The sequence below is a fragment of the Adiantum capillus-veneris genome, chromosome 22, assembly GCF_014529385.1.
Source record: "Adiantum capillus-veneris isolate H3 chromosome 22, ASM1452938v2, whole genome shotgun sequence".
Taxonomy (NCBI): Eukaryota; Viridiplantae; Streptophyta; class Polypodiopsida; order Polypodiales; family Pteridaceae; genus Adiantum; species Adiantum capillus-veneris.
Genome location: NC_140952.1, coordinates 62,421,731 through 62,493,819, shown reverse-complemented (window position 1 = coordinate 62,493,819; position 72,089 = coordinate 62,421,731). Strand labels below are relative to the sequence as shown.

Sequence of the window (72,089 nt, the reverse complement as noted above, 5' to 3'; positions counted from 1 at the left end):
AAATGCTAAAATATTTATGTAAAATAATTCATCTTACAAGCTACATTGTCTAGTGTGCTCTCACCTAGATCAGTCTCAGGTGTGTATCAGACCCCAAAAGCCACTTTCCTTATCGCAAGCTTGATCTGACATCTTTTGCTGATTCGGATGATAGAAGGGTGCCAAAATTCGCCCAAAAAGCTGTGTATTGTGGGACTACAAAGGTGCTTATGTGGGACCCTTTTTGGTTGAATTTTCCTTATACATCCAAAGGTGAGCCCCCCATGAGCCATGCCATGACCTAAGTAATCCATGTGGCCCTTGCCACATGCATGGATGATGAATTTTGAAGAATAAAAAACAATTGTACATGATAGACCTAGTGCTTGGATTTTTCCTAGCCCTTGTCTTTATGAGCACATGGTGAATGCAAAAAATGTGCATGACCCATGAAGGAATATCATGATAGGAGTATTTTATTTTGTTTTTGGGTGAAAGAGGAAAATATGCAAGCGAGAAAATATCTAGTGAAAGTGAGTGACAGTGTAGAAACAAATTTCGACTTCCACGAGGGTACGGGATGAAATGCATGGCTTTATTTTGTAAAAATAAATATTATGGGGTGTGTACACACTAACATAAAAATATTTCATGCCATAAAAGGATGTAAAGAGATTTGCAAAAAATGCACACTTAGGTCTACATATTTACACAATTACCGAATAAATTGAGAAAATAATGTTATGCTTAGGTCCTTTTTTAAAAATATACTATACACGAATAGGACCATAATATATATTTATTTTTTTATTTTATTTTTTTAACCTAACCTGATGAGTAGCTCCATGAAGATTTTTGGAAAAGAATCCTAACACACATACACCTATGTACAATGCAAGAGCAAGCTTAGCCATCATGCTAAGGTGTTTTTATTGTGTGAAGTGGCTCATTAAACAAAATTTTTGAGAGCCAAAAAATGGCTATCAGTATATGGAAACTGGTGTTGGATACCCTAAAAGTTTGAAATTAGGAATTTGGGTCCTATTACTGACAATAATGTATCTTGGCTTTATCTGACTCAATTTGGAGTTGTGTATAAAAAATTAGAGCAATTTTGGTGATTTCCACTTGAAACAATACTCAAGACATTCTTAAGATCAGGACACAAGAACTTTTTCTTGTATTTTGGACTTTCAAAGGTATTTTTAGCTCAAACTTGAGATTTGAGATGTACTCAAGTAAATCCACAAGCTCATCATATCAAATATTCTCCCACTATGAAGAGGTATATGCATCATGATCCATGTTCCTTTGTCAAATTTTGACTCCAAAGTAGCTAGACAAAGTCATGCACAGGCTCTGTACCAATTTTCACAAAAAAATTCTCCAAAACTTTGCTCTAATATTTCTCCAAGCATCAAGTGCAGTAATGCAAGAATCCAAGAGATACATGTAATTATCATCCAAGGATGTGAGGAGAATGCCAAGCGCATGTTCATTCCTAGTTCGATAGAGTGCTTATGAAGCATGTGTTTTCATTCTCTCCCCTTGCTCAACGTGTAGATTACAAATCTATGAGGAATTCCAAACACCGAGTGAGTTTTTCCAGCGAACCAAAAAATCGAGCAAGACATGCCAATGGAGGGCTCCTTATTCTACTTAAAAATAGTCTACAACCTACAAGTATCTTCATTTGTTCATGGTTGTGTTTCATATCCACCCTAGCATTGTATAGCCATAATATTGTTCAAAATTATCCAAATGAAGAAAATAATCTCTATTTAAATATTTAAAGTAAGCTTGCTCTTGAATAACATGTGTATTGTTCTAGATGCATCACTTAGATCTTTAAGGTCTCTTTGGATTGTTTCTTAGATGATCCCTCTCTCTGGAAAAAAATAATTTCAACAAAGTACCCTACAACAATCCATGTCATTTTGGACTAGAGTAGACACTTTTTGGCATTGTCACATGCATGCAATTGCAGTAGTACAAAATTTTCACATAAAGTTATGGCCCCAAATTTTGCTAAAAATACTAGAAAACTTTGTGCCTCGACACGAAAACGTATTTTCATACATTTATCCAATAACAATTAACTCGATTCATGAGGACCTCTCGAGTTGAACGGATTGATTGAGCCTTCAAGGCTCAAGAAAAAAACATTTACATAACCAAAGAGCAAAAGGGCACACCCACAACACTTCTACTTTTCACTCATATTTCATGCTAAAACATGTAGAATTTTTCCAATTCCTTTTGGGCAGGCTAGTTGGGATTTTAGAATATTAGCTGATTTAAAGTGCGCTTTTTCTAAACATTCATGGACAGTAGCTGTAAAAACACTTTAAGTGAAATCGACTGCTGGAGTCTTACAACACTTTTGACATTTTGCCAGCAACCAAAAAACAGTCCAAAACAGTCCGCGGCGCCGCGGACTGTTTTGGGAAGTTATTTGATTGAGATTGGAAGAGAGAGAGGAACCTACTTTTGTTCAAGTGTGCTATTGAGGAGGAGGCTGTGATGACGAAGAGAGCTGCAAGAGTGTGAAGATTTAGCATGCAAAACCTAGATTTTTGGTTTGCAAGCCTGGGGTGAGAGATCGTGTAGGCACGTGCCAAGCCATGAGCATGAGTCTCTGTGTGTGGAAACGTGGAGGAGAGATGGTTCGCCTGCAGCTCTTGTAGCATTTTATCTCCAAAACACCAAGCTCTTGCTTTCGTTTCATGAGGCCTCTCTCTCTCTCTCTCTCTCTCTCTCTCTCTCTCTCACGCGCGCGCGCGCGCGTGCGGGCATGCACAGGCTCAAAGGGAGTCTCATGTTGGAGAGATTCGCTAATCCTCGTGGGCAACTGTTGTCAGCAAATAAGTAGGTATGTGCCAAAATAGCAACTCGCAAGCTCAATGTTATATTGAGATGGTGGGTTTCAACTTTCCCTAGATGTTCTACAAGCGTTTTCTGCGCTTGATTTAATGTTATAAAGATCTCATAATTTTTCCAAGAAAGAAAACTATGTGAAATTGAAGAAGTGCCATACTTGGGCAATTGAAAGGTTTTTTTTATTATTATTATTTGCAATACTCACAATCGTGAGTGATTGTATTAAAGGTTATTTTACTTTCATGTTCTAATTTGTGGGCAGTGCGTGTGCACATAAACACACACACACACACACTCTCGAGTGAAGAATTTTTAATATTGTGGGAACATTTTGAGAGAGAGAGAGAGAGAGAGAGAGAGAGAGAGAGAGAGTACCAACCACATAATCCAGAAGACAATGCCATCAAGTGGCATAAACTATGTCTATAAATTAGTGCACACAAGTCTTGTTTGCCAAGTGTTTGCACTATGGATGAAGGATCTATGTTTTTTTTTCTTTTGTAAAACTCACAATGGTGAGTAGATTATATTGACAAAACCAAAAAATTACAATTTCTTGCCATGCTCAAACCAAGCCATGACATCTTCAAAGGGTCATAGATACATCGGTTAAAAGGGGAGCCACCCTACGACTATGTATGAGCCCACACTTTTGCCTATGCACGTCCGTCATTGCAGCATCCATGGTCCTGTACCACTCCTCAAAGTTCCTCTGTTTCCCAATGGTGATGATCATCTCCCTACTTCTATGGATTATCTCTATGAACCTAGCTATTTCCATACAGTTCTTGAAGATCCGATTGTCTCTTGCCATCCAAATTGTTTGAAGTAACAAAATCTCACGATTTGTGTTACAATGAGCAGAGCTTGGCTCTTGAACTCCGTCCCTCACAAGAAGAGATTGTTCTTGAAGAATCCTATTTTCTAGGTCTTTTGTACCCATTTGCAAATCTTCCTGCAAGGCCACAGATTGTCGGGCACTCCTTGAACAGGTGAGGGAGGTCTTCACTAGCCGTTCGGCATTGTGAGCATCTATTTGTACCAATTCTCTAGCCAAAACCTTCACCCCAGTCGGCATGGCTCCCCACAATACCTTCCATAAAAAGACCTTCATCCTATACAGCCATGAGGGGTGCCAAACGTTCTTAATGCCCATCTCCCATCTTGACCCTATCCAATTTTTGCCCAATTGCTTATTGCTTATTGCTTATAGAACGGGGAGAACTACTCCTTAGAAACCATAAGGGTGAGGTAACACTTCCTTACTTTGAGGTTTTATGAAATGTCTACTCTTAGGCCACTGCCATGCTTTCCACTCACACTTGGATTCACATTTCGGCAGATACCACCTGTTAAGCTCTTCAAGGGCTCTATGTTCTACTTCATTACATGTGTTTGTGCATGAAGGTTTTTTGGGAATTGAAAAGTGGCAAGTACGCCAAGAATTAAGATTTATATAGATGATGGGAATCTAGGTCATTAGCCGTTCTGCATTGTGAGCATCTATTTGTACCAATTCTCTAGCCAAAACCTTCACCCCAGTCGGCATGGCTCCCCACAATACCTTCCATAAAAAGACCTTCATCCTATGCAGCCATGGGGAGTGCCAAATGTTCTTAATGCCCATCTCCCATCTTGACCCTAGCCAGTTTTTGCCCAATTGCTTATTGCTTATTGAACGGGGAGAACTAATCCTTAGAAACCATAAGGGTGAGGTAACACTTCCTTAGTTTGAGGTTTCATGAAATGTCTACTCTTAGGCCACTGCCATGCTTTCCACTCACACTTGGATTCACATTTCGGCAGATACCACCTGTTAAGCTCTTCAAGGGCTCTATGTTCTACTTCATTACATGTGTTTGTGCATGAAGGTTTTTTGGGAATTGAAAAGTGGCAAGTACGCCAAGAATTAAGATTTATATAGATGATGGGAATCTAGGTGACTTTTGCAATGTACTAATCGATTGTCTGATGCATATTGTGAAGGAAAAGCAAAGATCTTAGAGGTTGAAAATAGGTGGCACATATGGATTCTTAGTCACCTTTAGTGGTTATACTAAAAGGTTTTGCTCGGTTTTAGCTTTACTAAAAAATATTCGCTCAGAGAATTGTACAACTCCAAATCTATAATCTTCGTCAAATTGGAGATTGTATGTAGAAGTTACAGAAGGCCAAAAATCATAAAGTTATCCACCTCCTTTTTGGGCAAAAAAGTGCATCCTTTGACCACTCTTACACCTCTCTTACACACCCACCATTTTTGCACACATGGCACATAAGACCATATTAGGTAAAGTGGGAAAATCCCAATTCCCAGGTTGGACAACTTTCAATATATCATGTATAAAATATAGAGATTTTGTCAAAAATTTGAGTTTTCTTAAGGTCTCATTCCACTTTATGCACATACAATACACAATGAAAACAACTAAAATATCATGGTTTCAATCAATTGGATTATTAGGAGAGGAGTATATTGCATCCATTATCGTTGTCTATGTTCTACTGTCCTACCTACAACTTATCTCAACATGGAGAGCTTGGTTTCTAGGTCCACCACTTGTCCAAGTTAATGTAAAAGTGACTCAAGGTTCACAACTTGTGAAAGCAAGGATCCATTGAGGAATACAATCCACTTGGCTATTTTTCCTTAATTTATTGCATGTGATATTTAAGCAAGGTCCACTTCTAATCTATAACTTCTTAATTTGAGGCATGGGGCATACATAAAATATGTAGCATATGCTCTATTGCCTCATAGGAAGGTTGGTTTCAAGGTGCACTTATCCATGCTAGCCTATCTTGGAGAAATGATGGAGCTTGCTTCTCTCCTTGTTTCAATGGAGACTATCTTGGACAAGTGGTGGACCTTTGCTTCTCTCTATGTTTCAATAGAGTTAGCTTGGACAAGTGGTGATCTTGGAACAAAACCCCCATGTAAAACATATCATGGGTATTCCAAGTGATTAGAAAGATTACCATTTAAGATATAACCTTATAGGTTGGACAACTAGATCTTGGCTTGGAGAAATGGTGGACCTTTGATTCTCTCCATGTTTCAATGGAGTTTATCTTGGAGAAATGGTGGAGCTTGCTTCTGTCCATGTTTCAATGGAGCCTAGCTTGAATAGTTGGTGGACCTTTGCTTCTCTCTATGTTTCAATAGAGTTAGCTTAGACACGTGGTGGATCTTCAAAATAAACCAACTACTATCAATGTTGCCTAGCTTGGACAAGTGGTGGAGTGTTTCTCTACTCCATGTTTCAATGGATCTTAGCTTGGACAAGTGTTGGACCTTAAAACAAAAACCCCATGTACAACATAGAATGGATTTTCTAGATTTCAATGGAGTCTAGATTTAACAAATGGTGGAGCTTGTCTTCATCCATGTTTCAATGAAACTAGCTTGGACAAGTGGTGGACCTTGTAACAAACCCTCCCATGTACAACATATCATTGGTTTTCTAAGTGATGGGAAGGAATACCATTCAAGATATAAACTTATAACTTGGATAAGTAGTTGACTTTAAAACCAAATTCATCATAATACAATGAAATACAGGTCAGCCAATTCCTAAATCTTGAGACCAAACCTCCCATGCTATTAGAGATAATATATTGGATAAGTGGTGGACCTTCTATTATTTTCCCATGCCTAGTTTAGACAACCGGTACACTTCGCAGCTATAAAGGTTGGACGAGTTGTGGAGCCTTGTTTCTATCCATGTTTTAATGGATCCTAGCTTGGACAAGTGGTGGACCTTGGAAAAAAGCTTCCATGTACAACATATATGAGGTTTTCCATGTTTTAATGGAACCTATCTTGGACAAATGGTGAAGCTTTCTTCTCTCCATGTTGATTTTGGAACTACCTTAGACAAGTGGTGGAGCTTTTCTTTTCTACTCTTCATAATACAATGAAGTATATGTTGGTTACATGGTGAATCTTAAGGCCAAACCTCCCATTTTACTAGAGATGATAGGTTGGACAAGTGGATCAACCTTCTATCATTTCTCCATGACTATATTGGACAATTAGTAGACATAACATCTCTCTATGTTGTCTAGAGATGAGCTTGGACAAGTGATGGACCCTACTTCTCTCTTCCCTTGGTTTACTAGTTTGAAGACTCAGTATATATACTTTCTTAGATCTAGCTTGAACAAGTGGTGGACCTTGCATCCACAATCTTAATTCAGTACAAAAAAGTATATGAAAAAATAACATAGGAATCTTGGTTTGAAGGTCAAGCAATTAGGTTCCAAATGCACATAATAATATATTTTCCACCCATATTAAAAGAAAGTTAAATATGTTATTACCAAATTGATAAAGGCAACGTCCAAGAATTATATCTTTCCATCTTGTCAGATCTAAATCTTCATCAAGGCGACATGCATGTATACATCAACTTTCAAGCCATTCAAGAATACATGCACTTAGATTCCATATTTTTGTTTTCAAAGTCTTTTAGGTTCTAAAACTCTTTCACATAAAGTATGTAATGACAAAATTCTTGAAGCAAACATTTGTGCTCAAGAAAAATATCCCTCTCACATATTTAAAGTCCATGAATTCTCTGATCCACACTTACAAGTTTTATTTTGACATCAAACATCAATTCTTTCATAGTTCCAAATAAATGCAACCTCGATATGAATTGACAAAAAATGAATTTCTTTTACTATATGACCCAACATAGGCCCCAATCAAATAAAAAATGAGTCCCCAAAAATTTGGGTGCACTCTAGCAATACATCAGAGTCCCCTTACAATAGGATGCACTCCAATAGTACATTGAAGTCCCCTTAGAGTAGGGTGCACTCCATTCAAGTGTTCATAAAATTGACACACCTTTAAAAAAAAAAAAAAGACTATATCAAATTATACAAATGTTGAAAGATACACACTAGAATAAAAAAAGCATCTTATAGCCATATTTATTCAATGCTTTCGTGTTGACAAGTACACAGCAAGGACATAATTTGTCTCAGAATCACTATACTGATTTACAATTGTGTTGTATGTATAGACTCTCTTATCTCTTGCATACAACCATCCTACCAACCATGGAATTATGGTTCTCTGCAAGAAGTTTTGAAGTTGCTCGGAAGTTTGCCTCCACATCTTTGGAAATATAAGATATGTCCCTGGCATGTTCCACATCACCCTATATGGAGTGTCATCAAAAATTAAGGTATTGTTTGCATCCAAATCCTCAAATATCTTCCAAATATCACTCAGATTTTTGTGATAAACCCTTGTAAATCCTAACATGATATTTGGATTTTGGCAATTTTTGTTACTCATAAACACCTTGAACTTGGTATACTGCTCAGGAAAACACTTTTGTGTGATGCGTTGCACCCTTGTTAAGTTATAGCAACTCCATATCCATAGCTCAAAGTATTCAGCACAAAAATCCAAAAAACTTTGTGCGTCTGGTCGCACCACATGATAAACTTCATCTTTGTCCTCCACAAGTCGCATGTGTTGAGCCCAAGATGGCATAGAATCTCCATGTTTCATTTCAACTGTCTTGAGAAGTAACCCCTCTAGATCCAAGATAAGTACTCTTTTGATGTCCTTGAAAGCAAGTGGTAGGTGATAAGGAGGTGATTCATTCCTTGGACAAGGTCTTGGAGGAGGTTGGATGGGTAATTCAATAGTTTTCTTCAATTTATGCCAACATATAGCCAATCCATTTTTCTGTAATGGTTCTGAAATTAAAGAACAAGAACACTTAATGCAAACACAACAATAGACATGAGTTTTACATTGTCTACCCTAAGGTTTTATTAGATACCAAAATCCATCTATGATCTACTCATTAATAGAAAGAAAGTCAAATTAAAATCCTGACTCTTTTTTATGCTACACTCTCTCTTAGTCTCAATACCATGGAGTTCAACTAGACTTAAGTCAACTAATAACTACTACTTGTTGTTAAAGGTATTCTTGAAGTGTATAAGGCTTAACCAATGCTCTAGTGTAGAATGGGTATTTAGGTCTCAAGGTCTACCACTTATCCAAGCAAAGATCCATTTAGATATGGAAACCCAATTTTTCTTAATATAATGATATAGAGTGGACAAGTGGTGAATCCTGAGACCAAGCCACTCATGCTACTAGGGATAATAGGTTGGACAAGTGGTGGACCTTGAATGTAAACCCCCCATGTACAAAGTATCAGGGGTTTTGGGTATTTCAATGGACTCTAGCATCTTGGAAACATGGTGGAGCTTACTTCTCTCCATGTTTCAATGGAGTCTATCTTGGATAAATGGTGGAGCATCATTCTCTCCATGTTTCAATGGAGCCTACCTTGGACAAGTGGTGCACGTTTGTTTCTCTCTATGTTTGAACAGATTTAGCTTGGACAAGTGGTGGACCTTGGAACAAAATCCCCATGTAAAACATATCATGGACATTACAAAGTGGTGAGAAAAATTACCATTCAATATATAACCTTATTAGGTTGGAAAAAGTGGTGGACCTTAACACCCAATTATTATTAATTTAAGGACATTGAGTGGACAAGTGGTGGAATCTTGCGACCAAACCTACTAGGAAAAGTACGTTGGACAAGTGGTGGACCTTGAATGCAAAAACCCCCATGTACAAAAATATTACTCATGCTACTAGGAATAATTTGGTATTAAGGTCCATGTTTCAATGGAGCCTAGCTTGGAAAAGTGGTGGACCTTTGTTTCTCTCTATGTTTCAATAGAATTTGCTTGGACAAGTGGTGAACCTTGGAACAAAACCCCCATGTAAAGCATGTCATGGGCATTACAAGTGGTGAGAAAAAATACCATTCAAGGTATAACCTTATAGGCTGGACAAGTGGTGGACCTTAGCACCCAATTCCTCTTATTATAATGACATATAGTGGAAAAGTGGTGAATTGTGAGACCAAACCTACTAGGGATAATAGGTTGGAGAAATGGTTGACCTTGAATGTAAATCACCCATGTACAAAATATCATGGGTTTTGCGTATTTCAATGGAGCCTAGCATCTTGGAGACATGGTGGAACTTACTTCTCTCCATGTTTTAATGGAGCCTATCTAGGAGAAATGGTGGAGGTTCCTTCTCTCCATGTTTCAATGGAGCCTAGCTTGGACAAGTCGTGGACCTTTGTTTCTCTCTATGTTTGAATATGGTTAGCTTGGACAAGTGGTGGATCTTGGAATGAAACTCCCATGTAAAACATATCATGGGCATTTCAAGTGGCGAGAAAGGATACCATTTAAGATATAACCTTATAGGTTGGACAAGTGGTGGACCTTAACACAATATAATGACATAGAGTGTACAAGTGGTGAATCTTGAAACCAAACCACTCATGCTACTAGGGATAATAGGTTAAACAAGTGGTGGGCCTTGAAATAAAACCCCCTAGAGTGTTTCAATGGAGCCTAGCTTGGAAACATGGTAAAGCTTGCTTCTCTCCATGTTTCAATGCAGCCTATCTTGGATAAATGGTGCAGCATCATTCTCTCCATGTTTCAATGGAGCCTAGCTTGGACAAGTGGTGGACCTTTGTTTCTCTCTATGTTTGAATAGAGTTATCTTGGAAAAGTGGTGGACCTTGGAACAAAAACCCCATGTAAAACATATCATGGGCATTACAAGTGGTGAGAAAAAATACCATTCAATATATAACCTTATAGGTTGGACAAGTGGTGGACCTTAACACCCAATTATTCTTAATATAATGACATAGAGTGGATAAGTGGTGAAATTGGGACCAAACCTACTAGGGAAATAGGTTGGACAAGTGGTGGACCTTGAATGTAAACGCCCCATGTACAAAATATCACTCATGCTACTAGAAATAATTTGGTATTAAGGTCCATGTTTCAATGCAGCCTAGCTTGGAAAAGTGGTGGACCTTTGTTTCTCTCTATGTTTCAATAGATTTATCTTGGACAAGTGGTGTACCTTGGAACAAAACCCCCATGTAAATCATGTCATGGGCATTACAAGTGGTGAGAAAAAATACCATTCAAGCTATAACATTATAGGTTGGACAAGTGGTGGACCTTAACACCTAATTCCTCTTAATATAATGACATAGAGTGGACAAGTGGTGAATCATGAGACCAAACCTACTAGGGATAATAGGTTGGACAAGTGGTGAACCTTGAATGTAAACCCCCCATGTACAAAAAATTATGGGTATTGGGTATTTCAATGGAGCCTAGCAACTTGGAGACATGGTGGAGCTTATTTCTCTCCATGTTTCAATGGAGCCTATCTAGGAGAAACAGTGGAGGTTCCTTCTCTCCATGTTTCAATGAGCCTAGCTTGGACAAGTGGTGGACCTTTCTTTCTCTATATGTTTTAATAGAGTTAGCTTGGACAAGTGGTGGACCTTGGAATGAAACCCCCATGTAAAACATATCATGGGCATTTCAAGTGGTGAGAAAGGATACTATTTAAAATATAACCTTATAGGCTGGACAAGTGGTGGACTTTAACACATATTTCTTCTTAATATAATGACATAGAGTGTACAAGTGGTGAATCTTGAGACCAAACCACTCTTGCTACTAGGGATAATAGGTTGGACAAGTGGTGGACCTTGAATGTAAACCCCTCATGTACAAAATTATGGGTTTAGGGTATTTCAATGGAGCCTAGCTTGGAGACATGGTGGAGATTGCTTCTCTCAATGTTTCAATGGAACCTATCTTGGAGAAATGGTGGATCATCCTTCTCTCCATGTTTCAATGGAGCCTATCTTGGACAAGTGGTGGACCTTTGCTTCTCTCTATGTTTTAATGGAGTTAGCTTGGACAAGTGGTGGGTCTTGGAACAAAACCCCTTTGTAAAACATAGCATGGACATTACAAGTGATGAGGAAAAATATCATTCAAGATATAACCTTATAGGTTGGAAAAGTGGTGATGGACCTTGACAAGTGGTGAAGGATACCATTTAAGATATACCCTTATAGGTTGGACAAGTGGTGGACCTTAACACCCAGTTATTCTTAATATAATGACATAGAGTGGATAAGTGGTGAATCTTAAGACCAAATCACTCATGCTACTAGGTATAATACGTTAGAGAAGTGGTAGACCTTGAATGTAAACACCCCATGTACAAAATATCATGGTTTTAGGGTGTTTCAATGGAGCCTAGAATCTCGGAGACATGGTAGATCTTGATTCTTTCCATGTTTGAATGGCACCTATCTTGGAAAAATGATGGAGGTTACTTCTCTCCATACTTCAACGGAGCCTAGCTTTGACAAGTGGTGAACCTTTGCTTCTCTCTATGTTTGAATAGAGTTAGCTTGGACAAGTGGTGGACCTTTGCTTCTCTCTATGTTTGAATAGAGTTAGCTTGGACAAGTGGTGGACCTTGGAATGAAACCCCCGTGTAAAACATATCATGGGCATTTCAAGTGGTGAGAAAGGATACCATTTAAGATATAACCTTATAGGTTGGACAAGTGGTGGACCTTAATACATAGTTCTTCTTAATATAATGACATAGAGTGTACAAGTGGTGTATCTTGAGACCAAACCACTCGTGCTACTAGGGATCCTAGCTTGGACAAGTGGTGGACCTTGGAAAAAAGTCCCCCTGTACAACATAGATGAGTTTTTTCATGTTTTAATGGAAGAGAGATTCGACAAATGGTGGAGCTTGCTTATCTCCATGTGGATTTTAGAACTAGCTTGGACAAGTGGTGGAGCTTTGCTTTTTTACTCTTCATAATACAATGATGTATAGGTTGGTTACATGGTGAATCTTAAGGCCAAACCTCCCATCTTACTAGAGATGATAGGTTGGACAAGTGGTCAACCTTCTATCATTTCTCCATGCCTATAATTAGACAATTAGTAGAACTAGCATCTTTCTATGTTGTCTAGAGCTGAGCTTGGACAAGTAGTGGACCTTGCTACTCTCTTCCCTTGGATTATTAGTTTGAAGACTCATTATATATACTTGCTTAGATCTATATAATTACTCATTAGTTAGGTTACAAGTGGGTATGTAATTTGTTAGCCTCAAGGGACTTTGAATATTGAATAGTAAGAAAGTCAAGTGCTGGTTTGAAGATCTTTTGCTTATCTAAACTAGACTCTAACTCAATAATAAGTTTCATAAGTTCCACGAATTGTCCTATCTAGGCTCCAAAAGAGTCTTAATTGGTTTGTGCTAGATTCTAACTTCCTTGATGGGGTAGAATCCTAGAAAAATGAGGCACTATAAGTTTTACCTTAGCTCAAATGGATTTTTCACTTAAACTCGACTGCAATTTGGCTATCTAGTCTTTGTCTCGATGGAGTTTAACACTAGATACATAGTAGTGATATTTAAGCTTCATGTCTCTTCACTTGATCGAGATATGAGACCATACTTTCAAGGTCACCACTTGTCTTACCTAAAGACCAATGTGAGACATGGGAGCAAGAAAGCCATCCGATATTGTTTTAAGGACTATTACATAGGCAATCAATAACTTAAGTAAAGCAAAAAGACTTGGATCTTTCACAATTAATAACTTAAGTAAAGCCAAAAAGACTTGGATCTTTGACAGTTTTTTTCAAACTAAAAAAGCACAATCTCATGCTAACAAAACTATAAATCACAATTGAAAGGTTTGAACAAGAAAAAGATCAACAATCTTAATAAGAAGGATACTTTTCATTTCATTTGATGATTACAAACTAAAATAAAGTCTCTCAAGAAATTGATAAACAAAAAATGTAGGTGACTGCTTCATTATTTTGAGCAAAAATATCAAAATCTCTATTGATTGAGCTCCATCTAGTAGTATCCTTTGTAAGATCCTGCAAGAAGGAATAAAAAGAAAGATTTGTTAGATACCATGCACATGAGTGTTCAAGCATGTGTATCAAGAATATATGACATGTCACTAGTACCTTAGGGTTGCTTTCTATCCAGCCTTAGAAGATTGTTCTCAGCTTTCACCTTATTTATATAAGCCTTTGCTGTGGTTGCCTTCAAAACTCCTTTTGTGTTACAACCCAATTGCCTAGCTAAAGTGGTCAATTGTGACGCCTTCATGCTTTCAATGGGTGTACGCTCCTTTGCCAAGATCTCTTGTATTTGGGCTCTTCTCATTTCATTGCGGTGGCTTGTGTCACTTGCATCTTCAATGATAGTTTCATCTCTGTCACCTTTTGCAGGTGGTATTCTTCTTGTAAAGAACACCTTAGCTGACCAAACATCATTTTTCTGCTTCCAATACTCCATGATTTGTTTGTATTCACTATCATTTGTCACTATAGGTTGTCCATAACGATTAGAAGCAATTAAATCACGCACATCCCTTCTCTCATCAAGCTGAATCAAGTATGGCAGTAGCTCCTCCAAGAGCATATTGTCAACCATCTTCTCAGCATCAAATTGTGGTGGAAAAATGCAATTGTTTGCTGGTGAAATACATCCCTTGTAAGGAGAGTCATCAATAAGCACTGTTCTTTGTGGATCACATTCAAACCCCATGGCAATTTTGGCTAGAGGCTTGAACATTGCCTCAACGTTTGGATTGTCGGGTCTAAACAATTTTTGAGTTTGAGCGGTGTAGCAAACATCTTGCGACCAAATTGCAAAGAAAGGCAATGTATCCTCAGCTAAGTTGTTTAGTGCTGCAAGGATTTGATACACATTATTCCTAGTAGCTGTCGACCAAATTGCAACATTAAACCTTTGTAAAATAGTCTTCAAGAATTGGATGCAACCTGGCCTGAGTATAATATATCTTTTTGAATCCATTTGCACTGAGTTGTGGTGTGAGGATGGTTGAGGGGAACGTTTCAACAATAGACCATTTAAATCCAATATAATTGTAAGCATGGATTTCTCAACATCTACGCTACATGACGTAGTACCAATTGGCAATAGCTCGTGAGTGGACTTTTCAGTCTCTTTTGATGTATGTTGCATTTTTGAAGCATCGATTTCTTGGTTCTCATTATTGGAAGCTTGCTCAAGTTGCACAACACTAGACTCTAGTATAGAAATATCATCCATCTTGGGCACTTTAGAAACCATAGAATCTATGGATTCTATAGTTGTTGACTGAACCATAGGAGCATTATCCATCCCAGTTTGTGAATCTAAGAAAACACACACACAAATGGTATCTCAAAACCACTAGAATTTTATTCACCATATTTATATGTAGAACTCCTAGTAAGAAATTTATTTAAGGTAAAGTCGTTGTTAGAATCCTTGCAACCATTTTCAGCATTCGTACACCAAACACCACTTGTCTAAAATACAATCTACTAACTCAACATTTTCCATCCTACACTTTATTAAAGATGAGTACTTAAAGTGAAAACTAAAAGCCACCCTTGTTGAGGAAACATGGATACAAGGTCCACCAAATGTCCAACCTAGACTACAAGAAAATAATTAGAGATTTGGCTTAGATTTGGATTCAAAGGCCACCACTTATTCAAGTAAGATAACTCCACTTGTTTAAGACAGTAATGTTTGAAGCCCCACCACTTGTCCAACCTAGACATTGATTAAATTTTGGTAAGATTTATCACAAATCTAGAGTAGAATCAAGATTCTATGGCCAAGGTAGTCAAATATGTTAGACAACACACAAAGCATAAGAGCACTCTAGATTCTCGTTGAGCATAAACTAAACAATAATCAAATGTTATATTCACTTGAGATTTCATCCATGAAAAATGAAAATGATGCATGTACTTGAGATTTCCATCCATGTACAATACTTTACAATGTCAAGTAAAGTTATAGTCAGCAAACAACTCTTCTCCTGCTTCAACTTGACAAATAGTCTCAATGCATACATGGCCATATTCTTCTGACTTGATGTGTGAAGAGGTGCATTTATGCCAAGGTGGCAAATTTGGATCAAATGTATAGCGTACGTTGGGACAGACATTTGTACTGTGAGAACTATTTATATAGCCCGACACGTTTCCTTCTTCTACACAACCAATAATGTATGATTGATCTTCCTCTTCTTCTATGTTTGGATCCTCTAGAAGAGAATATTTATAAGCTCTTGGAAATATTTTGCATATCTTTTTCCAGTCTTGAAATCTATACTTATGCCCTCCATAGTTTAGAATAGTCAAACCACTTTCCAGGGTAGTATGCACAAATAGCCCATAACCAGCTCCTTCAATACATGAAAGTCGCACTTCAAAATCCACACCGTTAATATGGAAAATTACATCTTTGGGAATAGGAAAAGTTGGTGTCCCAAAAGGATCTTCATGCCAATCATAGTGTGAAATACATCTAGTTTTTATATCACTTAACTCCTTTGTGTCTGCAAAAAGAAGAAAATATTATGCATAAAATAATGACAATATCAAAGAAAGATATCATTATTTTATAGTCCAATAGGTCCATTGTATGGAAGACTTAGAGTGCCTCTTACATGGTGCCTCCAAGGTTTCCAAAAAATAAAATCATTGGAAAAAAAAGGCCACTGTGTCTCCAATCTATTGCCCATTTGAAGCATAGAGAGAACCAAGGTCCACCACTTGTCCAAGCTAGACATGGAGCATTGACACAAGATCCAACACTTATCCAAGAACCCTATAGTATATGTGGTAACATGGGATGCATTGATGCAACAAAAGTAGTCTAGCCTCCTCATCCATCTCTTTTTTCTTGTAGCCTAGAGGGATTAGTTTCAAGGTCTATCACTAGTCAAAAACTACACATAGAACATTGATACAAGGTTCCACCACATGTGAAACCTATCATCTCTAGTAGCATGGATGGTTTGATATCAAGGTTCATCGCGTGTCCTACCTATACTCTATTGTAGCATATAGATTCTGGTTTGGTGGTACTACACTTGTCCAAACTTGGCTTGTTGTTGATATCTGGAGGTAATCAAGGGTCCTCCACTTGTCCAAGTTAGGCATATAAAACAATTGCAAGGTCCACCATGTGTACAACATATGATTGATTATAGCATGCATGGTCTTATTTCATGGGCAACCATCTTCTCTCCAACATGTGTCCAACCTCGGCTCCATTGAAGCATGGAGAGAAGCAAGGTCCACCACTTATCAAAGCTATTATTTTCTCCCAGTGCTTTCAAAACCCATAATACGTTGTACATGGGGGGGGGGGATTCTTGTTTCAAGGTCCACCACTTGGCTAAGATTGGATCCATTGAAACATAAAGAGAAGCAAGCTCTACCATTTGTCCAAGCTAGGAGCCATTGAAACATGAAAACCCCATAATATGTTGTATACGGGGGGTGTTTTTCAAGGTCTACCACTTGTCTAAGCTATGGTCCATTGGAACATGGAGAGAAGCAAAGCTCCACCACTTTTCTAAGCTAGGATCCATTGAAACATGGAGAGAAGCAAGCTCCATTGTTTGTCTAAGCTAGGCTCCATTGGAACATGGAGAAAACAAGCTCCACCACTTGCCTATTATTGCATAGAGATTCTGGTTTGAAGGTCCACCACTTGTCCAACCTTGCCTTCATGTATGGAGATAATCAAGAGTGCAATGCTTCTCTAAGCTAGGGACATAAAAGAGTTTCAAGGTCCACTACATATACGATCTATGATGGGTTGTAGCATGGGAGGTTTCATTTTAAGGTTGACCACTTCTCCAGCTCCGCTTGTCCAACCTCAGATCCATTGAAGAATGGAGAATAAAGGTGTACCAACTCTCCAAAATAGGCAAGACAATCTCTATAAAACCCATGAATTGTTAATATATGCTATGCTGTGGAGTTTTGTTTGAAGTTCCACTCCTTATCCAAGCTACAATCCATTGAAGCATGGAACTAAGTAAGATATATCTCTAGTCCAAGATAGGATCCATTGAAACATAGAGAGAATCAAGGTCCACCACTTGTCCAAGCTATGCATGGGTAATTGATATAAGGACCACTACGTTTTCACCTATACTATGCTCTATCATGGATGGTTTCATATCCCACCAATTTTCCAACCTATTTAGTAGGTTGTATTATGGGGGTTTGGTTTCAAGGTACTTCACTTGTCTAAGGTGGGTTCCATTGAACCATGGAGAGAAACTATGTCTACCACTTGTCCGAAATATGCTCCTTTAAAACATAAAAACAAGGTCCACCACTTGTCCAAGCTAAAGTTTCTCTCCATTGAAGCATGGAGAGAAACAAGGTCTACCACCTGTCCAAAATATGCTCCATTGAAACATAAAAGCAAGGTCCACCACTTGTCCAAGCTAATATAACAAATGGGTGTTGGTTACAAGGTGTACCACACTTGTCTAAACTAGTCTTCATGCAAGGTCTACCACATGTCCAAGCTATATGAGCTTGTTTTGAAGGTCTACCACACCTCTTGAAATTAGGATCCATGTAAGGTCCACCTTTTGTCAAGCTATGCATTTAATGAGTACTAAAACTAAGTAAATTGCAGTACTTAAATACCTTTCCAAGCTCATTAAGATTTTGGTCTCTAAGGCCGGCCACCACCACATGTCTAATCTATGCTCTAATTGATTACTTATGCTAGTTCTCAAAGTCCAAACATAAGCTCCCTTCTAGCAAGGTTAGTTTAAATTTAGGCTCCAGCACCTGTCTAAGCTAGGTTCAATTTATGAAGCATCACCATTTAACCATGCTACGATCTAATGTATCATATCAAGGGGGTATTGATAAAAGGTCCAAAACTTATTGAGTTCAAGCTCTTAAGTAATTAAGTCTTTGTGAGTATTAAATGTTATAGTTTTAGTCTACAGATCCACCATTCAAAAACTCAAGTAATTTACTATTTACATTCAAACCTTGAATGCTTGAGATAAAAAATACAAACTCAATCAATACTATATAAAGCAAAATCTAACATTAAGAGTATCAAATCAGTAACAAGAAACACTAACATGCACAAGAAACTCAAAACATACGTGTCTCCATTTCCAAAAAGTCCTCCATTGACAGAGGATGGTGTTGTTGTTGTTCTTCTTCTCTTTGTGGAGAGCACTCCTCTGTAACAGGCACAATGTCGCCTGATTGCGAAGTGGATTGTTGAAGTCCAGCCCATTTTTCTATATCTTCATGAGACTTAACAAAGTCTAGCAGCATGGTCTCCACGCTTTTTGCCTCCTCCACACTATCAATTAAGCAGATAACTTCTTTTTTCTGTTGTATTCCTTCTTGTGCAACCAAGGAGCCATCACCAAAAACATCAACAAGCTTGCGGTCTTCAAAACAATATGTACGAATGTAGTGCTTGACCAAAGCTCTTTTTTTGGCCTCCAAATATTGCAAATCTGACATATCGTTATCTGCTACTTGAAGAAGAGAACAATCAATTGGCATGGGATGTTCCTCTGATCTTCTTCTCAGGTCTTCAAATGCATTGCCTTGTCCCAAGAAGGCAATAACTGTTAGGAATTGAATTGCTCCTTTGCAAGGAGCTGATGGAAAGTGATGCAATGCACCACAACAATGGTAGCTCAGATTATCTCCCATGGCGTGAAAGGCACATTGCAATTTTGTGAAGTTAGTGAAATCCACAAATGCAAGAAAGACAAATCCAGGATCTGTTGACCCTCCAGCAATAGCCAAGATCCCATCCAAAGCATTGTTAAATGTCTCCTCACTCCACTTCAAATTGCCTCCAACGTTTTTTGTCATATCTAAAACACATAAGCCAATAGGCACTTTATTATTGAAGTGGCGCATCAAGTAGAGATTGCCTTCCATTTGTAGGCTCACCACATAGATTGACCATGGCAAATCTCTAGGCTCAGTTTTCTCCTTTTGAAGGTGAATTGCCCATTGCATGTATTTTATTGCTCCATCTGGAAAAGCCATTTTCTTTGTTCCACGCGTCAAACTAGATCTGATCCATTCCTCGCATAGCATTAAAATTGTTTTATAAACAACATCATTGATGTTATACATTTTGACCACCTCCTCCCAGTCTTTACATGGTGAAGACTCATTCAAATTGTTGAAGCCTTCAAGAAGTGCATCTTGAATCAATTTGTCTTGCTTCAACTGCTTGATTCGATCATACATGTCAGTTGCATCACCATCCTTTGCACTCTTTGACAGTAAAATCTTCTCATCTCTAATCTCTTCTTGAATAGTCTTTACCTCTGATTCCTCAAGGCCACAAAGGTATCTAAATACAGTTGTTGGGGGTTTCTTATTCTCCTCTTCTAGATTTTCAATGATTTCTATCCAGCAATCATAAACTAAATCAGAGTACGTGACCATGTGTGCCTGTTTAGCAATCCAACTTGCTGCTGCACTCATTCTTGCCAATCGAAGAAAAGCCTAAAAAGAAATAGAGAAATAATTAAACTATTGAGCAAGATTTGTTAATTAAACACTATCAAAAAGACAAAGAAAATAACTTACATCCCATCCGGCACGAGATGCATGTCCCTCTGCAATTCCACTTGCTGCCTTTGGTGGTCGTCCTGAGAAGATCCATTGACTCCGTAAATGTCTCAATATTTGGCTGTAAGGTTGCTTGACATACAATGCCTGAGCCTCCTCATTTGCAATGGCAGATATAGCAGTTGCAACAAATGGAGGAGCATTCACAACAATGCGAGCCTTTCTAAATTTATACACGCTAATCAGTCTTTCAAAGATCTCTTTGTTGTTTTGTTCATTGTGAAGCAAAACTTTTGCAGCATAGATTGAATGCTGCCCATCAAGAATCCAATAATGATAATCTTTAATTTTTTGCTCCTCTACCTCTTCTACTGCCAAAGGAGTCCCCTTCTTTGATTTTGCATTTCGAACAGGCATCAAATATGCACATGCTGCAGGCTTGGTCGTACTCCGTGAAAATCCAAATAACACACTTTCAGCGTGTTTTTTATCCATAATACGTGCATTATAGTGATCAGGAGCAAGCCAACAATTTTGAATAGGGATATCAAATTCCCTATATTGGAAAGGAAAATAATTTATGTACTTATTCATTCCACCTGTATCTTTTTCTTGTCCTTTCATGGCCTCAGCTTCTAAAACATCTGGATCCACAATTCTCATCTTTGACATTGAACCCTCTGTTGATGAGGATGCCAAAGATGCCTTGTCTACATCCAAAATGGAACTAGTTCGCTTAGCTTCTACTTTCTGCACTTTTGCTTGCTTCTTTGTGGATGGTGGTCGTGAAGCTTTCACCTTTTTTCGTTGTAGTGTGGCAATGATGGAGCTTTGAAGTTGATCTGCTGTGATATTTGGATTTGATTCTGCAAACTTCCATCCTCGAGAAAACATTGTCTCTTCTTTGTTTCTAGACATGCGCTCCAATGCATATGCTCCTGGAGATAGTTGAAATTCTAGATTCATTGGAACTAGAATGTCAATGCATTCCACCTCTGGATGACTATCAACTACAGAGACAGATGCTTCCACAACTTGTCCAACATCTTCAAACAAGCTGTCATTCTCCTTTTTGGCAATAAATAGATGCACCTTATGAAATTGTGCACCCTCTATACCATGTATGTCCAAATACCATTTCCTAAGATCATTGCAAGTATAGTCAACTGAGACAGCAACCCTTGCAACCTGTTTTTTTGGAGCCATCTTTCCTGAAACAAAAAAAACCAAATGTTATTTTAACATATACTTTTTTGTAATGGATTAAGTTTGTGTGAATACAAGTTCCACCACTTGTTCAAGCTAGATCTAAGCAAGTATACATAGTGATCATTTAAGCTAGTAAACTAAGGGAAGGGAGAAGTAAGGTCCACCACTTGTCCAAGCTCAGCTCTAGACAACATGGAGAGATTCGAGGTCTACTAATTGTCTAATATAGGCTAACTATATTGAAACATAGAGAGAAGCAAAGGTCCACCACTTGTCCAATCTAGGGTCCATTGAAACATGGAGAGAAGGATGCTCCACCATTTGTCCAAAATAGGCTCCATTGAAACATGAAGAGAAGCAAGATGCACCATGTCTTTGAGATGCTAGGCTCCATTGAAATACCTTAAACCCATGATATTTTGTATATGTGGGGTTTAAATTCAAGGTCCACCACTTGTCCAACCTATTATCCCTAGTAGCATGAGTGGTTTGGTCTCAAGATTCACCACTTTTCCACTCTATGTCATTATATTAAGAAGATCTGGGTGTTAAGGTCCACCACTTGTCCAACCTATAAGGCTATATCTTAAATGGTATTATTTACCACCACTTGGAATGCACATGATGGGTTTTACATAGGGGTATGGTTTCAAGGTCCACCACTTGTCCAAGCTAACTCTATTGAAACATAGAGAGAATCAAAGGTCCACCACTTGTCCAAGCTAGGCTCCATTGAAACATGGAGAGAAGGATGCTCCACCATTTGTCCAAGCCAGGTTTGATTGAAACATGAAGAGAAGCAAGCTGCACCATGTCTCCAAAATGCTAGGCTCCATTGAAATATCTTAAACCCATGATATTTTTACATGGGGGGTTTACATTCAAGGTCCACCACTTGTCCAACCTATTATCACTAGTAGCATGAGTGGTTTGGTCTCAAGATTCACCACTTTTCCACTCTATGTCATTATATTAAGAAGATCTGGGTGTTAAGGTCCACCACTTGTCCAACCTATAAGGCTATATCTTAAAGGGTATTCTTTCTCACCACTTGGAATGACCATGATAGGTTTTACATGGGGTTTGGTTCCAAGGTCCACCACTTGTCCAAGCTAACTTTATTGAAACATAGAGAGAAGCAAAAGTCCACCACTTGTCCAAGCTAGGCTCCATTGAAACATGGAGAGAAGGATGCTCCACCATTTCTCGAAGCTAACTCTATTGAAACATGGAAGGTTTACATTCAAGGTCCACCACTTGTCCAACCTATTAACGCTAGTAGCATGAGTGGTTTGGTCTCAAGATTCACCACTTTTTCACTCTATGTCATTATATTAAGAAGATTTGGGTGTTAAGGTCCACCACTTGTCCAACCTATAAGGCTATATCTTAAAGGTTATTCTTTCTCACCACTTGGAATGACCATGATAGGTTTTACATGGGGGTTTGGTTCCAAGGTCCACCACTTGTCCAAGCTAACTCTATTGAAACATAGAGAGAAGCAAAGGTCCACCACTTGTCCAAGCTAGGGTCCATTGAAACATGGAGAGAAGGATGCTCCACCATTTGTCCAAGATAACTCCATTGAAACATGGGAAGCAAGCTGCACCATATCTCCAAGATGCTAGCCTCCATCGAAATACCTTAAACCCACGTTATTTTGTACATGGGGAGTTTACATTCAAGATCAACAATTTGTCCAACCTATTATCGCTAGTAGCATGAGTGGTTTGCTCTCAAGATTCACCACTTTTCCACTCTCTGTCATTATATTAAGAATATTTGGGTGTTAAGGTCCACCACATGTCCAACCTATAAGACTATATGTTAATGGTTATTCTTTCTCACCCCTTGAAATACTATATCTTAATGGTTATCCCTAGCTATTATTGCTAGTAGCATGAGTGGTTTGGTCTCAAGATTCACCACTTTTATTAAGAATATGTGGGTGTTAAGGTCCACCACTTGTCCAACCTATAAGGCTATATCTTAAAGGTTATTCTTTCTCACCACTTGGAGTGACCATGATAGGTTTTACATGGGGGTTTGGTTCCAAGGTCCACCACTTGTCCAAGCTAACTCTATTGAAACATAGAGAGAAGCAAAGGTCCACCACTTGTCCAAGCTAGGGTCCATTGAAACATGGAGAGAAGGATGCTCCACCATTTGTCCAAGATAGGCTCCATTGAAACATGAGGAGAAGCAAGCTGCACCATGTCTCCAAGATGCTAGGCTCCATTGAAATACATTAAACCCACGATATGTCGTAGATGGGGGTTTACATTCAAGGTCCACACTTGTCCAAGCTATTATTGGTAGTAGCCTGAGTGGTTTGGTCTCAAGATTCACCACTTTTCCACTCTATGTCATTATATTAAGAATATGCGGTGTTAAGGTCCACCACTTGTCCAACCTATAAGGCTACATCTTAAAGGTTATTCTTTCTCACCACTTGGAGTGACCATGATAGGTTTTACATGGGGGTTTGGTTCCAAGGTCCACCACTTGTCCAAGCTAACTCTATTGAAACATAGAGAGAAGCAAAGGTCCACCACTTGTCCAAGCTAGGCTCCATTGAAACATGGAGAGAAGGATGCTCCACCATTTGTCCAAGATAGGCTCCATTGAAACATGAAGAGAAGCAAGCTGCACCATGTCTCCAAGATGCTAGGCTCCATTGAAATACATTAAACCCACGATATTTCGTAGATGAGGGGTTTACATTCAAGGTCCACCACTTGTCCAAGCTATTATTGCTAGTAGCATGAGTGGTTTGGTCTCAAGATTCACCACTTTTATTAAGAATATGTGGGTGTTAAGGTCCACCACTTGTCCAACCTATAAGGCTACATCTTAAAGGTTATTCTTTCTCACCACTTGGAGTGACCATGATAGGTTTTACATGGGGGTTTGGTTCCAAGGTCCACCACTTGTCCAAGCTAACTCTATTGAAACATAGAGAGAAGCAAAGGTCCACCCCTTGTCTAAGCTAGGGTCCATTGAAACATGGAGAGAAGGATGCTCCACCATTTGTCCAAGGTAGGCTCCATTGAAACATGAGGAGAAGCAAGGTGCACCATGTCTCCAAGATACTAGGCTCCATCCAAAAACATTAAACCCACGATATGTCATAGATGAGGGGTTTACATTCAAGGTCCACACTTGTCCAAGCTATTATTGGTAGTAGCCTGAGTGGTTTGGTCTCAAGATTCACCACTTTTCCACTCTATGTCATTATATTAAGAATATGCGCGTGTTAAGGTCCACCACTTTTCCAACCTATAAGGTTACATCTTAAAGGTTATTCTTTATTACCACTTGGAGTGACCATGATAGGATTTACATGGGGGTTTGGTTCCAAGGTCCACCACTTGTCCAAGCTAACTCTATTGAAACATAGAGAGAAACAAAGGTCCACCACTTGTCCAAGCTAGGATCCATTGAAACATGGAGAGTAGGATGCTCCACCATTTGTCCAAGATAGGCTCCATTGAAACATGACGAGAAGCAAGCTGCACCATGTCTCCAAGATGCTAGGCTCCATCGAAATACATTAAACCCACAATATTTCGTAGATGAGGGGTTTACATTCAAGGTCCAACACTTGTCCAAGCTATTATTGGTAGTAGCCTGAGTGGTTTGGTCTCAAGATTCACCACTTTTATTAAGAATATGTGGGTGTTAAGGTCCACCACTTGTCCAACCTATAAGGCTACATCTTAAAGGTTATTATTTCTTACTACTTGGAGTGACCATGATAGGTTTTACATGGGGGTTTGGTTCCAAGGTCCACCACTTGTCCAAGCTACCTCTATTGAAACATAGAGAGAAGCAAAGGTCCACCCCTTGTCTAAGCTAGGGTCCATTGAAACATGGAGAGAAGGATGCTCCACCATTTGTCCAAGGTAGGCTCCATTGAAACATGAGGAGAAGCAAGGTGCACCATGTCTCCAAGATGCTAGGCTCCATCGAAAAACATTAAACCCACGATATGTCGTAGATGAGGGGTTTACATTCAAGGTCCACCACTTGTCCAAGCTATTATTGCTAGTAGCCTGAGTGGTTTGGTCTCAAGATTCACCACTTTTCCACTCTATGTCATTATATTAAGAATATGCGCGTGTTAAGGTCCACCACTTGTCCAACCTATAAGGCTACATCTTAAAGGTTATTCTTTATTACCACTTGGAGTGACCATGATAGGTTTTACATGGGGGTTTGGTTCCAAGGTCCACCACTTGTCCAAGCTAACTCTATTGAAACATAGAGAGAAACAAAGGTCCACCACTTGTCCAAGCTAGGGTCCATTGAAACATGGAGAGAAGGATGCTCCACCATTTGTCCAAGATAGGCTCCATTGAAACATGACGAGAAGCAAGCTGCACCATGTCTCCAAGATGCTAGGCTCCATCGAAATACATTAAACCCACGATATTTCGTAGATGAGGGGTTTACATTCAAGGTCCACCACTTGTCCAAGCTATTATTGCTAGTAGCCTGAGTGGTTTGGTCTCAAGATTCACCACTTTTATTAAGAATATGTGGGTGTTAAGGTCCACCACTTGTCCAACCTATAAGGCTACATCTTAAAGGTTATTCTTTCTTACTACTTGGAGTGACCATGATAGGTTTTACATGGGGGTTTGGTTCCAAGGTCCACCACTTGTCCAAGCTAACTCTATTGAAACATAGAGAGAAGCAAAGGTCCACCCCTTGTCTAAGCTAGGGTCCATTGAAACATGGAGAGAAGGATGCTCCACCATTTGTCCAAGGTAGGCTCCATTGAAACATGAGGAGAAGCAAGGTGCACCATGTCTCCAAGATGCTAGGCTCCATCGAAAAACATTAAACCCACGATATGTCGTAGATGAGGGGTTTACATTCAAGGTCCACCACTTGTCCAAGCTATTATTGCTAGTAGCCTGAGTGGTTTGGTCTCAAGATTCACCACTTTTCCACTCTATGTCATTATATTAAGAATATGCGCGTGTTAAGGTCCACCACTTGTCCAACCTATAAGGCTACATCTTAAAGGTTATTCTTTATTACCACTTGGAGTGACCATGATAGGTTTTACATGGGGGTTTGGTTCCAAGGTCCACCACTTGTCCAAGCTAACTCTATTGAAACATAGAGAGAAACAAAGGTCCACCACTTGTCCAAGCTAGGGTCCATTGAAACATGGAGAGAAGGATGCTCCACCATTTGTCCAAGATAGGCTCCATTGAAACATGACGAGAAGCAAGCTGCACCATGTCTCCAAGATGCTAGGCTCCATCGAAATACATTAAACCCACGATATTTCGTAGATGAGGGGTTTACATTCAAGGTCCACCACTTGTCCAAGCTATTATTGCTAGTAGCCTGAGTGGTTTGGTCTCAAGATTCACCACTTTTATTAAGAATATGTGGGTGTTAAGGTCCACCACTTGTCCAACCTATAAGGCTACATCTTAAAGGTTATTCTTTCTTACTACTTGGAGTGACCATGATAGGTTTTACATGGGGGTTTGGTTCCAAGGTCCACCACTTGTCCAAGCTAACTCTATTGAAACATAGAGAGAAGCAAAGGTCCACCCCTTGTCTAAGCTAGGGTCCATTGAAACATGGAGAGAAGGATGCTCCACCATTTGTCCAAGGTAGGCTCCATTGAAACATGAGGAGAAGCAAGGTGCACCATGTCTCCAAGATGCTAGGCTCCATCGAAAAACATTAAACCCACGATATGTCGTAGATGAGGGGTTTACATTCAAGGTCCACCACTTGTCCAAGCTATTATTGCTAGTAGCCTGAGTGGTTTGGTCTCAAGATTCACCACTTTTCCACTCTATGTCATTATATTAAGAATATGCGCGTGTTAAGGTCCACCACTTGTCCAACCTATAAGGCTACATCTTAAAGGTTATTCTTTATTACCACTTGGAGTGACCATGATAGGTTTTACATGGGGGTTTGGTTCCAAGGTCCACCACTTGTCCAAGCTAACTCTATTGAAACATAGAGAGAAACAAAGGTCCACCACTTGTCCAAGCTAGGGTCCATTGAAACATGGAGAGAAGGATGCTCCACCATTTGTCCAAGATAGGCTCCATTGAAACATGACGAGAAGCAAGCTGCACCATGTCTCCAAGATGCTAGGCTCCATCGAAATACATTAAACCCACGATATTTCGTAGATGAGGGGTTTACATTCAAGGTCCACCACTTGTCCAAGCTATTATTGCTAGTAGCCTGAGTGGTTTGGTCTCAAGATTCACCACTTTTATTAAGAATATGTGGGTGTTAAGGTCCACCACTTGTCCAACCTATAAGGCTACATCTTAAAGGTTATTCTTTCTTACTACTTGGAGTGACCATGATAGGTTTTACATGGGGCTTTGGTTCCAAGGTCCACCACTTGTCCAAGCTAACTCTATTGAAACATAGAGAGAAGCAAAGGTCCACCCCTTGTCTAAGCTAGGGTCCATTGAAACATGGAGAGAAGGATGCTCCACCATTTGTCCAAGGTAGGCTCCATTGAAACATGAGGAGAAGCAAGCTGCACCATGTCTCCAAGATGCTAGGCTCCATTGAAAAACATTAAACCCACGATATGTCGTAGATGAGGGGTTTACATTCAAGGTCCACCACTTGTCCAAGCTATTATTGCTAGTAGCCTGAGTGGTTTGGTCTCAAGATTCACCATTTTTCCACTCTATGTCATTATATTAAGAATATGCGCGTGTTAAGGTCCACCACTTGTCCAACCTATAAGGCTACATCTTAAAGGTTATTCTTTATTACCACTTGGAGTGACCATGATAGGTTTTACATGGGGCTTTGGTTCCAAGGTCCACCACTTGTCCAAGCTAACTCTATTGAATCATAGAGAGAAGCAAAGGTCCACCACTTGTCTAAGCTAGGCTCCATTGAAACATGGAGAGAAGGATGCTCCACCATTTGTCGAAGCTAACTCTATTGAAACATGGGGGGTTTACGTTCAAGGTCCACCACTTGTCCAAGCTATTAGTGCTAGTAGCATGAGTGGTTTTGTCTCAAGATTCACCACTTTTTCACTCTATGTCATTATATTAAGAATATTAGGGTGTTAAGGTCCACCACTTGTCCAACCTATAAGGCTATATCTTAAAGGTTATTCTTTCTCACCACTTGGAGTGACCATGATAGGTTTTAAATGGGGGTTTGGTTCCAAGGTCCACCACTTGTCCAAGCTAACTCTATTGAATAATAGAGAGAAGCAAAGGTCCACCACTTGTCCAAGCTAGGGTCCATTGAAACATGGAGAGAAGGATGCTCCACCATTTGTCCAAGATAGGCTCCATTGAAACATGAAGAGAAGCAAGATGCACGATGTCTCCAAGATGCTAGGCTCCATCGAAATACCTTAAACCCACGATATTTCGTAGATGGGGGGTTTACTTTCAAGGTCCACCACTTGTCCAAGCTATTATCGCTAGTAGCATGGTTTGGTCTCAAGATTCACCAGTTTTCCACTCTATGTCATTATATGAAGAATATCTAGGTGTTAAGGTCCACCACTTGTCCAACCTATAAGGCTATATTCTAAATGATATTTTTTTGACCACTTGGAATGTGCATGATATGTTTTACATGGGGTTTTGTTCCAAGGTCCACCACTTGTCCAAGCTAGATCTATTACATATATATTATACATACAATATTCAACTAGATTCCCTACCTATCATGTCCAGTAGCATGGATGCTCTAGCTTGAAGGTCCACCACTTGTCCAACCTATACTCTCTTATGTAAGGGAGATCTCGCTATAAATTCAAAACCTTCCCGCCTAAATTTAAAATATCCCTCCCAAATCTTAAATATCCCGCCTAAATTTTAAACTATCCCGCCCAAATTTTAAAATTCAAACTTTTTTATAAAAATTTAAATTTTACTACTTAAATTTAAAATATTCCACGCGAAATTGATTTTAAATTCAAGTTTACCACAAAAAGATATCATTATACCACCTAAATTCAAATATGCAAACCTCAAATCATTATATTGTACATAAATTCAAACAAATTCAAATTAACAAGCCTAAACTGATATTAGTTTGCATAGATATGAATTTATCACACCTAAATTATGTCACCATGTTAGAGAGAGTGGTTAGAGAATTTGAACAAGGTCCACCACTTGTCCAACCTAGATACCAAGAAGGATTGAGTGTACAAGGTATTGTTTGGAGGTCCTTATAGTCCATTGGTCTCAAGGTCCACCACTTGTGGTAAGGGTCACCAAAAAGTGTATATATTCATCCAAAGAAATACACGTATTTTTGGTCTACATGTCCTAGTTTAAACCATTTATGTCCATTAGGTGTATCACTAAACAACACTACTATTTTTGAGAAACAGAAGTTACAATCATATCTACAAATGGATTAGAGGAAAATCAGCTCAGCATACATCCAGAACTCGCTACAAGAATCGACTTTAACAGATCACGCAAGTAAGTCTTCCATTCAATTTTACTAGTATTACAATGTGTTAGTTATTTGTGATATTTATGTATGTATATATACTATGTGTGCATATCGTAATTAAGTGTAATTGTGTATCTGCATTATGTATGAGTATTACAATGAAATAACACAAATATACATACATACACATAGATAACACAGACGCACACATACATGAGCATGTATTTTCAAGAGAGAGATAGCAAGATACAGAGATAGATAGAGAGAGAGAGAGAGAGAGATAAATACCTGTTTTTTAGAGAGAGGAGAGAGAAAGATAACAGATTTCACTGTGTTTATGTATGTGGAAGAGAGGAAGACGATGTATGGGAATATGTGCACGTATTTTCAAGAGAGAGACAACAAGATAACAGATTTCATTGTGGTTATGTATGTGGAAGTGAGGAAGACGATGTGTGGGAATATGTGCATGTATTTTCAAGAGAGAGACAGCAAGATAACAGATTTCACTGTGGTTATGTATGTGGAAGAGAGGAAGACGATGTGTGGGAATATGTGTATGTGTGCGGGGATACTTTTAAACTATGTATCTCTGTCTTTTGACGAGAGAGTGTGTGTGCAAGAAGAGTTACAGAGAACCATCTTCTCTATATGGAGAAAGACAGAGAGTGAGAGAGAGAGAGAAATACCTGTTTTTTCTCTATTCGTGAGGTGTGCAATGTCTCCTGAGAAGACTGCCCGATCCTTGCCCTTCTGGAAAGCGTTGTGTACGCTGCTGTTTCTTTATCTTGTGCGCGAACTTTCAATCCTGTGCACTCCACCTGTGTGTTGTGTACGATGCCGAGCTTGCTCCTCTACGCGCGCGTATACTCCAACTGTGTGCGATCCGTGTGCGCTTTCTGTGTGTTTGCTGCTCGCCTGCTTTCTCTGTGTGCGTTTCTCGTGCGCTCTCTGTGTGCCTAATCTTGATAGGGTTTATTAGAATGCCACGTATGCTACAAGTCCATGTTTTATCATAGGATTAAAAAAAACAAAAGCAATATAAAAAATTAACCAATTCACACGGCCAAAATTAAAGAAATCATGGTTGAAAATATGAAAAACATGCGTAACTCTATACTAGGAATTCACTTTTAAAAAAAAAAATCTTTGGGCGCTGCCCCTAGCCCCGTGCGCTGCCCCTCGACCCCGCCCGGTAGTCGCGCCGCGCTGCTGCCCCTTGACCCATGACCCCGCCCAGAACAATATCCCAAAATCAACCTCCCAAGCCCCGCCATCGAGAGCGCTATATTCCACATCCCCATCAAGAGCGCTACCCCCAAACCTCACGTGGAAGCGCTGCCTTGTCACCCCATTGTGGCATTGCCCTAAGACCCCGCATCTGGAGTGCTAAATGGGAACATTCTTCATTAGTGAAATTTTGAACATAAATTATATTAGCATATACTTAAATATAATACAAATATTAACATATTAGCTATACTACTAATTTACTATAGCAGTTCTAGATTATGTCCCATACTATATTTAAGGTGCCAAAGGTTTGGCCTTATGGTCCTAGATTTAGCCAAGTGGTCAACACATATAGGACCAAGTGCACACTGTGCCACAAAACTTGGCCACCACTTCACTTGCCAAAGTTTAGGCCACATGGTCAATCCTAACTTTCCAATGTTCTTATTATGTCACCTTTTGCCTCGTGGAAAACCTAGGCTTGTTTTCACATACTCAGGCACTTCAAGCCACAATAAATTGTCATTACTCTTCGGCAACCCTTTTGTTCAAGTCTTTGAAAAAACATTGTTTAAGGCCACCCTAAACCATTTTCATTTAGGGGTGTCTAAAACTAGCTTTTTGGCAATTCGAGAAGAAAATGGTCAAAGTTTTATACTTAGTTTTAACCACTTGACCAATTCAAATATTGGAAAGCAAGGTCTTGTAATACTTTTCTTTGGACATCACACATTAAAACTAGGTCCCTCACTTGTCCAAGCTATGCTCTAATACAATAAAGGGCTTTTGGTTTCAAGATGCACCACTTTCCCAACCTTGATTCCATTAAAGAAGCTAGCTCTACTTAGACATTTAATAGCAAGGTCTTGCAGCAGTTCAGATTGAACATTTTCCATGGCAGCTAGGTCCACCACTTATCTAAGCTATGCTCTAATAGAGTAAGGGGGTTTTGGTTTCAAGATCCACCACTTGTCCAAACTTGATTTGGGAAGCAAGGTCCTATAATAGTTTGCTTTGGACATTCACCATTACAACTAAGTCCACCACTTCTCCAAGCTATGTTCTAATACACTAAGGAGGTTTTGGTTTCAAGGAGAACCACTTGTACGACTCTGTTTTTGGAAGTAAGGTCTTTACATAGTTCACCTTGGACCTTGGACATTGGATACTACAACTAAGCCCACCACTTGTCCAAGATATCCTCTATATATAGCCAAAGGGTTTGGGTTTCAAGATTCACCACTTTTCCAACCTTTCTTCCATTAAAGAAAGGAGGGGCTTTATAACTAGGTCCACCACTTGTCCAAGCTATGCTCTGATATAGAAAGGGGATTTTGGTTTCAAGTTCCACCACGTGTTCAACCTTGCAAGACTCAAGGGATACTTGGACATTGGAAAGCATAGTCCTATAGTAGTTGATAGGTGGCAGTGGGTATTACAACTAGGTCCAACCTATGCTCTCATATAGCAAAGAGGCTTTGCTTTCAAGGTCCACCACTTGTCCAACCTTGCTTCCATTAAAGAAATGAGGGGCTACGTAAACATTGGCAAGCAAGGTAGCAAGGTCCTAAGGTGTTTCACCTTGGATATTGGGCATTATAACTAGGTCCACCACTTGTCCAAGCTATGCTCTGATAAAGAAAGGGGATTTTCATTTCAAGGTCCACCATGTGTTCAACCTTTCTAATATAGAAAGGGGATTTTCATTTCAAGGTCCACCACGTGTTCAACCTTGAAAGACTCAAGGGATACTTGGACATTGGAAAGCATAGTCCTATAGTAGTTGATAGGTGGCAGTGGGTATTAAAACTAGGTCCAACCTATGCTCTTATATAGCAAAGAGGCTTTGGTTTCAAGGTCCACCACTTGTCCAACCTTACTTCCATTAAAGAAATGAGGGGCTACGTAAACATTGGCAAGCAAGGTAGCAAAGTCCTAAGGTATTTCACCTTGGATATTGGGCATTATAACTAGGTCCACCACTTGTCCAAGCTATGCTCTGATATAGAAAGGGGATTTTTGTTTCAAGGTCCACCACGTGTTCAACCTTGAAAGACTCAAGGGATACTTGGACATTGGAAAGCATAGTCCTATAGTAGTTGATAGGTGGCAGTGGGTATTACAACTAGGTCCACCACTTGTCCAACCTATGCTCTCATATAGCAAAGAGGCTTTGGTTTCAAGGTCCACCACTTGTCCAACCTTGCTTCCATTAATATAGCAAGGAGGATTTGGTCTCAAGGTTCACCACTTGTCCAACCTATGCAAACCTTTTTCATGTTGTAGCATGATTTTTTGTTTGAAGAGTATTTTTCTATAACTATGGATTTAACAATGTAATCTTTTTACTTACAGGATGGACTTCAAATCTGGGGAGAAAGTACATATGATACTTGACAATGAAATCGTTGGTATTGGTTGTGTGCATAGAACAGATCCAGATTCCACTTGTGGTGGTACAAAGATAGGGCTGGGAAATGTCTCCATACTAGTGGAGGAATGCTTGAAGGATGTGGTCCTACCTTTTCCTACAATGGATACTTCATCTCTCCAAGGCTCATTATGGAGTGTTGTTCGATGGTCAAAGCTTCTTTTGCAATCTTTTGTATTAAATGGGAACTTAATTGATCCACACGAAAGCTACAATGGTGATGAAGAACATGATCATTCTGATCCTCTAGTTACAGATGCAATACCTATGACAAGCCCAGAATTTGAAGCAATGATTCGAGAGTCTTGGAGAAATCAGAGGGTCCTTTTAAAAGATGACACAATGATGCAAACCATGAATGAAGGGACCATCTTATATGTATTTCCACATGATTATGTCAACTTTCAGGAACTTGGTCCTGATTGTGTGGGTGTGGGTATTGAAAGAGAAAATGCAAGCATTGATGATGTGGTTGAAGTGGGTAGCATCACTTTGCTAAAGTGGCCCATCAAGCAGACAACAATGTTGAATGGGAGCCCATTACAACGCTTTGTTCCTGTTGATGGCATGCATGTTACATATGAGGATGTATCCAACGATGGCAATGTTGGAAAAAAACTTTATGGGAGTAATGTTGTCCAGTTGTCAAGGAAGAGACGATACACTTTCATGAACAGGACTCAAAAATCAAAAGCAGCACCAGCTTCGACTTTTTACCTTTCAAACAAATCAATTCAAAGGGTATCATGCATTGATTGTTGTGCACAAAAATGCTGCCAATTTGCAGATCGTGATATGGTGACAAGGTTACGACAACAATTTTGGGGAGAGTCTCAAAAATCACGCACTAATTATGTTTATGATGTTCTTTCTATATGTTATCAGAAAGATGAGAAGTCACGATACCAATTCAGGCTAAATGGCTCTATTGTTTGTTGTAGAGCATGGTATGAGCTACATGGAATACCAAAGACATCATTTTATCGATACAAGGAGAACTTTGAAAATGGTGTGCGCCAATATGTACATGGGAACACATGTACATTGAGAAGGGGACTTCAACATACTAGTTTAGCAAGAGCACTACTAAATGAGTTTGTGGAAAACAACTCTGAGAAGATGCCACATAGAAGTAGAACACTGCTAGATGGCTCAAGAGAGACTCAATTGGTGATTCCATCAACATACAAAGAAGTGGATATTTTATGTGAAATCAACACGACACTTGACCAAATGGGCTATGAGAAGAAGCTATCCCAATCTTCTTTTGGTAGAATTTGGAACAAAGAGTACCCACATGTCACTTTAACAAAGACGAGTGAGTTCTCTAAGTGCAATATTTGTAGCTCAATCAAGGCAAGGTTAGAAGCTAAACCTTCTCTTGAAGAGAGAGCTCTTCTCTTGAGGGAGAGAGAAGTTCACATGGCACAACAAAAGAGTTGCAGAAGCCTATATTATGCATGGCGCACGTATTCAGAAACTCAACCACAAAAATATGTATGCATAATCCATGATAAGATGGATCAAAAGAAGACTGCCATTCCTAGATTACACATTGTTCCCAAGGGTGTGGATTCAGGATATAATCTGCAGGTGGCATTGATTGGCATGATCACTCATGGACATGGAGAAGGTCATTACGGACACTTTGTCTTGAATGGTTTGTGGCCAGCTGATCCAAATCTTACAATTGGCTCAATTGCTAATTGTTTACATAACCTCGAGAGGATAGATAAGCATCCTCTTGGTGATCTAGTAACAAATGGACTTCCAAGGAGCAATATTTCACTACTACATGCTTTGAACTCAAGGGATTCTTTGGACTACCATAACTTGAGTGATGGAAAAGAGCCCATTGTGCAGTCGTCAGAAATTGCAGAAGAGGAATTGGGGTCAACATTTCGCAGATTGCCAGAGAACTTGTTGCTACAATTGGATAATTATGCAGGGGAAAACAAAAATCGATACTTATTTGCCTATTTGTCAATGCTTGTTGCAAGGGGTGTTTTCAAAACCATCCAGCTGGGATTTTTAATGGTTGGGCATACACATGAGGACATAGACGCCATGTTTAGTAGGTTTTCAAAGAAGTTGAGAGTTACACAAACCTATACTTTGCCACATTTGATGGATACATTACGAAACAGCTCATCTTCATCTCCAACTCCATTTTTTCTCACAAAGATCCCCGATTTCAAGCAATATTGTGATGGCTATCTTTGTGATGGACAAGACATACTTGTTGGACATTCCAAACCGCTTCAGTTCAGGTTCTTTATGCAGGATGAGACACCAATGATGCAATATAAGGCACATGTAGGTGTATCAAGTTGGAGTGGAAGTATTCGCCTTTGGAAAACAGACACAAAAGGCAAGCCAATGTTACCACATGGAGATCCACCTCTAGTACAAATGGCGGAGTATGTCAAGGCCCACGAAGAAGTCATTTTGGGGCTAAAGAACTATATAAAATTTTGGAAAAATTTAGGGAATGGTTCAAGTATTCCGCGATATTATAGACCCGTGATAGATTACTGGAGTAAGGTAATTGAAGAGATTGGAAAAGCAATCATATCAGAGGGAGTCTTGTATGAAATGTTTTGGCCAAAAACTCAAGAATATTCTCACCTACAAAGCACTACAATGAATTTGCAACAAGGAGCAGAAAGATTCCTAGGACTTGAAGAGTTGAACGATCATTTTTGTGGGCCTCAACGAGATAGGCCAAGGGAAGAGTTTGACCCTATGTCTGATGTGCACCAAGGTGACTTTCTTATGCTTGTTCCGAGTGACACAGAAATCTATCCAGTGTGGCTTGCAATGGCTTTATCTGACATTGATAATGAGCCTACATCACCAAACTACAGAAAACTCTTGATTCAATATTGGGCACCTTGTGCGAGAAAAAGTGGGATGACAGATACTCAAGCTTACAGTAATTGTTGGAAGGGTTATTGGGCTGTCAACTATAAGGACCCACAAGTGTGGGAAACTATAGATGCAATTGTTTGGTCCTGGAGACCCAACAAAGAAGGACCATTTTCTAGAATAAAGATTCCATAAAGACATGCTCTAAAAGCCAAAGAAGGCCTCACTCGTGCACATCAGCCACACTTGGATCAAAGTTCAGATATGGTATCAAATGTGGAGTAGAATTATGTGGAGCTTCTATTGTGACTATACTAGTCAATTTGTAAACAAAATCTTTTTTGTATCTTCCTTTGTTTTATGTAATTTATAGTTATTATTCAAATCCATGTGTTGTACATCCTCTTGACTTTTGGTGTTTATCAACACCACAATCCTATGAGATTTTCACTTTATTTACTAGCCACACACCTCAATTTTTCCCACTTTAAGTGGAAAATTCCCAAATTACATGAATTCGGTCGATTTGGAGATTCCCATAATGTGAGATTTTTACCAAAATACCTAATATGGTCTTACATGCATCTATTTATCAAAATGTTAATCACCTCCATAATCTCATGGAAAATAAAGAGGCCCTCTTAGACCCCATCATCTTCCTAATGATGTCTCTTATGCTTTTTGATGCTTCTTTGAGAAAAGTAGGACCAGATCCTTAATCTACAAGTTCTAAGTAAGCTATAGTCCAATTTTATAAAAATCTGCTTTTTGAGCGCTTTTCACATCTTTTTTAAGCTTTTCGTGATTTTTTGGTGTTTTTTAGTGAAAAACGAGTCCGCTTTCTTGTTCAAGTGGACAAAGGAAACTCGTGGCTTAATTTGTTTTTTTCTTTTTATGCTATTTTTATCTTTTTGTACTTTTCAATCTTTTTGAAAAGCAATGTGCTTTTTAAAACAGCCTAAACCTAAAAAAAATATTCCTAGTCACCATCGAGAATAAAACGAACCATCTAATACAAAAACAATTTTTTTGTGGAAATTATCTTTATAAAAAGTGGCATCATAAATACATCGGGGGGTACAAGAGAGTCATAATTAAGTCAAGGTATCATAGTGTAGCATAGTCTAGTCACAGTCTCATTAGTTGTTGGGATACTACTCAAATTAATCAATTTTTTTGAAAAATTCGAAGGAAAGAGGGGGGGTGTTGAACACCAAAAGAAAATCCTTTTTTAGAAAAGTCTCCAAAAGCTTTCAACTAATCTTGGCAAAAGAGGGGATGCTAGTAGCTGTCTTGAAGAGCAAGTCAGACCGACAGAGTGCCTATGAATTCACCTCCACTGATCCATTTTCAGTGTCGAAAATTGCATTTCCCAAAAGATTTGAATTTATCTTGGCAGAAGAGGGGATGCTAGTAGCTGGCTCGAAAAGCAAGTCAGACCAATAGAGTGCCTATAATTTCACCTGTAGTGCTCAATTTTTAGTGTCGATAGTTGCATCTTATATTTTACGACCATACGTATGTATTGTATGGAGTGGTGCAAGCTCTCCATCACCATATCCATAAGATCTTATCTCTCATTTGTGGGAAGAAGAAGAAGAAGGACACTCTCTCTACTTTCTTACTATCGTCTCGTCTCTTCTCATGATCTACACACTCTTCATCAACTTCTCAGCAAAAATCTGTATGTTGCCCTCATCACCGCTCTCTTGCAGCAAAGGAAGAAGCCTTTTGGTAATCACTTCTCATTCATGATAAAAAGCTTTAAATACCATAGCCATCATCTCTTTCTCTCTCTACTTCATTTTTGAGTAACTACTCTCTTAATGCTTGCTTTTTTGCATGCCAAGGCATGCATGGGCTTGCGAATGTGTACGAAGATTTTTCATGCTTGGTTCATCATGTTTAGCACACTGATTCATACACACAATGTGTTTGTAATCACGTAGGTGCATAAAAAATGATCTTTGTTGTTGGGGTTCCCATCGTTGCATAGCTCTAATGACCAACAAAATTATCAATCCGGAGGGATGAGCTACCCGGCTAGGGCATGGAAAGACTCACATGATTAGTGAGCTAATCATGGCAATATGAAGGGTTCACTCTATGAGGTGAGCTTCTCGGCCTATGGAGGAGTTAAGCCGCAAGGGAAATCTCCACATCCACTTCTCTTCACCTCCAATCAACCCAATCACACACACTAACGATTTTTGTAAGACGCCCACAACATTAATCCTATCATGCAACACACTACTTGCAAGCACACACACATTGATCTATCAAGAACCACACTCCAATCAAACCTACATGCACACACAAGCAGAAGAGGGCAATCACACAAGATTAGAGAGGGATTAACCACTAATTAGTTATGATCTAGCTAAACTAAGCATCATAGGAAATCATAAGAAGCATAAGAGACGCATAGTGAAAGAGAATTAAGCATTGAATAGTGTTAACCAAGTCACATGAGCAAGGAGAAGCTCAAGGACTCCATAGCTACACATCTCAAGAGCTCTCACCAAAGAGTGCTCTTAACAAATGAGCTTGAGAACCTTAATTTCCTTTACACACTGCCTTATGTACCTAGGGTAAAAATATGCAATGTTCGGGCGCGCAAGACCTTTAGGGCTCCACCACTTACTGAATCTACTACTTAGGCACACTAACTGACTTGTTCCTTACAGCTTGGAACTCCCATTGAGCCTGTAACACATTAAAATATTACAATGGCTTCAAATAAATCGAGATTTTACAATACATGACCATTTTGGGAAAATGTGAAAAATGTGTAACTCCTATCTCTACTGCTTCTTCCTATTAATCTTCAATGTGCATCCGTACATCTTCGGTCTTTAGCAGCTTCTATTAAATGACATTGACTCAGTTAACATTCCCCCCTTCCGATTTTAGTGCTCGTCCTCAGGCACCGTTAAAAAGTGTCCGTGGAGGCAATGGAAGGTTTTTGATTGGTTGTTGATGGACTGATTGTCTTCATTTCTTGTTGAATTTGTTGATGAGGTTCAATTTGCTGCAGTACCTTGATTGGTCTGAATATGTTTGATGTAAGAGATGATGTTGCATTTTTTTGATGTAATAGCATAATAATGAGGCTGCTGTTTATTTATGAAAAGTATGTACAAGAGAAGTAAAATGATGAGGATCTAAATTAGGGTCCAATACCTGGATGACCAAAGGAAAAACACCCAGTGGAAAAAAAGTTCCTTTAGGATAAGTGCATTATTGGGGTACTTATTAGCATTGGAAATAACAATAAAGTACTCAAGGGATTATTTGCTGATAGATATGGAATTAAAGAGGCAGATAATATGAAAGGGTAGCATGATGGAACATTGGCTTGCCTGTTGTAGTCCACTCAAGGTGCATAGGTGGAAGCAAAAAAGAATGTCTAATGCATATGTCCAATGATGGGACATCCTATTTATGCATACGCAAAAATACATTGGAAACAATATGTTGTGCAAGAAAAAGTTTGAGGCGTTATTCATAAAGATGGTGTAGCTATAAAATCATATGACATGGCTTTGCAAGCTGGGACCCCTTTAAGAATGGTTTTTGTTGACGAGGTACGTGCTCTCATCTTACTGTGCATTGTGCGTGAGTGTTGGACTCTTCGACACTCCACCAATTGTAAGTTAATAGACTTTGACTCTTATGCTCATCCCATCCAGATGAGTGACATGACATAGATATGCTCAACTCTTCCAGCTTAAGCATAAGCATAATAACTACGACTCTTAGCACAGAGTTTAATATGACTTGAATCTTTGGGAATAATTCTTTGCTCATTTTATGGCTCAGCAGCCCGACTCTAACTATGCCAAAGAGTGTTTTTTGCACCCTAGCGACTTGACTTTTTACATTCTTGTGCTTATTACAAACATTTCTTCAGGTAAAAGTAATCTTGAATCCTCAAAAAGAGGATTACTGAAGGACCAAGTTTGCATTGAAGGTATATTTTTCCATACCTGTTTTATCATCTTCAAATCTGCATTCTCGTTGGTTAGGTTGTCCTTCTTTGACTGTGAAGACTCCATTATTTGTTGGATTCTCCAATTGGGCCTGTTGATAGGAGTCTTTGATGTTGTTGTAGGCCTCTTTTTACCGTCGACATCTGTGTTTTGACTAGGAGAATTGGAAGACTTAGGAATCCAAATCTCTTGATGACCTTTGTATCTTCATTTTTGACTTTGTTGAGCTCTAGGTCTTGTTGAGCTCTTGAGATCTTCATGCAAGTTTGTGTAGTTGCAGTTGGCTTGTGATTGACTGGTAGCCAAATCTTTGTATATCGTTGTAGAATCCTTGTCCAAGAGGAAGATTCTTTGAGATCCATCTTTTTTCTTTATCCTATTGAAACTTGTGGTAGATTTTAGTATCTTTTGATGTTGTTCTGGTGTATACATGCTGCTTAGGTATCCTAGAATATTGTCAAGGTTGATACCTTGTTGGCCTTATTTCTTGGGAGGGACTTGAAGTTACTTCATATGTCCTAACCTACGGTTTTGGTACCATATACCTGCATAGTACTCCTATTCATTTAAGCTCCATTGTGATGCTATCCATCCCATGTGTTTGTCTTATTGTGTTGATTTCCCGTCTGATGCATGCTTTTCATGACCCCCCCAAAAGTTGTCACTTGTACATAGTAAAGAGGGAAAAACCAAAAAAATAAAAAGAGAAAAAATTAAAAAAATTCATCTTGCATTTTGAAGACTTCCAGCTCCATGCGTGATGCTAGTGTGGACAGAAAATTATAGCTAGTTGAGAGGATACACTTGGGGAATGCTACCTAATTATGACTTGGTTTTTTTGCATGCATGAGCTTCACATGGGAATGAGTTCCATACATTGGTAAACTCCATTTGTAAATGGAATGGGAGTTAAGTTTACTTAGGGAAAGAGTGAAGTTTGGAAGGTCAAGTGGCAGGATCCACCATTCTAGGATTTTCTATTCAAAAAATGTGATGTTGGGCCACCTTCCCCTTTGGATCATAAGGAAAACAAGGAAAACAAGCCTTTTTTATCATTTTTTCTAATAGTTTTCTAAAAGTATGGATCCTATATCATAAGTAGACCCCCTAGGACCCCCTTCATGCCCTCCCCTTGCCACCTACCCTCAAAATTCAAATGGAACCATTTGGGACCCATATTGGAGCCATTTTGGTGTAAAAACATCTATTTGGGCCTTTTTTCCTATCACATAGTCTTCACTTATCTTGCCCTATTCATGTTCTTGCTCACACACACTTAGTTTTGCACAAAACTAACTTCATTCTTCATTCCTAATCAGCCCTCCCAAGATTCCATGGCTGCACTTCATCACCTTCCCCTTTCTTGTAAGGATGTGCACTAGTTAACTGCAAACATGCTCTAGTTAACTACACACACAATCACACAAGTATGGATTCAATACGAATTCCTATCTTTCATCACAAGTCCCACTTCACCCCACTCAAATCAACCATAAAACTCAAAAAAATCCGTCTCTTCACCTCCCACTCTCACTCATTCTCATATATATACATCTACCTCTTTACTATGCCTCATTGATCACTTCCCTCTACCAACAATGGTGAGATGAGAACTCAATATATTCAAACGCTCAAGGGTAAACAAAATTTCTACAAGTGGGTGATGAAGAAGCACCATCACAAGTGGCAAGCAGAAGCTTCTAGGAGAAGCATCTACAAGGACAAGGTGGTGGCTCCCAAGGCATCTCAGTTTGTCCCCCCTCGGTTTAGCCTTGTAAATTGTAATTATTCCTAAATATAATCATGCAAGAAAATATATATAAAGAACCCCAATCTCAGCCAAAGGGGGCTCTCCACATTGTATATTTCCTTCACTAAGTACTTGAGTGCAACACTAGGACATCACTAGTGTATTGGGAGAGGCGGGGTTTTATGTATATCTTGTCATTAGCAAGTTATATTTGTGTGTGAGCTTTGCTACTTGAAACCTTCCCTTTGATAGAGTTGTGATGCTTACCCTTATTCCACTCCACATTGAATTTTTCATAATGTTTAGTCTCTTTGCTTGTGAGTATGTGTGTAGAGTATGAGTGAGTATGTCACAAATTGTGGACGCTTGAGACTATAGTGAAGCATTGCACTGTATTGTCATTGATCCTTCTTCCCTTCATTCTCTCCAGTCTCCAACACATTTTCATTACCTTCTCTTCTTACTCTCTCTCTCTCTCTCTCTCTCTCTCTCTCTCTCTCTCTCTCTCTCTCTTCCTCAATCACATATGCACACAATTGCCCTTGCCATTGCAGCCATTTGACAGAGTTGGTCAAGAGAGGTCTTGAATAGGCACCCCTTCAAGCCTCCCACAACACAAGAGTGGTTTCCTCATACCATCAACCTTCCATTTTGATTTCTTTTGCATGTGCATTCTCACTTGGGTGTTAAAAGTTAACTTGATGAGGCTACAACATGAGTGCATATCCCAATGCCTTTGTGCATGTGTACTATGTGTTGATTCTCACTTTGTGTCCTAGCCGCACTTTTAGCTAGGTGGTGCCCCAAAGTTTTTTTGGCCCTCCCTTGATGAGGTCCGTGTGCATTATCTTGGTGTAGAGGCCACCAAGTGTTTTTGCACGCCTCATTAAATGGTGCCCCCACTGAGGAAGGTTTGTTAAGCCTTTAGTTTCCTTGCAAATGAGTGAAGAAACCTCGAGAACCACACTTGAGGCAGAGTTTTTCTACGTCAACATCCATACTGACATTTCCACATCAAGGGAGGAAAGAGAGTAGTCAAACCTCTTTTTCCTAAAGAATCCTCAAAGAAGAAGAGAGCCATAACCACCCCTAAGTGGCCAAAGGGTGTTGCACGAGTGAAAGGAAAGGAAGGGTCTAGACAAGCTTGAAATTACATGGTAAACAAAGGGAAGGAGGCACTTGGTAGTGCGGGTGCTTCAAGTTCAAAGCCTATTTCAAATGTAGTAGCAAAGATTGTGAAGGAGTACGAGCGGAAGTGCGACGCGAGAGAGAGTGCGATAAGAAGAGCACGACGATATGGTGAACTTGCTCTACTGTAATGTGTAGAGCATAGTGAGTTCTTATTAGGTTTTTACAAAAGAATATGTGTACATACCTGGCGGCCCGCCCACTTATTTGGGCGACCACATTGGGATTTATACCCCAACAACCTCCCACTTAAAGTCCAATGTGGTACTTTAAGTGTGAGAGAAGCTACTATACAAGCTAATATACAAGAGATGTAGAGAAGTGATGTACTACCCTACACCTAACTGCTTGCGAAAATGTGCAAAGCTCTCTGAGGGAAGTCCTTTTGTAAGTAGATCAACAGGATTTTCTGTGGTGTGAACTTTGACAAGCTGAAGTTGCTTATCCTCGAGCATTTCCCTGATGAAATGATACTTCACATCCACATGCTTTGTCTTTGAGTGATAAACTGGATTGCGATCCAATTGTATAGCACTTTGACTATCACAATATAACACAGGCATCTCTTCTTTGATTCCCAAATCTGTTACTAGTCGATTAAGCCAAATTGATTCTTTGCATGCCTCTTCTGCTGCAACATATTCAACCTCTGTAGTAGACTGAGTAACACAATCTTGTAATCTAGAACGCCATGATACTGCTCCACCAACCAATGTAAAAACATACCATGACGTAGACCTTCGGTTGTCTAAGTCACCTGCATAATCTGAGTCTGTAAAACCCTTTACACTTAGCTCCTGACTCCCATAGCATATACGCATACTCTTTGTAGCTTTCAGGTATCTCAATATTCCTTTCACTTCCTCCCAATGTTTCTTGCCTAGGTTTGACATGTATCAACTTACTACTCCCACTGCAAATGCAATGTCTGGGTGAGTAGCAATCATTGCATACATCAAACTACCCACTGCAGACGCATATGGAATCTTATCCATTTTAGCCTGTTCTTCCTCAGACACAGGACAATCTTGTTTGCTAAGTTTCACATATGGTGGCAATGGAACACTCAATGCCTTTCCCTTCTCCATATTGAAACGTTGCAAAACCTTGTCAATATACTCTGTTTGAGATAACCAAATCAACTTCTTTGAACTATCTCTCTCAATGCGCATACCAAGTATATGACTTGCCTCACCCATGTCTTTCATGTCAAACGATTTTTCCATCTTTGACTTCAAAGCTAAAATTTCTTTCAAGTGCTTGCCAGCAATCAACATGTCATCCACATACAAAATAAGGATCAGCCAACTACCATCCTTAGCCTTCTTTGTATATAGACAGTGATCGAACTCACTACGTTTGTAGCCTTGAGAAAGCATCAACTTGTGGAATTTATGGTACCATACCCTCGGTGATTGTTTTAAGCCATAAAGACTCTTTAACAACTGGCATACCCAATCTTCCTTGCCTTTCTCAACAAACCCTTATGGCTGCTGCATGTAAATTTCCACATCTAAGTCACCATGCAAGAACGTTGTCTTGACATCCATTTGGTGCAACACCAAATCTAATATGGCAACCAATGCAAGAAAGCATCTCAATGTAGTCATCTTGACCACCGGAGAGAAGACTTCATCAAAGTCAATGCCTTGTTCTTGCTTAAAGCCCTTGGCAACAAGCCTTGATTTGTACTTTGGCTGACTATCATGAGTGGTGATCTTATACCTGTAAACCCATTTACAAGGTAGAGCCTTTTTGCCCTGTGGTAATTTAACTAGCTTCCATGTCTTGTTTTTATGCAGATCTGTCATCTCTGACTGCATGGCCAATTGCCAATTCCCGGAGTCCTTCATTTGCATTGCTTCCTTGTAACATGAAGGCTCATTGCAATCAGTCAACATGACATAGTTCATAGATGGAACAAACCTATCAGGAGGTCGCGTGACACGTCCAGATCTACGCACAATAGGTGGCTCAGGCTCAGCCACAACCTGTGGTTCCACTCTATCCTGTCCTTGCTCCTCTTGAGCCCTGACATTTTGTCTTGCACGTGCAGGTCCATCTTCTTGGAAGACAACTCTTCTAATCTCCTCAACCCTCTCTGGTTTAGAATGATATTTGGATTCATTAAAGTGAACATCATTGCTGCGGACAACCTTTCTGGATTCGGGATCCCAAAGTCTGTACCCCATCTCACCAGAATTACCATAGCCTAGAAAGATGCACTTTCTACTCTTTGGCTCAAGTTTGTTCCTAAATTCCTTTGGAACGTGAGTATATGCCTCACAGCCAAAGACTCTGAGATGATTGTATGAGGGCATTTTGCCTGACCATACAATCTCTGGCACTGAATCCTTCTGCAAAACCTTGCTAGGAGATCTATTTACAAGATGAACAGCTGTTGATACAGCTTCAGCCCAAAACCCATTTGGCAGTTGTGCATTAGACAACATATTTTTGACCTTCTCTTGTATGGTCCTATTCATCCTCTCAGCAACACCATTTTGAGGAGGATTGTAAGGAGCAGTAAGTTCACGTTTTATACCTTTTGACTCACAAAAGTCCTGAAAGGCCTTTGAAACATACTCTCCACCATTGTCAGTGCATAAGCATTTAAGCTTCTTGCCACTATGATTCTCCACAAGTGTCACAAACGTTTTGAAAACACTAAACGCTTCATCCTTGTGCTTGAGAAAGTAAACCCATACTTTCCTCGAGTAAGCATCTATAAATGTCATAAAGTAAGAAGCTCCCCCTAGAGATAGGTTAGGCATAGGTCCACACAAATCACTATGAACAAGTGCCAACTGTGTATCTCTTCTACTGCTTCTATGCTTATGTGGCTGCTGTGTTTGCTTACCATACAGACAATGTTCACAGAATTCAAAATCATTAAATGAAAAGCCAGGAAAATCACCAGAACAAGACAAGATTTCCATTCCCTTCTTGGACATATGTCCTAACCGGCTATGCCACAAAGAAACATTCGGCTGCTCGGTTACATTGATTACATTTTTAGAGACATTTGATACATAAATCATGTAAAGTCCTCCAGACTTTACTACATGTGCTACTGTCATAGAACCCTTGGATGTCTTCCACATGTTCTGTCCAAAAGTGGTGACGTAGCCAGCATCATCAAGTAAACCTGTGCTGATCAAGCTCTTTGTAATTGCAGGAACATGTCTCACATTCTTCAGCGTGAAAGAAGAGCCATTCTGAAACTTCAATTGAACATCTCCAACACCTAAGATCTCACATGTCTGCCCATTGCCTAGCCGAACATGATCTTTAGTGGTCACATAAGAGGTAAACCACTCCTTGTTTGGAGAAACATGAAGTGATGCCCCTGAGTCTATAATCCAGTCACTCAGTGCATTTCCATCAGATGCTGTAAGAAGAGCTGAGTCCATTGTATTCTTCAAGAAGTAGATGTCTCCTGACACTAGACTATCATCCTATGCAACAGTGTTTGTCACATTTATTTCTTGAATCTTTACTGAGGACTTGTTCTTCTCACCATGGTCTTCAACTTTCTCTTTGCCTTTTTCTGCTTTCCATTCTCTGCAGTCTCTTTTCATGTGACCCTTCTTGCCACAATGGTAGCATTCTATGTCACTCTTGCCTTTAGCACTGTGGGACTTGCTACGAGACTGATTCCTCTTTCCACCTTTGTAATTTTCTTTGGTCCTTCCCCTGACAACTAAGGCTGTTCCTTTGCCTTTGTCCATTGTATTTCTATTGGTTTCTTCAGTAAGCAGACTTCCTTCTACACCTGCTATGTTCAAACCATCTGGAGGTGCAGAACGACTCAAAGCTGTGAGAAAAGTATCCCAACTTTCCAGCAATGTGATCAACAGGAACATAGCTCTAACAGGTTCATCAAACTTGACACCTTGAGCTGATAACTGACTATAGATTGTGTTGAATTTATTCAGATGATTGGACATAGGTGTCCCTTCTTTCATCTTCAAGTCAACAAGCTTCTTAAGCCAGTATACCTGTGAAGCTGCACTCTGCTTCTCATAAAGATCACTCAGCTTTAACCATGCTTGATAAGCCGAAATCTCGTCTGCTACATTGAAGTAAACGCTTTCTGCCAAAGTCAGCATAATGGTAGAAAGTGCCAATTCATCCATTTTGCTCTATTCATCTTCGTCCATATCTTCTAGTTTTATCCCCTTGAGCTTTATAGGTTTTATCTGCTTCTTTTGTACCAACACGTGCCAAATCTGCTTCTTCCACAATGGGAAATTGGTTCCATCCAACTTCTTGATATTGTAAAGAGCAGTGTCCTGTGATCCAGCCATAGCTACGCTTCACAGTAGTTTACTTTCCTCGGAAAAATTCGGCAGAGTTTCCCCTATAAACTGACCTCTGAACCAATATCAACCTGTCAAATGAACCAAGAAAGCTTCAGATTCTACAGAAATTTTGGCAAAGTCTCCTTTGTAAAATGGCTCTGGTGTACTAAAAACAGACCAAAACACAGCTCAAAAAACCACTATCTCTCTAACACTGTAAGCTGTGGGTAAACCTGTCCTGCACCTGTACTGTCTCTGACTGTCCTGTCACTGTCCTGTAAGCATAGACTGCGACGATGCCTCAACGGCAGTAAAGCAAAGATGCAATCCCAACTGTCTAACTCACAGTCAATACATCCTAGCTGCCTATCTAAGGGTGCTCGAGGGATTGCTCCAAGACCTGTATCACCGAAAGGATCTCAACATTCAAGAATCCCCCAGCTCAATAAAACCTCACTCGACCCTCAACAAAGGCTACAGTAAATCTGACAATACATAGACTTACCACAAAGTCATACATCCACAAATTTCCCACTGTATGCTGTAACCGTTGCGGCGGTTGTTTGCTGCATGACTCACAGCCAACAAACCCTCAACAGACATACATCATCTCTGACAATACATCCCATGTGGAAGTACCTGCAATGTCAGGATGAAATCTGGAATATCAAGCAGCAAACACAAGATACCTGATGAACTAGTGGATGTCGCCTACAGTCTGTGTGTAGATGGGCCCGTGTCGTATGTGACACGCCTCCAAGAACTATGAGCCGTCCTTCGATGTGTAGACAGCCACAAATCATCACTCTGGGAGTGTCGATATCCTCAGCACCTGCAGTCGTAGGCCGAAAACCCCAAATTTGCAGAGTCGGATCTGCACCCGTTGAGACCACGTAGCCGAAAATGGTCTGCGCAGAACTTTGTCGAAGCCGAACGGTGATCGAGATGACCTCAGAATGAAATTCTGAGCACAACGAGCCCTCCGGGCTCGCCCACTAGATTTGGGGCCGTGTCTTTGCCTGTCGAATTTCACTCCAATTTGAGCTGGTGACTCTAGCCTCCTGCAGTGCTGCCCCTAGCCTCGATCTGAGCTCTGATACCAGTTGAAGGAGTATGAGCGGAAGTGCGACGCGAGAGAGAGTGCGAGAAGAAGAGCACGACGATATGGTGAACTCGCTCTACTGTAATGTGTAGAGCATAGTGAGTTCTTATTAGGTTTTTACAAAAGAAAATGTGTACATACCTGGCGGCCCACCCACTTACCTGGGCGACCACATTGGGCTTTATACCCCAACAGATTGCACCCAAGCTACCATGGAGGCTGTCCTCGGAGGCAAAGCGACGTAAGGTCGCATACCGTTTTGCAGCATGTATGCGAGTGCAACCAGTACACTTTTTCAACCCCAAAGCAAGGACATCAAAGGCACTTCCATGTCCAAAGGAAGAGTGGTTAGGCTACTATCATCGATGCATGGAGAGCGGGTTGATAGCCTTCCTGCTCTTTTCTTGTAACTTATCTTAAAGAAGTTATCCACCACAGATGCAATAGAGTGGATTGGGAGAGATTTACACCTAAATGGAGTGCTCTTCATGCAACGCTTTCATTATGGCAACTACCTGCAATTGTTATTAGCAAAAAACCTCGGAGTTGTTAAGCACATCGTCATCACTCCCTATGTGATGGTAGTTGAGGAGTTTGGTAAGGTGGAAGTCATGAAGGGTTGTGATCTATTGTGGATATACAACCTTGTCAAGGCCAAGAAGGTGCGACTGCAGTAAGTAAGTTTTTACCTTGTGATCATGGATAACGGGCTGCAATTTTTCCCTTTTAGCTTCCTACGTCATATGCATGTGAACATATATGTGATAGGAAAACTTTCTACCAGTAGAAAATAGTCTTCTTGTTTGGACCCCAAGTATTAGATGAAATCCTTAGATCCCCACATCCTATCATCCTGCCTCTACTGGATTATCATCACTCATTTGATGTATCTATTTTCATTTTATTCTAGCTCCTTGATCATTAAACTTGGTTCCAGCCCATTGTACAAACCATTGTGATTTTCAAATCATTATATATATATATATATATATAAATATTTCAAAAAAAAAAGAAAAAAGGGGTGTTGCAATTATGAGATCTTGAGCAAATGGCTTTCCGAAACTTCTATGGGAAGCCGGGTGAAGTAGCCTCTGACTTTCTAGACAATCTAGAAATGGCGTTCTTGGTATCCGGGCGAGATGAGGAAGCTACTAAGGTCAGGGCCTTCCCATTGGTTTTGTGGGAGGGGGGCAAGGCTTGGTACCATATGCTCCCTCCAGACGTGAGAGAGGATTGGGAGGGATTAAAGATGAATTTTCTCAGCAACTATCAACATCAGGAGTCCCCAGATGAAATCTGGAGATAACTTCAAGAACTCCATGAGTCTTTGCCAAATAATTATAAGGCATACAAAGATCAGTCTCTCACGCTCTAGGAGAAGTGGTCATCCTCCTTACGCGAGGGAGAAAGGGCACCTGATTGTCTTAAGAAGGACTGATTTTTAGCAGGACTTTATCCGATCCAAAGAGAAAAAGTGAAAGGGAAGTTCCCAACTTCCTATGATCAAGTCATTCTTCATGCAAGAGAGAAGGATCGTAAGATGAAGTTCCAAAGCTCAACTATGACGAGGAATCGAGCCTCCCCCAATGGCACAACAGCCAAGGCTAGTGGGAGGGGTGGCCCCAACCAACCCGAAATTGCACAACAGGAGCTATTGCAACAGATTACCAATCAGTTGGAAAGCCTCTCCTTAAACTTGATTCAAGGTGTGAGACCCCCACCACCAACCAATGGAGCTAATCATGAAGGTGGTCAACGGCAAGCTAGGGAATATGTATGCTACAATTGTGGGCAGGTAGGTCATGGTATGTATTTTTGCCCCTTTCCTCGCCAAGGGAATGGTAATCCACAATGCCTACCCCGACAACAAGTACCTCCTCCACATGATATGCCACAAGCAAGTCATGTCGCACCCATGGCACCACCAATACAGATATTAAGGCCCCCGGCACCACCACCACTCGCACCAGCGGAAATTCCCCCACTCCCTCCTGGGGGTGAAGAGCGGGCAATATCAGTCATTACCCTAGATCATGGCAAAGATAAAGGGAAGGCAAAGGTGAGTGAAGCTGATGCAATGCCAATAAAAAGGGTAAGGAGACACAAATATGATGATATGGATGCCTAAGAGCGGGAAGAGGTTCCTCAAGAAGGATCATCACAAGCTCCCAAGGATGCAAAGAAAAGGAAAAATAGGTCTAGGAGACACATTGGCTTGGAGGATTTTCCACTTGGAGTGGGATCTTTACCATATGACCTTGTGGCAGATGTCAGAGGCCGAAGATCACTTGGGAGCAACTCCTTCATCTCTCACCTAAGATGAGGAGGGCTTGGTCCAAAATGGTGAGCATTAGGAGAGCTAAAGGTAAGTCTATTGGGGCCATCAATGCCCGGGGAATCAACGATATTGTACCAGTAGTAGAGGTTGAGATCAAGGACCAATGGATCTCTAATTCTTATGTGGATGGAGGAGCAGAAATTTGTGTAATGACAGAAAACCTTATGCACAGACTTGGGTTAGAAGTTAATGAGCACACTTCCTTGCACGCAAAGATGGAAAACAATGTTCATGTTGCATGTGTAGGGAAGGTAAATGGAGTAAGGGTGTCGATTTTTGGGGTGAGTGTGTCAATAGATACATATGTGATCTCTACCATGGGGGAGGGCTACCCATTAATCCTTGGGAGGCCTTGGCTCATGGCAATTAAGAATAGGCAAGACTGGGAAACTGGAGCATTGGAGCTCTCCTTGTGAACCCACCCCACACCCTCACTCTCTCTGTGACTTTCTCACTCCTCCCCACCCCCTCCCCAAAGCAATTATTGACATTATCTCACCTCCCCCTCACTCTCTCTCTAACTCCCCAATGCCCGATTATTAACACTAGAATGGTAACAGGACACTTTTATGTCCTTGGACACTTTTGTGTCCTGTTAAGTGACCATTTTGCTTGAATTATTTGAAGAGTATGAAAATGAATTTCTAGGTGCTATATATCCACAAAGTTTCCTTATGAGCTGAAAAAAACTTAGCATTTTTTTTGGAATATCGATCTCACCATTAACCTTACTCTCGCACAACATTTTTGAACCTAAACAGTGTGAAAAAACGGGTCCTGTTTTTGGCTTTTTTTCAATTTTTGGCAACTATACCACTCTAAACTTCATGTTTGTGAGGTTTAGATGGCTAGAGGTTAGGCCTTCATAGTTCTCAACGTGTTTTGATGCTTGTAGGGAGAGCTAAGTGTTAAAATTGAAAGTTATGACCAATTTACAAGAATTGCATAATCCTGTTTTTTTGGCCAAAATTAGCACTTTTATGATTTTTTTGGTGGCTTTCTTGATATCCAAATTCAATTTTGATTGTGTAAGTGTAATGTATAACATAAATCTAATCTTCCTTGAGTTTTGGGAAACCTAATATGCTATATAGCATAGTATATGATGATGGTTGAGCTTTTTGCTTGCTGAAGAATATGATACATTTTAGATAGTAAGTATAACTTTCTCAATATTGCTAGTTTCTTAGGCCAATTGTGTGCATTTTGTAGGTAGTAACCATATCTAATCATAGACTACAAACTTGGCTAGATATTGAGTAGTTTCTATGGGTTTCTAGAGGTCATAATGCTAAACCCAGTTTTTTCATGTTTGTTGTATTTAGCACTTTATCATTGCCCCCAAGGTTCCAATTGTAAGAGATCCATTATCCTTTTGACATGCTTCATGGATACTTTTGAATCCAAAGGCCCAAAGGGAACTAAGAAAACATGTATATAGTATCTGTATTGAGCATGACTATAGAAACTTTGATGATAGGTCCGCACAATGGCAAAAATGCAACTTTTTGTACCTATTTTTTTTGCCCAAAAAAAAATTAGTGAGGTAAAAGAAACCATATGTTTTGGTCACCAACCCATTGAAGTTAACGGGGCATTTTATCTCATGTCCTACAAAAATCCCCACTCTTATTTATATGCAATCAACCGTAAGAAATTGCTGTTTTGGGCAAAATGCAATGGTCCATCAACTTTGGAGGCTTGTAGTGACCAAGGGATGAGAAAAATTACAAGTTTCTCATTTTTTCCATATGTAGTAGTTATTGAACCAGAAGCTCATGAAAGGATTTTTCAAAATGAGTGGATCTACTATGGTTTTGGAATTTTTTTCCCAAAACCTTGAAAGGACACTTTTATGTCCTGTTAGGTTACCATTCTAGTGTTAACGGTATCTCACCTCCCCCTCACTCTCTCTCTCTAACTCCCTCTCACTCTAACCCCCTAAGTTCTAACTCACTCTCTCTCTCTCTCTCTCTCTCTCTCTCTCTCTCTCTCTCTCTCTCTCTCTCTCTCTCTCTCTCTCTCTCTCTCTCTCTCTCTCTCTCTCTCTCTCTCTCTCTCTCTCGTGTTCCGCCCTTTTTTGTTTCCCTGTCTCATACTGCGAGGCTGCCAGCGTACCCTTCTCGTGCAATCAACAATGCTCCTTTTTTAGCACCTGGTCTCTCTCTCTCTCTCTCTCTCTCTCTCTCTCTCTCTCTCTCTCTCTCTCTCTCTCTCTCTCTATTGCCCCGCCCAAGCCCGCACACTCCTCTGCCCGTGACTGCACGCCATCACCGCAATCACACTTACGTTCCCAGTCCACTCCTGCTATGTCAACACCATTTCACTGTCATGCTCATAGTGCTCAGTGTCCCGCAGTCAACGCTAATTGTGCACACTCCGCCTCTGCCAGTGCCGACGCTTATGCGTGCCACGTCAACTGATAGGTGCCATGTCAACGGCACAAGTGGATGTCTCTACACACTCCATCTCTCTTTCTTTGCGCCTACGTGCTAGGACCCACAGTCCCCCAGACTCCGCTGTCCCGCACGTGCCATCACCAGCCAACTATAAGCAGATAGTTGTTTTAGTTTATTTTTAATTTAGGTTGCATTATTTAGCCACAAAAGAAAAATACATAAACAAATAAATCACAAACAAATTAAAATTAAATCACAAAAAAACCTTTACAAACATAAAAACAATTAAAAAAAGAATTTTTAAAAAAATCATAAAAATAATTAAAAATCAAAATTCCAATAAAAAATTAAAAAAAGATTAGAAAAGCACGAAAGCATCTATTTTTAAAAAAATCTCATAAGAAAACAAAAAAGGGTTTAAAAATGACAAAAAACAGAAACATCTCATTAAAAAATCATAAAAAATAAAATCTCTTAGAAAATTCATTAAAAACATCAAAAATTCACAAAAAAAAAAAAAAACTTACAACCAAAAAACAAAGCTGTAAAGTGTACCGCAAAGCCAGTAGGAGGCTAGAAGAGCAGCCAAGAAAAATTGATCAAACCATGAAAAAGCCAGAGGAGCAGCAAACCGAGCAAACAACACAAAAGCAAACAAGTCAAACAAAGCGAAGTTGGGAAAATCACACGCCGTACAAAGCAAGCCAGGTCAATAGGAGGATAGCCAGAAAAAGCTGAAATCGACCAACTCAAAGCTGTTTGAGGGGCAGACAAATTTAAAAGTTTGCATGCTAGAAACGAGTAGCTGCAAGCAATTGCATTGCAAATTGAGCTTCTAATCGGACGAACAGAGGCACCAACCACGGTGGATTGCAGATAAGCCTATTCAAGGCCCATATTTTCATTGCTTCAAAAGGTTGCAATCAATTCTGACACTGTCGAGCTAGAGTTAATCAACTCTTGTGAGTCTGAAGAGCAATCAACTGCAAAAGTGCTTTGGCTAAAGCAGTTTAATCAAAACTTAGAAGCAGAAATTCTGCTAATCGATACCAAAATCTGCTAGGAGACAGTTTTTACTGAACAAGGCAACATGGACTCAAATCGAGCCGAGAATTCAAGTACAACAGAGCAAGTTAGTAGCAATAGCAACACATGCACAACTGCAACAAAGCACATTTTAGAGCTATATGGCTACAACGGGGATACATTTTTGTACACAAATTCAGAAGGCCATAGATACTTGATGAGCAACAAAAGCAACACAGGAGCCAAGATCCTATTGATCAGAGTAAAGAAAGATTCAAAGAACTCCCAGATGTTCATAGACTTCAATGGAGCTAGATATTGCAAGCTTAAAGATGAAGTGCAGATAGAAGTTCAGAAAGTCAACCCAAATTTGCACAAGCCAGTAAAGCATCCATTTAGTGCATATGCAATAAGGGTCATTGTACATGGATTACAATGGTCATATCTATAGGCGAAATCCAGAATTGCAAGATCCAACAGATCAGCCAATTGAAGCTAATCTAATTGGAGAACCAAGACAAAGACAATACAAAGGTCAAGACGGAGCATTCTACAGCTTGAAGCGTAGTGTTATGAAAGAAAATGCCGACAATTTGGCAAACACAGAAACAGAAGCTCCTCAGCAAGAGCTTGACATGACAGAGCCAGTTCAAATACCACCAATCATGGAATATTGCTTAGAATGTGGACGAACCAGAAATATCTCTATGATAGAGTTCCCTTCTCAAAGGTGGACATTTTGCTGAAGATTTTCCAAGAAATCCAAACAACAGGGATACATCAATTGCCAAGCAAGGTACAGAGAAAAATGGGAATGCGAATCTCGATGTAAGTGAATCTAGCTTGTCACTTTTAATGCAATCAAATGATTTTGCATTACCATTAGAAGCACCAATAAAAGCACTGCAAGTTCAAAATCAGCATAAAGATGCACATGCACCTGAAAATCTTAAAATTGATTCTTTGAACAACAAATTCCTGCATGAATTTGGTCAAGGTGTCCATATATCACCAGATGCTAAAAAGACTGTTAGGTTTGCAAATGATTTTGTATCCACTGCCACAAGTGTGCAATCATTCACTAGTCTAAAGGACACATCAAATAGAATGATGTTATCTTTGTATGGCATCCATAATTCATTTGCACACTCTGTAACCAAAAAGGGAAACTGTACAAAAAGGATCAACCAATGTTTGAACGGACCACATACCAGCTCATAGAAGTGCGTCTAGTGATAGATAAAAAAGGATGGTTCATTTTAGAGGAAAGAATCTATTATAGCCCATCCTCTCAAGAGCTGAAGGATATTGCCCGACTGAACCCAAAAATATGTTTAAAGCCAAACTCTCCTCCATCAGAAATCAAACATCGATGTTGTGACCAAACGAACATATACTTTGACCAAAACAGTCATAGATATAGACGAGAGTCTAGCATCTATGATGCCTTGGGTCCTGAAATCACAAAAGCTCATAACATAGGAGACCCATGGGATAGACAATATCGGGGCAAAGATAATGCTGTTTATAGCTTGACTTGGGGAATAATTTGTCATGTTTCACGAAGATACATTGGAAACTATGCAGAGTTTACAAATGCCAAACATCAATAGTGCTACCCAAAGTGTACCTTCACAGTCCCAAAAGATGAGACTAAACCAGAGCCAAATGATTTGAAATCTTACAATGAAGCAAGTTTATAGTGATCACCCTAGAAAGGGGGGAGCTGTAAATTCATCAAGCTCAACTTTTGTTACTATGAAATGCTACACCAGTTAGAAGCCCTAGAGCTTCTAGCCAACAGACCCCTTCACAACAAAAACCACTGAAAGATCATATGGTTGTTGGAAGTTTCCAATTGACCCAGATTCCATCAGAGTCTACAGATAAATGCCTCTATGAAGATCATCAAGGGCAGAAGTTTTAGCTAATCTCCATAAGTAAAAGCCAAAAGTCGACAAGTACAATAGTGTTCAAAACAGCTACATGTGATCAAGCTCACATATGCATATCAAGGTGCGCATGGTAACAAATACCAGCAAGCTCATGACCTTGTACAAAACCCTATGGATGGCTCAACTAAATTCAAAGACTATCTGAAGATGATGCAAATACTCAAGCTTCTAGAACAGGTGATAGAAAAGTCAAAGTCAATAGAAGCTACACAAAGGTCACCACCAAAATCTCCCCCAAAGAGACAGATTCTACCAGAAAGTACAGTGGATCTTCTAAGATCAAGGGTTACTCAGATGCAAGTGGATAATGCTCATCAATTGCAAAAAAGTGCAGTATTACAACTAATGGAGTCAACATCAATTATAACAGGTGGTCAAAGCAAAGATAATGCAGATAAAGCTCAACCAAAGAACACTGCCACAACAAAAGCAATCAACTCATACACAAATTCTGAGAAGATCAAGTGCAACATTTTTGGTGAGAATGAGGAAAACTCTCAAGCGAAGTAAAGCTAGATTTTCAGTGATACAAGAACCTCATGTCTTTTTGCTCTTGGAAAAGATGTGACCCAACTAGAGGTGGAAGATGCTCCTGAATTCATTAACGCATCTAGAGACAAATGAGCAAAATGTTGGGGAATCATCTCCACCACCATTGAAGTAAGTTCACAGATTATCATAGCTCAATTTCACGTGATCACAGAAAAAGAAATACCAGACAACATCATACTGGGAATGCCAATGGCGCAGAAGATGTTAGAGATACAGAATGTAAACAGAATGCAGTCTTCAAAGACAACCAAGAATGAAAACCAAGACTCGTCACCGCGGACGATAGCACAATGTCCTCAAGCACAACTCAAATGGAGGATCTTATTGAAGATGATTCATCTCCATCAAATAGAACTTCAAAAGAGCTTAAAACAATCAGGCAATAGCAAGTTCAGATCAAACAGAGCAAGGAGCAACCACGCAAGCTATTGAGCAGAGAATTCCACCAAATCAAGAAGTAAAGAAAAATGAGGTTGAAAAAAGTCAGGAAGCAATAGGAAGTCCAAAGATCAATCAGACATTAACAGTTAAATCAGTTGTGAAAGTCAGATTGGAAAACAGAGTCTCAAGTCACCCTTCATAGAGACACAATTAGATCAAGATGAGACCATGGCAAAAGCCGGAAAAATATCTTTAATAGAGCATCCAATTAGAATAGCTATAGTTCTTAGCAGTACAAAAGGAGCAAGTGTCAGATGCAATGCTCTACTAGATAGAGAATCCAAGTGCAATATGGTTGCAAAAAGCATCCAAAACATTCTAGAGATTACTCACGGCAATCCAAGTAACAAAGAAAACATGGGTAAGGCAACAAATAAAGAAGAAATGGTTTCTACCCTTAGCATCCAAAATCATGAAGAGCAGGTAAAGTCATAGGTGAAGCCTTCAAAGGAAATGCTTGCAGATGTCATTCTTGGACATCAGTGGTTAGACCAACACAAGGCCTAGAAAGAAGATCCAATGCTAATACTATCTTCTTCAAGTGGTATCCAACAACAATTACAGGTATCGTTAATGCTAGATTCAGAGTTGCAAAAGTCACAAGAATAGAAGACAAATCTTGTAAACAAAGGTAAAGCTAAAGTGGAACTTCCACCTATTAGCAAAGAAGGTGTGACAGCATTTGCCTCTACATCAAAGAACCCTCATGGATCAGATTCTTCATGTAAGTGAGGCTCAAAACTTCAAGTCAAGTACTGACCCAACTAAAACCTCTAAGGAGACACCCAAAAAAGCAAAGATATATCAGCCAAAGTACTCAAGAAAGCAAAGGAAAGTCAAGAAAGTGTTTGTTTCGAGAAATTTAGTCAAAGTCAATGATCCAGTTTGGATTAAGGACGATGAGGCGTGCAAAAAAACTTGGTGGCCTCTACACCAAGACGATGCACACGAACCTCATCAAGGGAGGGCAAAAAGAACTTTGGGGCTAGCTAAAAGTGCGGCTAGGATGCAAAGTGAGAATCAACACATGGTACACATGCACAAAGGCATTGGAATACGCACTCATGTTGCAGTAGCATCAAGTTAACTTCTAACACCCAAGTGAGAATGCACATGCAAAAGAAATCCAAATGGAAGGATGATGGTATGAGGAAACCACCCTTGTGTTGTGGAAGGCTTGAAGGGGTGCCTATTCAAGACCTCTCTTGACCAACTCTGTCAAATGGCTGCAATGGCAAGGGCAATTGTGTGCGTATGTGATTGAGGAAGAGAGAGAGAGAGAGAGAGAGAGAGAGAGAGAGAGAGAGAGAGAGAGAGAGAGGAGAATAAGAAGAGAAGGTAATGGAAATGTGTTGGAGAGTGGAGAGAATGAAGGGAAGAAGGATCAATGACAATACAATGCAATGCTTCACTATAGTCTTAAGCCTCCACAATCTGCAACATACTCACTCATACTCTACACACATACTCACAAGCAAAGAGACTAAACATTATGAAAATTTCAATGTGGAGTGGAATAAGGGTAAGCATCACAACTCATCAAAGGGAAGGTTTCAAGTAGCAAAGCTCACACACAAATATAACTTGCTAATGACAAGATATACATAAAACCCCGCCTCCCAATACACTAGTGGTGTCCTAGTGTTGCACTCAAGTACTTAGTGAAGGAAATATAAAATGTGGAGAGCCCCCTTTGGCTGAGATTGGGATTCTTCATATAGATTTTCTTGCATGATTATATTTAGGGATAATTACAATTTACAAGGCTAAATCGTGGGGCAAACTGAGATGCCTTGGAAGCTTCTCCTTGCCACTTGTAATGGTGCTTCTTCATCACACACTTGCAGAAATTTTATTTACCCTTGAGCCTTTGAATATATTGAGTTCTCATCTCACTATTGTTGGTAGAGGGAAGTGATCAATGAGGCATAGTAAAGAGGTAGATGTATATATACATGAGAATGAGTGAGAGTGGGAGGTGAAGACATGGATTTTTTTGAGTTTTATGGTTGATTTGAGTGGGGTGAAGTGGGATTTGTGATGACGGATAGCATTTCATATTGAATCTATACTTGTGTGATTGTGTGTGTAGTTGACTAGTGCATGTGTGCACATCCTTACAAGAAAGGGTAAGGTGATGAAGTGCAGCCATGGAAGCTTGGGAGGGCTGATTAGGATTGAAGAGTAAAGGTAGTTTTGTGCAAAACTAAGTGTGTGTGATCAAGAACATGAATAGGGAAAGATAAGTGAAGACTAGGTGATAGGAAAAAAGGCCCAAAATAGGTGTTTTTCCACCAAAATGGCTCCAATATGGGACCCAAAGGGTTCCATCTGAATTTTGAGGGTAGGTGGCAAGGGGAGGGCATGGAGGGGGTACTAGGGGGGTCTACTTATGATATGGGATCCATACTTTTAGAAAACTATTGAAAAAAATGATTAAAAAAGGTTTGTTTTCCTTATGAGCCAAAGGGGAAGGTGGCCCACATCACATGCACCTTGCTTTGGAGTCTTCCATTATGCACCACATGAGCTTGACACCTCAAGATACCTCAAGGGCCCGTGATGTCACCAAGCATCTTATTTGTACACAAGGAAATTTTTGAGCAGAAAATCCTTAAATGGTGTATCCTGCCACGTGACCTTCCAAACTTCACTCTTTCCCTAAGTAAAATTAACTCCCATTCCCTTTACAAATGGAGTTCACCAATGTATTGAACTCATTTCCATGTGAATCTCATGCATGAAAAAAAACCGAGTCATGATTAGGCAGCATCCCCCAAGCGTATCCTCTCAACTAGCTATAATTTTCTGTTCGCACTAGCATCACGCATAGAGCTGGAAGTCTTCAAAATGCAAGATGATTTTTTTAAAAAAATTTCTCTTTTTATTTTTTTGGTTTTTTCCTCTTGGCTATGTACAAGTGACAACTTCTGGGGCGGTCATGAAAAGCATGCATCATATAGCCCTCCCCTGATGGCTGGAGACATTCATGTCTCTAGCTTGTGTCCCAATATGAAAGGTTATCAGAAATGCATAGAAAACTCTCAGCACACTCCTCAACCAATCTGCAATTGTATGGTTTAAGCCACCATCCATTTATTGGGGTATGATGCAACTTTCCATCCAGATCTCCTAGCCTATAACTTCCATTTAGGAACTTTTGCACTACCACAAAAGGCCCCTCCCATTTCAACAAAAACTTACCATCCTTACTATGGTCAAATTGGTTGTCATACCACAGCACAAGAGATCCCTCTTTGATACCTTTCTTTATCAACTGGCTATTGAACTTTTTGCGTCGCTTCTGCCTGTGTAGCATAATGTTGAATTGCCAATTCTCTATCTAGTTCTAGCCGCTCTGATTCGATGATTCATTGCTCCACCTTCTTCTTTTGATCATTCTCATAGTAGGCTTTTAAAACTCGTAGACTTGCCAACTCTACCTCTATGGGTAGAAGAGCCTCTTGCCCATACAAAGGTGAAAATGGGTCTAGCCAAAAGAGGTCTTGAAAGATGTCCTGTAAGCCCAAAGTGTTGCATCTAAGTGTTTGTCCCATGCCTTTGGGTGCATATGCACTTGCTTAGTTATAATTTTACAACTAAGGCCATTCACCTTCTCAACCATCCCATTACATTGAGGATAATAAGGAGTAGAGTGCCTACGCTTTATCTTCAATTTTCCATTAATTCCCCTACTAGATCTGCTCGAAACCCAGGTCCTCTGTCAGATAGGATCTCCAAAGGCATACGAAACCTGCAACAAATGCACTCAAAGATGAAGTCACCCACATCTTTGGCAGTGATCCTCCTAGTAGAGCGTGCCTCTGCCCATCTAGTCATGTAGTCTACCCCCATGAGGACATACTCCTTTCCGGACTGTGTGCATGGTAATGGTCTGATTGCATCAATATCCCATTTTTCAAATGGGCCATAAGCTGAGATAGGACTCTGCTTCTCATAGGCTAACCTCCTAGGACCAACCTTTTGACAGACCTCACAAGTGCGGCAACCAGTGTTTCACATCTCGGTGTAGACTTGGCCAAACAAAACCAGCTTGGAGAATCTTCCTACTAGATTTCTTATGCAAAATGCCCACCACACACTCCCTCATGAAAACTACTTAGAATCCCCTTTATCTCTTTGGTAGAAGGCACTTTTCTAAACAATGCATCCTTTCCTCTGTAGTACAAATCTTCATTCACTATGCAGTACCTGGTAGCCTTCCTAGCTAGCGATCTCTGCTCATTGCGACTAATGTGCTTAGGAGCCTCGCAGTGCTCCAAGAAATAGAGAATGTCCTCTAGTTCTTCTTTGCCTTGAAATAGTGGGACCTTTACAGTGACAACCCCCAACATGACATTTTGCAACTCTTCTGTAGCCAACGCATCTGCGTCTTTGTTCTTATCCCTTGGCACAAAGTGGATTCGTACACTCTAAAACTTCCTCATTAGAAATTTGGACTCCCTCATTTTGGTAGCTAGTTTGTCACTCTTACAAGCTCACACCCCTATCATTTGTCTCACTATCAACATGGAATCACCAAAAAAAATTAACCTAGTTATGCCATTGGAGAGACACCATTGTAACCCCAAGATGAGAGCCTGATACTCTGCCTCATTATTAGAGTGAGACTCTTCCAATTGAAACCCTTTGCAAAAAAAAAATTCTCCCAAACGATTTAACACAACAATTCTTGCTGACACCCTGTCTTTTACCCGTTTGTAGGCACCATCAAAGTATAAACTGTGAGCCTTCAAAAGAAGCTCAGGCTCCGCTAAGGGGGAAGTCTTGCTAGGCTACACTTTCTCTGGTCTTTCATAGCATCGTTGTGTTAGCACAACTGCTAGGCATGCCCTAGTAGTTCTCTTCACTTGTAGTGTGTAATCAAACTCCGGTAGCTGCACCACCCATTTTTCTATTCTTGGGGATAGTTCCATGCGTTGCAAAGCATACGGGAAAACATTCTTAGTGGTAAGCACAACAAACCTTCTTGGTAACAAGCCCTAAACTTTTTCACCGCAAACTTAAATGCCAAGAGCAACTGTTCTGTAGAGGTGAATCCCATCTCCGTTACAGTCATAACTCTACTTACAAAATAGACAGGTCTCATCAAGAGTGTCTTTGGGTCCTTTTGCATCAAAACCGGCCCCAATGCCTTGCAACCAAGGCTAGGGTTGACATAGAAGGTCTCCTCCCACCAAGGCTGCAAGACAGTAGGTAAAGATCCCATAATTTTCTTAACCTCCTCAAAACACCTCTCAATATTCCTATGTCATGCCAAGGTAGCTTGCCTTGTGATTTGTTGCAGTGGATAGATTTCCTGTGAGAGGAGATGAATGAAGCGACTCAAATAGCGTACCTTTTGCAAAAATGATACCAATAGTTTCATGTTTGAAGGTGAAGGTAGAGCAAGGAGTGACTTCACTTTCTCGGGATCAGCTTATATCCCTTTCTCAGACACTACATGACCCAAAAGAGTTACCTTGGATTCCCCAATGTGGCACTTATCCTTGTTGAGTTGCCCTCCCAATTGAGCTAGTCGTGTAAACCCTTCATCTATCTTGCTCAAAGTGTAATTCTCTAGAGCTATAGATGCAAAAGTCATCAATGAAGACTCTGATAAACTTACCAAAATAGGGCTGAGAAACCAAATTCATGAACCGCTGAAAGGTAGCTGGGACATTAGTCGGGCCAAATGGCACAACCCTATATGCAAAACATCCCCAAGGTGTAATAAAAGTTTTTTACCACTGATCTTCATCTGCAATCCTTATCTGAAAATACCTTGAATACCCATCACACATAGTATACCTCTCATGACCTGCCACTTCATTCAAGATTTCATCTTTAAAGGGAGAGGAAAATGATCCCTCTTCGTGGCAGCATTTAGTGGCTTGTAATCTACACACACTCTCCACTTACCATTTTTCTTCAGAGTTACCACCACTCGGGATACCCATTCTGAATCCTCTACAGGATAAATGAACGGTGCTTTAAGCAGCCTCTTTACCTCCTTTAGCAGTGCGTCTTGCTGGACCACTCCAAGCCTCCTTAGCTTCTGCATGACTGGTCTACTACCTTCTTTAAGTTGAATGTGACGTGTGTCACAGTGACCCCTTTGATGGGCTCATAATCTGTGATGAAAAGGCCAACATGTTTCTTTAAGACCTGTATGTAAGAGTCCCTTTCCTCTTGAGGCAAGTCCTTGGCTAGCATGGTCTCTAGTCCTTTTTCATGTACTTCACTTTGGATGTCTTGGCTCTTCTCCTCTTCTGGATCTCGCAGCAGTATACCCATCACCTCTAGAGAGCTTGCCTCATCCTCGGATGTTTGCTCATCAGATGAGGAGTAATCACTCGTACTCCACTCATCCACAGAAGACTCTAGCTCTAGATTCTGTTACCTACCTAGCTTCATGTCATAAACAATCTTTTGCTGCTTCCCACTAGACTTTGTTTTTTGTGCCGCAAGGCACGGACATCGAACTCAAACCCGGCTTTTTATTAATTTTTTATTTTCAAACGTCCAAAAATGCCAAAAATAGGCTAGAAATTAGCCGAAACTCCAAAAAATTGCAAAAAAGTCCCAAAAATTGCCAGAAAAGTCCAAAAAATTCTAGGAATCTTAGAAAACCATCGACAATCACAATCAAACACTTTCGACACGCAAACCAAAAATAGCAGATTTTATGAAAAACGCCAAATTCGACAAAATCGTCAACCCGACCCCCAAAAATAGTAAAACGCTCAAAATTTGGCAAACAATAGCTCAAATGCGCTCGAAATCAAGCAAGAAACTCACATTCAAAACAGCTCGTAAACATCGCAAGATATCAATTTTTAGACACACACACACTAATAATTGGCAGTTTTTTACCAATCTTTAGGTGCGCACACAAAAGGGTAAATCTTGTCGAAATTGCAATATGATTTCACAAATCATTAGTTGGCATGACTACAACACAAATCAATCATCACAATTGAAAAATCATTAAGCACACATTGACTTTTAGGTCCACAATCAAGGGCAAAATAGTGCACATACCTAAAATTAGGCATGCACACACACAATTAGAATGCACACACACTTGCAATTGACCATCCAAGCATGCAATTAACTCAATTAGGCACCCAATTAGCAATCTACAATCACCAATTAGCTATTGAAACTTGTCAAATTCATACGCCACCAAATCTTAAAAGTTTCGGCATTACGACCGGCATGAAAACGAACAATCCAAAATTTTCATAGCATCATAGCATTAACATTGTATTGCATCAACATAGCATAGCATTACATTGCATCATGGTGGGATCTCTAGGCAATTCTATACATCTTTAGATTCTAGGGAGGTTGAGAATACCACCTTGATTACCTTTCCATTGAAGATCGATTGAATGGTTGAAAGCTCCAGTCCTTCATAGCAAATTAGTAAGTTAGCAAAAATTAGTGAAATTAGCAAGGGGTTAGTGTGAAATTAGAGTGTGTAAACACACAATTGGCAAGATACATTGACAAATTAGAGAATTACGAACACATTGCTTCATGCACACACATCCAAAATCCACAAAAACATAAACACACAAGTGAAAGTGTGCGCTCCTTGCCGCATTGTCGAAGCAAAGGACTTGCCAATACACCGTGTGCGAGCCACAAACGGCTCCAAGCACACAACAAGCCTAAACTAGCAAGCTCAAGAGAACAAAGGGTGTGTCACTCACCGCTCTACGCTCGCCTTCGTGGTGGATTCCTCGCCGCAATGAAGAAGAAGCTGCAGTCGTGCCGCGCTCAACCGCTTCGCCACCGTCGTGCCTTCGTAATGCTCGATCGCACACACACTCTCCCTCTCTCTCTCTCTCACACACACACACACACACAAGGAGGTGAAGAAGAAGAAGATGGAGATGGAGCAAGAGCACTCTTCTATTGCACAAATGAGAGAATGAGTAAAAATTAGGTTTAGTTGGCTTTTATAGGAGCTCACCCCATTCACACTTGGGCGCCCATGCTTAGCCAACTAACCCTAGCATGTTCGTGTTAGAGTGCGCCTCTCATCGGCGATCACTCTACCTTTCCCTATTGGTCCGACAAGCCCGGTGCCTGACTCTACTTAAATAAATAATATGGTTACAGTGTCCGTCGTAGGCGATAGGGTGTCCGTGAGCCACGAGGGTTAACATTGCCCCCCTTCCTGATGTAGATTCCGTCCTCGGAAGCTATTGAGTTGAAGTTGGTTCGTCGAGGTGGAAGAGCATTTGAGATGAATGTCCTTAGCCTTCTTCAGTCACTGCAAAATCAAACAACATTGGCACAGTAATTGCATTCTCATAAGTGATTAAAAAGCATATGCAGTTTTAGGTAGACACATTGATTGGTAAAAGAATTTCAAACAATTTGTCAGCAATGAACATTAAATTGCAATGTAATCAAATGCATAAACAGATGTAAAGGTAAAAAATTAAACAAGTCTGGGGTCGCTAATTTGACGGTCGAAAGGCACTAGAGATCGAATAATAATACCATGGGTAAGCTTCTTAATTTTCTGTGGTCAATTAAGTTGTTTAATCGCGAGAGCCAAGTATTCATGTTCGAGGGCTGACTAGAGGCTATATCTAGAAAACCTTGTAGTTAAGCTATTATAAAAGGAATTTCTCATGAAATCATCGCTTGACTGATTACTTTTTCTTTGACCCCCCAAAGTCTTTTCACATTGATTCAATTATGATGTGTGCTTATTTTGTATGCCTTGGATTTTTTGCTTTTCAAGGAAAAGCGCCCACACTGGGAACCTCTAGGGCTCTAGTACCATAGGCGATACATGTGAGTGAAGTACCAATTTAAGCTAAGATTTCTCTTCCAGCTTAAAATTTTACATTGTGGCACTTTGATTTTTTGTTTGTTCATTTTCAACATTTTAATTTTGTAACTTTGGGGGGTCATATAACACTGTTACCCTCCCCAGGCTCATCACATTAGTAAACTCCTTTTATAATACTTAAGCTAAAGGTCAATAGGGTTAAGCCCACTAGAAAGCCCTAGTACATTTCATACAATGCTGCCTAAATCGGATTAAGAACCTAAGTAACCATTGCTTATTAGGAAGGCATTCCCCATGGTATTAAGAGAAGATTTCTAGTACCTAGCTTGGTCAAACTAGCTTAGTCGGACTGCTTGATTTTTAAACCTAGACAAGTGATTATGACAAAACATTACATTGAATTAAATGTTTGATACTAAGCAAATGCGTTGAATATTATGCTACCAATCACAATCAAAGCAGACAAACATAGATGCAAAAAGATAAGGGCAATGCTAATGGACAAAAAACACCTGTTTGTGTTGATGGTCGCGCTTGATTTGAAGGTTCCATGAAGGTCCAAATCCTAACCACAGCAACACGCTCCTGTACACACTAGGAAACAAAAGGAATACCTCCAGGAGGCACATTAGTGGGAAAAGAGAACTTCGCTAATCTCTCAACTCTAAAATAGAAACACTCCTATCGTACTAATCTTACCTACCCTCCATCACTCAAGTGATGAGGATCAAAGGTGTTTCATGACATAGGTTTCTGTTTCACTGTACCAGATGTGACATGTGTAGGTCTGAGTCAATGTTTTGACTTTTAATGTGCATACTCGTTTGCTAATTGCTCTTGCTCTTTTTTTCTTTTTTTTTGTGAGTATAAAGCTTTATATGTACATTCCCTAAGATCGAAGATTAAGAGGTCGGGGAAAAAGGTTGAGAGGGAAGCAAGTGAATGATGGATGTCCACAAACACTCCCCCCTTCCTTGGGTAGATCATACCATTTGAAATGAGCTTGTCACCCTTTGAAACCAATTGTTCCAGTTGGTAATAGGTGAGGATTTTTGCCAGTATTTTTCTATTACCCTAGGTGCCTCGTCAAGTTGCAAGGGTGGTAAGGTACTCTCCTAGGATCGAACTTGAAGTGGTTCATCAGGTGATTCTTGAACACTGGGAGGTGTGGATTCTTTTGTAGCTTCATGGAGGTCCACTACTATAGATGGAGGCTGTGTAGAAGCTTTTACCTCTATGGATGTATTACATGAGGAGCTAGAAGCTTCATGGGACTCCCCCCTTCCTGAGCTAGGTGGAACAAATCGTTCTTTCTTTGGTACCCAAACTAGCTCGAGAGCGGGTGTGTAGCATTCTGTGATTTTTTTCTTTTCACGATCATTGATTCATTTTGGAGCTACGGGATTGGGCTCACTTGGGTCAGGTGATAGGTAAGAGCACAATCTACGTTTTGGCACCCAGATTTGATCATTTCCTTGATAGTAGCCTTGGTCTTCCAATAGTCGTTTAGGGATCCATCGCAACATTTTCTTACTTTTCTTGGAGCGAGTGGTACGTTTCTTACAAGGCTTCTGTTTTTTAGCACTAGCTATGGTCACTAAAGAAGCTTTAGGGACCCACTTAAATGTTTTCGTCGTTACATTAGGATGAGTCTTGTCGGAAGCGATATGCATTGCTTGTAGCATATTTAAGGGTATAGGCATTTCATCCCCCTCAGGTGTTACCCAGGTCGTCCCCCTATTTCCCCAAGTGTCTATGGTTGATGCTAGGTGGACCCAATCCACATTGTCCGACTCAGTCATCCCAGGTAGGATATCCATATAAGGAGAATCTTGGCCAATGTCTGTATCCTTCTTACAAGTGTAACAATATTGTAGTGGGGCCGAGTGAACTGTGGTGTCAGAGCGATGATCAATAATGGTTTTACTCCCTAAGGGGTGTACCTTACCAGTCACCAAATCCACTCTAAGGACAGAGTCTTGGAATTGCAAATAGACATGATTTTTAGACCAATCGTGAACCATTTGTGCTTCCCTCATGAATGGTCGTCCTAAAATCATTTCATATGACATAAGGTGTTTAGAGAAATCCATTACAATGAACGTATGTCGTACCTTGTGTCCTAAAACTTTGATCTTAAGATCCTTGAGCATCCCCATAGGTTTGGCTATGGTACCATTTGCCATCTTTACCACAATGTTAGTAACACTGAGGCGGGGTTTTCCCATGGATTCCCAACAATCTTTTGTAACGATGCTAACTCCCGCACCACCATCAAGAATTCCCTTTATAGTTAATCCCTTGGTAGTGATGGGTAGGGTCGCATTAGACTCGTCGCCTTCAAAATACTTCCCTAATTCGTTAATGGGTACCTCGATCACAGACTCGTGTCCATCTAAGTCAAGTGATTACACATGATTTTCCTCATCAATCATAATCGAGTCAGGCCTATTTGGTTGCGCAAACTGCGGTAATCCCGTTCGTAGCTCTCCGTTAAGGAATGCTCGAAGTGCAAGGAATAACTCAGGATCTCCATACAGCTTTGCTATGATCGTGGTTCGGACCTCAGAAGACATGAAGTCCACTAGTTTGGCAACATTCATTGGTGTTTTGCAAGGTGTAGGTCCTTGACTAGGAACTGGTGAGGATGGAATCTCATATTCCTCAATGGGATCAGGTATTCCTTCGTTAAACATCCTTTCCAACAAGAAAGGTGTATGCTCACTTTCTGATGTCCCGTCCTCACTCCCTTCTTGGATGATACTAGATATGGCTAACGGTCTATGGTTCATGTGGGGTGGATGAACTTGCGTGGGAAACACTGTGTCATGAATTTTGACATGCATGGGTTCTGGTTCTAGTTTCCTTTGAGTCTCCTCCACTAAACCTCTTAGATGTTTCACCTGCTTAATCTCGTCTACTGGGTTTGGATACGTCCCAATCTTCTTTTTACGATTCTTCCCTTTTTGCCCCTGCGGTTTATCTTGGGGGTCTTGGATTGGATTTGGAAACACTTGTGGTGTTTTCAGAGGCTCTTTATGGTTTTCTCTTATTCGGTTTTCATTTGGTTCCATGTTACGGTTTTCTTTGTCGGTCTTTCCCTTTGTGGTATTGGTTCTAGTCTCCATTGTCTCGACTGAATCTGAATCATCCTCGAGGTCATTCATATACACGGGGTCATCTCCTGTTCCTATGTTTATTTTGGAACTTGGCTTTGAATATTCCGTATTCTGCGACTTCTTCCTTCGTGTCTTCTTTTTCTTTGCTTGGATAACTGACACGGTATCTCTCTCTTCGAGGATATGGCCTGGCCCTTGAAGCATGGACCGTGTAATCGCATAAGCGGGTGCGACGGGTGGTATTGGCGATGTCACACTAGCAATTTCGACCAAATTCAGGGGTGTGATTTTAGGCGCATTTGGGTTATAGGGGCATTGGGCAATCAAGTGATCTATGCCACAACGATTACATGTGAGTATTGGCATTGCAGACGTGCTCCCTTGATTCATTTGCATCTGTGCAGCATTCTTTTGCAGCCTAATAGGACACTCCGCTGCTCGATGTGGTCCACCACACTCGTAGCATTGAAGAGGTGGCCTCCTAGCCTGGGTGTTGATATTTTGACCTCTGGATGCGAGAGCAGCAGCTTGATAAACCGGCTTGACTTTCCCCCAACAATCTTCCATGTAGTATATAGGACACTCTTCCAATGTATCAAGTCCGTAGGCAATACTAGTGTCTATTTCCTCCTACCAGCCATCTAGATAAGCATTTGATGGCTCGCAACCCACTTGGTTCATAGGGGCGACTCTTGGATGCGGGGGCTGCGGTCCTAGCACAGGAGGTGGTAGCGGTGTCGCTTGTACAACATTTTGAGATCTAGGGACCATGTGTTGCGGTAGTTGCTCAACAGGTGGAGTAGGCATCAATACAGGAGCTCGAGGCGCATCCGTCCAGGCTACAGGTGGTCTATTTGCCATCATATGTTTGATCATTAAACAATCCTTAGCTTGGTGACCATACCTACCACATGCGTTGCAAGTTCCATTAAATTTTACTCTAAACGTAGGGCACTCACTAGTGCTATGTGGACCTAAGCAAATGGAACACCATTGTTGCTCCCTTCTTGGATACATGTGACTATTTTGAGGGGGTCGATTATCCTTAAGAGACTCTTGGATTGCCTTGGTGAGGTCTGTCAAGAATGTCTCAAATACCTTTGGCTCATTGGCAATGGGCTTTGCAGTCATGGGTTCATACTCAATGGCTTGTGAGCTAGTGGATCTCGTGTCAGTAGACACCCTCATGCCTGCTATCATCAAGTTGTCCTCTAATTGGATTGCATTGGCAGTGACATCTTCCCAGGTTGTGATACCTCTAATCACTAGTCCATTATAGATTCCTTCATTCCTCAACCCTCGAATGAATCGATCAAGCAGTTGGTTATTGTTGAAGCGCTCATTTACAGGGCAGCGAGAGTTTAAGTGCTTTAGATGACTAATGAAGTCCCTTACTGACTCTCCTTCCTTACGTTCGGCCTTCTGTAGCTGAGATGCTACACCCCAAAGCACACCTTCTCGTATGTACTCCTTTAGAAACAACCTTCGAAGGGTAGGGTAGATTGTTTTCTCGTCCACCCTTAGGGTCCTATACCAATCTCCAGCCTTCCCACTTAATGTCAAGCTTAAGGCATTGCACTTATGTAGTTCGTTGCGTTCCCCTAAGGAATCACATACTTGTTCAAACACTTCAATGTGTTTTCTAGCATCTTCGTCCCCATTGAATTTTTGTGTGAGTTTGGCAATTTGTACTGCCTTACTTCTAGGCTCTCTATCAGATGCGTGACGCATATTTTCCGCGATAGATCGACCTATGGTTTGAGCAAACGCTGCCAAGTCACCTATGTGAGGAGGCAGGGCCGGTGGAGGTACTCTTGGAATCATATGTGGGAGAGGGACGGGTGCCGGTCTTGGCATATGTGTGGATGATGCAGGATATGGAACATAACCGGGCATAGGTCCACTCGGATAAGGGCTAGGGAGCGGCACTCGAGGAGCGTAAACAAGTGGTACTATTGGAGGTGTGGGGGCCATGTGTGCATAAGGGGCTAGAGGCACATATGGTCGAGGCCCCGTATTAGGTACTACGACACTAGGTAGTGGCACTGCGCTAACCGTAGATGTCATCGGTACATTCTCTGTCAGGCTTATCCCTGGAGTGAGCACTGGGTTTTCATTAATAGAGGGTTGAGCCAAGTTAGGGAAGCTAAAGTTTTCGCTCGGAGGCTCAGATTGCATAGAGACCCCAGGTGAAATGACGTAAGATGGGTCCATGGGGCTCATTAGAGGAGTCTCCATTTGTGATAGAGTAGGCTGTTGAGCCTTGCTCGTATCCAGAAATCTCATGGGGCCAGTTGAGAGTATATTTACCCCTCGGTTTTGCCTTTCTGATTGAATAATGCCATGGATAACATTACAGATCATTTTCTGTTGATCTTCGATGCTCGTGGCACTAGAGGTGGATTGTACAATCTCTATCCATCCTACATGGTAGGCGTGGCCAGAGTGTAGATCCGTCAACACCTCACTGTGGAGGTCGTATGTCCAATGATCATTAATGAACAATCCTTCTAGAGTCGACGTGTTAACGGTTTCTTGTGAGGTAGAAGCAATGTTGCTCCCCGTGGTTTTACTTGTCAGCAACGGTACTCTAGAGGGAACTTCTGAAGGAGGCAGCTCAACAGGGCCTTCTTGGTAAGAAGTTGGCAGGATATCCACATGGACACTCTTTGGGGGTGTGGGGTCCACGTGCGATGTGAAAGGAGAGTCCA

General features: G+C 40.3%; 1 pseudogene; it reads left to right on the top strand.

Moving 5' to 3' along the window:
- The first annotated feature begins 50,291 nt into the window (after window positions 1-50,291).
- Window positions 50,292-51,484, top strand: LOC147429471 (uncharacterized; annotated as a pseudogene).
- The last annotated feature ends 20,605 nt before the right edge of the window (window positions 51,485-72,089 follow it).